The sequence below is a fragment of the Micromys minutus genome (genome assembly GCF_963924665.1).
Source record: "Micromys minutus genome assembly, chromosome: 23".
Taxonomy (NCBI): Eukaryota; Metazoa; Chordata; class Mammalia; order Rodentia; family Muridae; genus Micromys; species Micromys minutus.
Genome location: NC_137958.1, coordinates 5,712,781 through 5,784,869, shown reverse-complemented (window position 1 = coordinate 5,784,869; position 72,089 = coordinate 5,712,781).

The following is a 72,089-nucleotide window of genomic DNA, read 5'->3' as shown; positions in this document are numbered from 1 at the left end:
CAAATGAGGGTAACTTTCTTCTGTGAGTATGGTTGGTGACCTCATGAAAATGGCAAGATTTCCCAGGTGTAGCAGGTACTTCATTGCCCATTTGGTATTAAAGCTAGAGCAGTGTATTAGGATAACTTTTTATTGTTGTTTATATTGGCTAAGGAAAACCACAACTAAATTAAAGAAGCTAAGAAAAGAAAAGAACATAAGTGTATATTCTTAGAGCATGTTATATTAGCCTTTTTATTGACCATATGTGAGTCTTTGTTTCCTTTTATGGCTTCAAGTTGCCATTTGGTATCCTTTTCCTATTACAACAGTTTTGTTTTTTTTTCCATTTGTTTTGGACTCTTATTGCTAAAAAACATGCCGTTTCATTGTTATAAGCCCAACAATACTATTATATACACATTATTTTATATAACTACTTTTAAAATTTGTTATTAAAATATGACTTCTACAAACAGTATCTAATAATCAGTCCCAGAAATATCTTTCTTGGTACTGTTTATATTATGTTTGAATACAAATTTTTCTTTAATATTTCCTGTTTAATGGATCTGCCAAAGATAGACTGCTTCATTCTGTCTTATATGGGAATGTGTTTATTTTGCTTTGGTTACACAATGAGTTAAATTCAGATCCTATTATATTTTCCTTCTTTTTCAAGAGCACACTGTTTGTTAATATATCCACCAGGTTGTGTGACCACTGCTACTGCCTAATTTCAGGCCATTTGCATAAACTTGATAACAAAGTCCATACTTAGTAATCAATCATTCCTCCTCCCCCTTGGTTTTTGGCAACACTCCCAATGCTTCCTATTAATGACATTGAAGAATGTAGATTTATGTGTCTGGCTTATCTCACTTAGCATCTTCTCAGGGTTCATTCTATAACGTCACAAATTAGTACTTCATTCCTTTTTATGGCTAAATGATTTTCTGTCTATGACTGTACCATGTTCTATATATCTAATATAGACCATTGAATTCCACTTTTTTGAGCATTTAGGTTACTTCTGTTGTGCATATGTATATTATATGTAAAGTTTTTTTTTTGTGTAGATAAACTTTCAATCCCTTTGGATTAATAACTAGAAGTGAAAAGTCACTGAATCACAAACTTAGTACTTAACATTTTGTTCTTTTTCTTTTTGTTTGTTTGGTTTTTAATAGTCAAAGAGTAATTTATTTTAAATAATAAATATAATTTACTAGTTTTATTGAAGTTATCCAGTTTAAATGCACTAAAATTTGTGGTCTTTTGATGGATAGCTTGTTTGGTGAAAAGATAGATACAGGATATAGGTATCTAAGCTGCTGCTATTTCAATTATCTAAGCAGAATGATGGAATTTGCCAGTGAGGCTTTAGGTGGCTCTTTATATATTCAAAATTGCACAGAACTCAGTCGACCTGTCAAACTATAGCAGATTGTCTGGATGATGATCCAAACTCAGAAGACTCTTCCAAAGGTCTAACAAATGGCCTGAAAGCGAAGTTCTCTGCTTAACTGGGCACGTGCTTCCTAAATCATAACGCTGGACCCGAGGAAACCAAAAACCACTTTTCTAGAGTTTCTTTATGGAGGGCAGGGCCCTAAAGGAAGACAGCTTGCTGATCAGTTGTTTATATCTTGTCCTGGGAGCTCTGAGAAGGATTGGCAGGGTCTGGCTGACCACAGAAAGTCACAGGTGGCTCCCTATCAAGGTAATATGAAATGGTTTATATTACTGAGACTAAACCTCAGTCAGTACATGAAACTTCATTACACATGTCTCCTTGGAAGTAGTCACATGTTTGTGTGCGAGGTTATAGGAAGTATGTATCTTTTTATGGATAACTTTCTTTTGCTTGAGAATTTTTTTCATCTATAAAATTAAATATGGTCAATAAACTCATTTTTCTCATCCTCCAACTCTTGCAACATCACCTCAAATACCATTTTCTTCTCCCAACTTTTTTTCCTTCTCCTCTTTCTCATTTCATCTCGTATCCTTCTTCTCCTCTTCTTCCTCCTTCCTTCTTCTCCTTCTAAAGGGTCCTTAGTCTAATTAGTACCTACTGATGTGCATGAGTGTGGGGGCATCCATTGGATAGTTGAAAACTACCAATAGGTACACCCTAAAAAAAGAATGATTATCTCTCTCCAGCAGTTACCAACTGCCATTAACCTTTTAATAAGAGGCAAGATATTCTCTTGCCTTTGCAGGCAGTTTTGCTGCCTTTATATTTCCAGGTCTTATGCTGGTAACCAGAGCTTTTGTGTGTGTGTGTTTATGAGTTCAATAGCCATGTTGTGTCCAGAAGCGTTCTGCAGCACTTTCTAATGTGGTTCTTACATTCTTTCCTTCTCTGTGCTTAACTTTTGAGAAACTGTCTAAGAGGTTTTCATAGAAAGAGCATCGTTCCCAGCTGCCACTGCTGGTGTTTGGGTTCCAGTCTCTTCATATATTTGACAGCAGCTACTGTCTGTGGCTGGGTATGTAGGGCATTTCTCTCTCATTGTTCAAATGTGTGAATCATGATTTCTGATGAGAAATTTGGCTTTAATCTCATACAGGTTACCTTTACACAGTGAGTCTTTTTTTATACTAATTTCTACAATTTTTATTTTTAATATTTTGCCTGTGGTATGAAGTGAGAAACTGCTTGTGTTTATTCTAACATGAAGCATTCTGAGCATCTTGCGTGAATGGATTGTTTTCATAGTATGTAGATGTCGTTAGCCATTCAGTAGTCAGAGTCTTCAAATAAATTTTCTTTCTATTTGTTTTTAAATTTTCTATTAGGTTCATGTTGGTGGTTTAGAGGTGGTTCGACACGCCCCCCTTTAAAAAACCCACAGTACTCTAAGACCTGTTAATTTTGATTTAACTTTGTTTCTGTTTTTCTGATTAAACAATCTTAACCAATTTACCTTCAAGTTTGCTGATTATCTTGTTTGTCTCCTCAAATAACTGTTAGCCCCCCAGTGAAGTTTTGTATGTTTGGCAATTCTACTTTTCAGTTCTGGAAGGCTTCTTTTTTACAGTTTCTAGAAGTAATTTGGGTGTCTTCACTGATACTATTTATTTGGTGCAACATTCTTGTATTTTTATATCCACTTGGGCAGAATCTTTCTTGTTTTAGGAATCAGAGCTCATGGGAAGAACTAGGTTCCCCCAGTTATCACACCTGCTTTCTGTCTATAGGTGAACCATTTGACTCTTTAGACACAATATCTTTGATATGCTCTTTGACATTTTTCTAATAGTTGCCTGACGTCTGTGCTTCTGCAAACTTCTGGTCTCTCTGCTTACCGAACATGCGGATTATATACACATTAACTTTGGAAGTTTCATATGTTTAATGGGCATACATTTAAGTTAGTACATACAATAATTCTACATATAGGAAGCTTATCTGGAGAATTATTTTTATTTGGTGAATTGTTGGGCTAGTTTGAGATCTATCTCCTCTGTAATGTGCACTATTGGATATCTGTTCTAAAGACACTACCTTAGGCTTGCAGTGTTTTCTGATGACCAGGGATGACTGGCTTAATCCGGACTCTATGTGTCTTTCTGCTTTAACTTAAAAACTTAAAACATTTGGAATTTGTAGTTGATTAAAAGAGTCAAATCAACTGCCAGCTGATAGCTTTACTGTTTTTTTTATAACAATTAAGTTTAGTAACTATTCTAGTTGAATACAACTAAATTAACAGATTGTTGCCATACTTTGAGAACAGTTATTATATCCACCTGGGCAGAATCTTCTTTTGTTTTAGGAGCTGGAGCTCATGGAAAGAACTAGGTTACCCCAGTTACAACATCTGCTCTCTCTATATAGGTGATGAGGGTATTGGAGATGGAAGAGAGAGAAGCTAGACCTATTGTCATGCTCTGACTGTGGCTGCTGCCTAATTTGGAGTTTCTATAACCCAGAACAAAAGAGGAAAAGAACAATTAATACTCACTAGTTGCTACATGATTTTGCCTGAGGAGGCTGGAGGATATGAAGGTTGGCCTGCTGCCCAGTCCAGCCCACTGGGGTAACTCAGTGTTGTGTAAGAAAAGGAGAGTGTAGTTCTCACCAGCTGTTCTGTCTGGTGCTGACCAAGATAATAGGAGCTGGTGACAGAACAGGTGCTTTGCAGCTGCTTGGTGTAGGGCCTTTTCAGAAACAGCACCAGCAAAAGTTAGACTCTGTTAATGCTTCCTGGCCACAGAGACAATTGAAATTAAATCTGCATCCCAAGGAGCCTGGGGCAGATCTCAGTTGGTATTTGGCAGCTGGGTCTACTACAACTTAGTTTTTCCTTTTGTTTTATGCAAAGCAGGGTTTTTGTTGAGTGTGAACTGTCCCTGTCTTCAGAGCTACAGTGTCCTATTGTTGGATTTTTACAGGTTTTGTTTAATAATTGCTTCTTATTTTGTTGTAAGATATTTGTTTATATCCTAGATACTTTAAATTTTTTGTGGCTGATTTTGGAATGTTCATTAATGTTGCCCTGGTGGTAGGATCATATAGAGTCACTTTCAACATCATCCCAGCAAAGTTATCCCATCATATGTATGATAGGATTATTTTAAAAGCCTTGTACTTTTAAAAAGCATCTGTTTTAGTTGAAGTGAAGAAATCCCAGTTAGCTAGGTCCAGTAGCCTCTGAGAAAGCTCATGGAGTCAGGCTGAGGCATTGTTATTCCTGCTTTACAGAAGTCATCGATGCAAGCGTGGACTTTCATGACTGCCTTAGGATCCACAGCGAGCACAAACCCAAGAATCATTAACACAAGTCTGTTTTGAGATTCACACGTCTTATTTTGCCGTGAGAAGCACAAGGCCTATCTGATATGCTACTCTACTCCCGGTGTGCATCTTTAGAAAATGAAATCTATTTTTATGCTCTCATAAACTTGATGGTTTATCTTGGTATTTTGAGGAAGACTTTCAAAGAAATTACTTCTTTATATAAGTATGTAGTACTTATATACATAAATACATATGTACCCTTTTCCTACGACCTTAAATTCAAGGTAAGCCTGAACTAGCATAAACCCTATCTCAGAGATGTGTAGTCTCCGAGTGCCTGTGTGGTCTAGGAAAGGAGTTTAATTGTCACATCAATGACTGTTCAATGATACGTCTGTAACTCCAGAATGTGGAGGTGAAGGGAAGAAGAGTCAGGCTGATTTTCAAATTAATCAGACAAGCTACTCTAGCCAAATGGTAAACTCAAGGTTTTGTGAGAGACATTGACTAAAAAAAAAGGTAGAAACTGATAGAAGAAGAAATGTCATGTCTACCTCTGGTTTCCATATGTGCATATACCTGCATATAGATATGTATACATGTATATTCACATGGTACATATGTATATAACAAGGCATGCATACACACAGAGAGCAATATATATTCAGTAAAAACTCTGTTTTCATTTTTGATCTTTCCTTAGACTGGCTATATTAGTTTCCAGTAGGCTATATAATCACAAGGGAATATCTGACCTTGTATGATGAGTGGAATTGTTAACTAGGATCTAGGTGGGTGTTTTATGTTTTAAGGAGAGGTTTTTCAGTAGTTCAGGTGCATCTGTATTTACTGCAACATTAGCCTTCTGGAGTCCCTCATACCAAAGCTGATTTAAGCTGATTTAAGAGCTGAGCATGGTGACACATGTCTGTAATCCCACCAAAAAGGAAGTTGAGGCAGGAAGATAAGGAATTTAAGGCTGTTAGCTATAAAGAAAATTATAGGCTAATTTGAGTTTTAAAGTAAAAACCTATCTGGGAATAAAAATAGTCAGTCTTAAATTCAAATCTACTGTTTTATTTCCACAGACATGAGTATTTTTAACCCCACATCTTTATCCACCACTATAAAAGTTGATTTACCTCATTGGGTGTTGTCTTGTTCTTATCTGTATGCAAATATTATATTATCAAAATTTAAATAACTATCTTGTTCCAGATGTATAGTCATATTGTGCTTACACAACATGCCTTTCAATCTAGATATTTTTCAGCACTCACACCCACCCACCCACACCCCCCCCCCAAAAAATTACCACCAATACATTTATTAGAGGAGGATATGTGTCTATCTTACCACCAGGGGAATCACAGCACAGGTGACTGAACCCTCACACTTGGCATCTCTGTTATAGACAAGAGGATGAGGGGTATATTCTGAAGAGTCACATGAGTTCCTAATCAGGAGAGGCACCACTCTTGTATCAGAAAAGTAGTGTTGAGAACAAGAACACAGTGCCAGCCTCCAAGCACAGGCCCATGCATGATGGTGCCCTATTTACAAAGCAGGACTGGGTGCTTCTGGTTGATTGATAGGATGAGCTGGGCTGGAGGTAGAGAGAAGCCTTGCCAGTGCGCGCGCGCGCGCACGCACACACACACACACACACACACACACACACACACACACACTTACTTCTTATTTTGTAACTAAAGAAAACAATATACTTTTAAGAGATTAATTTATTTTTGCCAGGATCTTGTTATATAGGTGGATAGAACTCAATCTTTCTAGTCCTAAAATTTACAACTATGTGCCATAACACCAGGCTAGATCCTACATCAAAGAATTAATTTTTACACTTGGTACAATTTTGGAGAAGGATACAATGGATAGTCAGTACTATTTCATGTTTTACCTAAGAAAATAGATGTCTAGAGAGGCTACCTCAGTTGTTAAAAATGAAAAACAAAACAAAACAGGATCTTTCTGACTTCTTGATGCTATCTTATATTTTTGACAGAGGCATGACCAACATCCACCATACAGAAATTCTAACCAAGCATAGTGTTAACCTGTTCAACCTGATTGGTGTAGAATTAAAGTGAGATTTTTGGGCTTCAGGGCATTTGCTCCCTGAGCACCTAACCATGTGGTGGAAAGAACACATGGTGATCTGTTCCCTGGAAGGTTTGACTGCCTGAGACACAAACAAAGAGCTGCCAGACTGCACACAGCACGTGTCAAACACACCAAGGCAGGCCTCTGATTGGCCACAGTCTCCTGGGTCTCTGTGGGCCTAATTAATTTGAAGCACTTTGCTTCTGTGACAATAAGATGGTGGCTTAGTCAATTACCTCCACCCGAATTTCTCAGCTTGTCACAATCCATTCTTGATTTTTTTTGAGGGGGGGAAGGGGTCTTGCTCAGGAAAACCTTATTTTTAATTATTCATTGCTAGTATTAGAAATATTATTGGGTCTTTGAAAAGGATTTATTCACATATGTATAATCTGATTAAAGCACAACATTTATGGCCTTTATATAAAATGCATGTTCTAATTAGTTTTCTGTTACTGGGATGAAACACCAGCACCCAAATCAAAACAAAAGCTAGGGTAATGTGGTACCATCAGAAAACAGCTATCCTACTATAGTAAGCCCTGGTATCCTAACATACCTGAAGGGCAAGAAAATGTTCTTTAATCTTCTAAAGATGATAGAGGCCTTTAAAGAGGAAATAAATAAATCCTTTAAAGAAATACAGGAGGATACAATAAAACAAGGTAGAGACCCTTAAAGAAGAAACAAATAAATATAAAGAAATACAGGAAAATATAATAAAAAAGGTAAAGGAAATAAACTAAACTGTTCAAGACCTAAACTAGAAATACTAAAGAAAACACAAACTGAGGCAACCAAATTGATGGAAAATCTAGGAAAGAGAACAGGACCTATAGATCAAATTATCTCCAATAGAATACAAGGGATGGAATCAAGGCATAGAAGATACAATAGAAGAAATTGATATATCAGTCAAAAAATTTTAAATCATAAAAACTTGACATAAAACATCCAGGAATTCTTGGACACTATGAAATGACCAAACCTAAGATTTATAGGAAGAAGGAGAATATTCCCAGCTCAAAGAGGAAATATCTTCAACAAAGTCATAGAAGAAAAATTTCCTAATCTAAAAAATGAGATGCCTAGAAACATATAAAAAGCTTACAGAATACCAAACAGATTGGACCACAAAAGAAAATTCTTCCATTACATAATATCTAAAACATTAAATGTACAGAACAAAAAAAGAATATTAAAAGCAGCAAGGAAAAAGACCAAGGCAGACCTAGCAGAATTATACCTGACTATCAACAGAAAACTCAAAAGCTTGCTTTGGGCTAAAGATATGGTCAGTTTTGGAGAGGGATTTTGTGAAAAGACCACAAATGTCAGTCTTGATTACTACACCCAGAAAAACTTTCAGTTATAATAGATATAAAAAGCAAGATAATCTATGGCAAAACCAAATTTAAGAAATATCTTTCCACTAATCTATCTCTACAGAGGTACTGGAAGAAATACAAGAAGGGCAACTACATTCTATAAAACACAAGAAATTAAAAATTTCACATGAGAAAAATCTAAAAGAAACTTCCCTCTCTCTCTCCCTCTCCCTCCTTCTCTCTCTCTCTCTCTCTCTCTCTCTCTCTCTCTCTCTCTCTCTCTCTCTTTCTCTCTCTCTCTCTATCTCTTTCCCTCCCTCCCTCCCTCCTTCCCTCTCCTTCTCCTTCTCCCCCTTGCCCCCCACTTAGAAACAAACAGTAATTGATCACTAATACCTCTCAATATCAATGAACTCAATTTGCCAATAAAAAGGCACAGAGTAACAGACCAGATGCATAAACAAAATCCATCATTCTACTGCATACAAGAAATACACATCAGTAACAATGATAGACACTATCTCAGAATAAAGAAATAGAAAAAAGTGTTTTAAGCAAACAGACCCAAGAAATAAGCCAGAGTAGCCATTCTAATCTAATAAAATAGACATTCAACCAAAAGTCATAAAAAGATTTGAAGAAGGTCACTTTATACTCATTTAAGGGAAAATCCACAAGACAACATCACAATTCTGGACATTTATGTCCCAAATACAAGAGCACCCACATTCATGAAATAAACATTACTAAAGCTTAAATGAAAATTAAACATTAAACCCCACACAATAATAGTGGAAGACCTCAATACCCTACTCTGCTTGAGGCAGAAACTAAACAGACAAATAATGAAACTAACAGATGTGATGAATCAAATGGACCTAACAGATATCTGCAGAACATTTTACCCAAACAGAAAAGAATATACTTTCTTCTCAGCAACTCACAAAATCCCTCTCCAAAACTGACCATATTCTTAGCCCAAAGCAAGCCTCAGCAGATATAAGAAGATTGAAATAACTCCTTGCATGCTATCAGATGACAATGAATTAAAACTGGATTTCAACAACAACAGAAACAACAGAAAGCCTATATACTCATGGAAACTGAGTAACCATCTACTCAGTGCTCTCTGGGTCCAGGAAGGAATTAAAGACTTTTTACAGCTCAATCAAAATAAAGGTACAACACATCCAATCGTATGGGACACACTGAAAGCAGTGCTAATAGCACTGTCAGCCTACATAAAGAAATTGGAGTGATCTCATTCTAACAACTTACCATCACACCTGAAAGCTCTAGAACAAAAAGAATCAAATGTACCCATGAGGATTGGAAGGCATGAAATAATTAAATTCAGGGCTGAAATCAGTAAATTAGAAACAAAGAGAACAACACAAAGAATCAACAGAATCAAGAGCCAGTTTTTTTGAGATAATCAACAAAATAGACAAACCCTTGGCCATACTAAAACACACAGAGATAGTATTCAAATTGAGAAAAATCAGAAATGAAACAGGAGATAACAGAGAAAAATTGAAAAATCATTAGGTCTTAATTCAATATCCTGTAGTCCACAAAATTGGAAAATCTAAACAAAATACATAATTTTCTAGACAGATACTTCTTATCAAAGATATATCAAGATCAAGTAAACTATTCAAGTAGTTTATAATCCCTAAAGAAATACATGCAGGCCTTAAAAATCTCCCATCCAAAAAATTCCAGGGCCAGGTTGTTTTAGTGCAGAATTCTACTAAACTTTCAAAGGGGAGCTAATACCCATACTCTTTAAACTATTACATAAAGCAAAAACAGAAGCAACACTGCCAAATTCATTCTATGAGGTCAAATTCACCCTGATATGTAAACCTCACAAAGACTCAACAAAGATAATTTCAGACCAATTTCTCCTATGAACATTGATTTTAAAAATTCAATAAAATAGTTGCAAACCAAATCCAAGAACACTTCATAAACATCATTTACCATGATCAAGTAGGCTTCATCCCAGCAATGCAGAAGTTGTTCAGTATATGAAAATCCACCAATGTAATCTACCATATAGACAAATTAAAAATGGTGATCATCTCATTAGATTATGAGAACTTTTTTTTAACAAAATTCAGCACCCCTTCACGTTTAAAATATTGGAAAGATCAAAACTACAAAAAAAAAAAAAAAAAACATACCTAAGCACAATAAAGAAAATATAAAGCAAACCAATAAACAACATTAAATTAAATGGAGAGAAACTTAAAGCAATCCCACTAAGACCAGGAACAAAGCAAGGCTGCTCACTCTCTCTGTATCTTTTTAATACAGTACTTGAAATTCTAGCTAGAGTAATAAGAGAACCAAAGGAGATCAAGGGAATACAAATTGGAAAAGAAGAAATCAAATTATCACTCTTTGCAGATGATGTAATGGTGTACATAAGCAACTCCAAAATTCTACCAGAAAACTCTACCATTGATTGTTGTTTTCAGCTATTTTTTGTTGTTAGAGGTAGAATTATGTTAGCACCCTTTATAATAGCCAAAAGCTGAAAAGAACCCAGATGTCCTGCAACAGAGGAATGCATGTAGAAATTGTAGACATTTATACAATAGAGTACTACTCACCTATTAAAAACAATGACTTTATGAAATTCCTAGGCAAATGAATGAAACTAGAAAGTATCATCCTGAATGAGGTAACCCAGTCAGAAAAGAACCTACATGGTATGCACTCACTTATAAGTGAATACTAGCCCTCCAAAAGCTCTGAATACCTAAGAAAAAATTTATAGAACTTATGAAGCTCAAAGAGAAGAAAGGCCAGAATGTTAATGCCTCAGTCTTTTTTAAAAGGGAGAACAAAACACTCACCGGAGGATATAGAAGTTAAATAGATGAGCAGAAATTGAAGAAAATATCATCCAGAGACTGCCTCACCAAGGACCTACACCATATGCATTCACTAATCCCAAGCAGTATTGATGATGCCAAGAAGTGATTACTGGTAGAAACCAGATATAGATGCCTCCTCAGGCAGAGTAATGATAGATACAGCTGAAGATTCTTGCAGCCAACTATCAGACTGACCATAGGGACCCCAGTGAAAGTGCTAGAGAAAAGTACTATAGGAGCTAAAAGGGTTTACAACCTCATGGGAAGAACAACATTATCAACCAACTAATCTCTCTACAACTCCCATGGACTAAAATGCCAACCACCGAGCACATATGCAGAGACCAATGACTCCAGTTGCATATGTAGCAGAGGATGACATTGTCTGACATCAATGGGAGAAGAGGCCTTTGGTCCAGTGAAGGAGCAACTTCCCAGTATAGGGGAATGCCAAGGCACTGAGGTGGAGAGGGTGGCTGAAAGAGGGTGCACCTTCATGGACACTAGTGAAGGAGTGGGGGGAGGGGTTCAGAGGTGGGGAATGGGATAACATTTAAAATTTACATACTGAGAATATCCAATAAAATAATAATAATAAAGAATTTCTCTATCATATCTTAACATAACAATATCAGTATTTTGATCAGCACTTTACTCTTTAAAAATGCTTAAATAATTTCAATATATTTCTTATCTTGAGTGATATCACCAACATAAATTTTAGTAATATGTGTACATTTTAGAAACATCATATGAGATACTTATTGTACTTTGAATCATCTATTTTTCTCTTTTGCACAGACCTTGGCTCTCTTTTGAGGAACATTTGCTTTCCTGATTGTCATTTATTAAGTTGAGTTTTACTTTCATTTATAACCCCTATTTCCTGGAGTCTTTTTGACTACCATGGGTTACAGTTGATGATCCAATCCTTTGTGACAAGCTTCTATTCTACTGCATATTTTCCAGTTCAATGGTATCCATTATACTCATATTAATGTTCATTTCAGCTATCTGAGTTGGCCTAGTAACACCTGAATTAGGAGCTTTGCCTTGCAGTATGATATTTTGTAACCCACGCCAGGGTCCGCTAGTGGTAAGATGGTCAACAAACACAATTCAAATAAACAAGTGGAGGAATTTCTAATCTAGTACCTCCTGCTTATCCCAATTATAAAAAGTAACAATTTGAAACACCTGAAGACCAGGTATTTCAGTACTGTAGCTGTGTGAGGAGGAGATCATCAACACACTAAACAAACCAGGCCTCTAGTCGCTTCTTGGGCTATGGAGATGTGGTTCATAATGCCAGCAATTGAATTCAACCATTAGATGGCCAGGCAAGCCAACAATGATTGCTTCAGGAATTTGATCCATGAATATTTCCTTTTAATTTCCCAGGAGTAAAGCCAGCTGTTCTTCCCCTTTTAACAAAATATTAAGAGAGCAGGTGGAAATTACCATATTTATAAATGATTGTTAGAAAAATATTTACTTGGATTTGGGATAATGAAGAATAATAATCTAGAAACAAAAGTATTCAAATCAGAGGATTTTAATTTGCAGTGTGAATAAATAAAGACCAATGTAGAGAAAAATATTAATGAAACATGTTATAATTCTATTTTTAAATTTTTGTATCTTTTCAGGATTTGGTAAACTCTATTATACATAATTCCCTCAAAGGAACAAAGGACTGACTGAGTAATTTTCATTTCTTCTTGCATATCAGATTTTTTAAAAAGCTATTTAACTTTAAAAAAAAATTCTGCCCTTTAAAAAAATCTTTTCATTGTGGCTTCTTGGGAACTCTTTTGTTTTCTTTTGCTTTGTTTTCTTTTCTTTCTTCCTTGGTATCTGTAGTCATAAATTTTACATTTCAACTTGGCTAGGTCTTGACACTCAAATATCTGTTCTGACACATCTGGATGCTGCAGGTAGGAAGCTGCATTGTTCCTGCCACACAGACATATTTTGGTGATGTATTTTTGTTGTGTCTGGTGTAGCTGTTTTACCTTCTCTTTGTGTGATTTGCTTCTGTTGTTTTAAAATCTTCTCAATTCCCTTTAAAGCATTTAACAGTAACTATACACTAACTCTTAACACTTAAAACCCCTTCCAATAGAGCTTTAATAATTTCCAGGCCTCTATGTGTATTCCAAACTGAACACACATATCTAAAGGTTCAAAGCTAATATTCATACATGACAGAAAATATTTGACAATTGCTTTTTCTGGGTCTGGGTTACTTCAAATAGGATTATTATTTCCAGCTTCATCCTTTCCCCTGTGAATTTCATGTTTTTCTCTTAATAGCTGATGAATATTCTATTGTGTAAATATACTACACTATTCTTATTCATTTATTAGTTGATGGATATTGAGTCTATTTTCATTTCTTGGCTAGTATGGATAGAGCAGTCATGTATATGGATATGCAAGTGTCTCTGCAGCTGGGGATAAAATACAGGCCTTATTCATTCTACCACCGAGCTGCACCCTCAGTTATTGGATGGTTTACTTTTTGAGACATGATCTTTCTGTTAAGTCTAGGCTAACCTGAAACTCACATCTCTTTGATTCGGGATTTATAAACAAGTAAGAGCAGAAATAGAGTTTTTATTAGAATAATTTTCAATATACTTGAGAAGATGAAAATCTCTTTTGTGCACATTGCTACAGCTGCACAATTATTCACATTATTTATATTTTAATCTCAATATGAATACTTCTGGTGTTACAGAGGCGATTTCCTTTTCTTGGACATGTTTTAATGACTGCGGTTAGCATTTTATTCTTTTTCCAGAAACATTGTTGTATTTACTATGGGTTTCTAAATTACTTGTAAATATCAAGTATTTTTTATTTTAAATGTATCTGAAGTGATTAAGAGTAATAATTAGGTACATTACTTCTACTTTAGAACATCTTGACTTAATTTCTTAAGATATCTTTACTTACTTTATTTTTTATCAAAAAGTATTCTCACAATTTCAGAGCAATTTGGAAAGTATCTCCCCAAGCAGAATAGCAATGTTAAAGTTACATTGACCACATCACCTCATTTTTACTTTGAAAATATTTCAACACAAGGAAAAGGTGATGCATTTTATTGTCATGTTGATGGCAGTTTTTCCTTGTCTTGTGTCTCTTTAGGATGGAAAGTGGAAATGGGAAGGAAAAATTTTCTTTTACTATTGCTGGGACTGAAAACTTGTCCAGCCACTCTGGAAATCACTGTGGAAAATTGTACAACCACTCTGGAAATCAGTTTGGTGGTTCCTTAGAAAATTGTATCCAGCTATAACACACTTGGGCATATACCCAAAGATGCTCCAACATATAACAAGGACACATGCTCCACCATGTTCATAGCAACCTTATTTATAATAGCAAGAAGCTGGAAAGAACACAGATGTCCTTCAACAGAGGAATGGATACAGAAATTGTGGGACATTTACACAATGGAGTCCTACTCAGGTATTAAAAACAATAACTTCATGAAATTCTTGGGCAAATGAATGGAACTAGAAGCTCTCACCAAAGAACACATATGGTATGCAATCACTGAGAAGTGAATATTATCCTTAAACCTCAGAATATCCAAGCTACAATTCACAGACCATATGAAGTGCAAGAAGAAGGAATTCCGAAATGTGTATGCTTCCGTCCTTCTTAGAAAGGGGAACAAAATACTCACTGAAGGTATAGTGTGGGAAGGACTTGGGAGGAAGAGAAGAGGGAAAGAGGGAAAAGAGGGAACAGAATCAGGTATGGAGAAGACAGGATGATATGCAGAGGGTCAGGAATTTGAATAGAGGTATGTAGCAATGGGGGATGGGGAACTGGGGGTAGCCACCAGAAATTCCTAAATACCAGGAAAGCAAGAGGCTCCCAGGACACAACAATGATGAGATTAGCTGAAATGCCCAACAAAGGGGAGGAACAATTAGAGACCTTATTCAGAGGTCAAGGAGTTTGGGGATAGGGTTAACCACTCATCTCCAAATTTTTAACCTAGAATTACTCCTGTCTAAAGAGAATACGGAGACAAAGTGTGGAGCAGAGATTGAAGAAAAGACCATCCAGAGACTGCCCCACCTGGGGATCTATCCTATGTAGACACCAAACCCAGAGACTATTGCTGATGCTAAGACATGCTTGCTGACAGAAACCTGATATAGCTGTCTCATGGCAGGCTCTTCGAGAGCCTGACAAATACAAAAGCAGGTGCACACAGCCAACCTTTGGACTCAGCATGGGGACCTCAATAAAAGAGTTAGAGAAAGGACTAAAGGAGCTGAAGGGATTTGCAATCCCAAAGGAAGAACAACGATATCAACCAACCAGACCCCCAGAGCTCTCAGGGACTAAACCACCAACTAAAGAATTCACATGGAGCAACCCATGGCTCTAACTGCATATGTAGCAGAGAATGACATTGACTGGCACCAGTATGAGGAGAGGTCATAGTGAAGGCTGGATTCCCCAGTATAGGAAGATGCCAGGGTGGTGAGGTTGGAGTAAGTGTTTGGGAAGGACAGTACCCTTATAGAAGCAGGAGGGTGGGTTAGAAGGGTTTCAGAGAGGAAACCAAAAAAGGGGATAACATTTCAAATGGAAATACATAAAATATCCAATAAAAATATTGAAAAAAAAAGCTAGAGTTAAACCTACTCCATGACCCTGTACTTTATACCTTGGCATATACCTGAGACTTGACCTCCTATTGCATGGTTACTTGCTCAGCCATGATTGTTGCTGTTCAAACAAATAGCTAAGAAATAGAAATAATCTAAATGTCCTTCAGTTTACAATGGACAATTCCAGGGTTTTAGTGATGATTCATGGTTTAAATTAGAAATAATCTAAATGTCCTTCAGTTTACAAAGTGACAATTCCAGGGTTTTAGTGATGATTCATGATGAGGTCTTGAATATTTCTTTACTTGTAATATTTGACTTAAAAAGTTTTTTTATATTTACTGCTGTGCTCTTGAATTTTACTTTAAATATGTTTATTATTTAAATATATTTAAATATGTTTATTTAATATGTTTAATATGTTTAATATGTTATTTAATATGTTTAATATGTGAAAATAAAGTGTTTGTGAAAATGTATGCATTGCTTTACCTAAATCTATAATCTCAGTAATCTCAGGGAACTATAAAAACAATGTGTTTCAGGTTTTATTTTAAAATATTTTAAAACTTTAAAAGATTTAATTTTTAAAATTATTTCTTTTGCCTTTTGAGAGTATAATTATATAATTCCCCCTTTTTTATCCTCTCTCTCCAAACCCTCCTATGTACCCCTTTTAGCTCTCTTTCAAATTCATGACCTCTGTTTTAGCATTTATATATAATAAAGACAAAAACATAAATGTGTGCATAGCGAAGACTATTTCTCTTGATTTCAGCATTCTGTAGTTTAGTGGTTCTTAACCTACCTAATACTGTGACCCTTTAATACAGTTTCTCATGTCCTGGGGACCCCATAACCATAAAATTATTTTTGTTGCTACTTCATAATTTTAATTTGCTACCGCTGTGAGTCATAATATAAATGTTTGTATTTTCCGATGTTCTTAGGTGCCCCCTGTGAAACGTCAGTTTATGCCCAAAGGGGTTGTGACACATAGGTTGAAAACCACTGACAGTTGCTCATAGTTCTTTCTGTGCAGTAGAAGCCTCCAGGGCTTTCTCTGTCTACTTTAGCATGTCTATTGCTCTCGTCACTTTAGCTCATGTTTAGACAGTCATATTGATGAAACTTTATAGGTATATGACACAACCTTACACCTAAATCTCTGATCCTCTTTTATATTTTAGCCCTCTCTTCTGAAATGATTCCTGAACTTTAGGTGCAGGAGTTGTATAATAGATGATCAGTAGAGAGTTTTTGGATCAGTTGTGGTTTTCTGTACTGATCTCTGTTGCAAAGAGTTTTCCTGATGAAGGGTTAAGGACTATGCACTACAAACCACGTTAAAAATTTAATAAAATGATTAAAAGTATGGCATACAGGCCACCTAAATGCTGAGCAGAGCATGTGGCCCAACTTTAACTTCAATGCACAGGAAAAAGGAAATGGGGTATCTCTGTTGCAAGCTTGCTGGCTAGAGTGGATGAATTGGCAAATCTGGGGATCGAGTGAGAGACCATAAATCAACATAAGATGGAAAGTGAATGAGGAAGATGTCAGCCTTTGGCCACCACATGCTGTGTACCTGCTCTTGCATACCGGTGTGCATCTCTGCATGAGGATATCTATACACTACCTACAGAGCAAGATAGAGAGAGAAGTAGGAAGAAGGGAGAGGACACAAGAGTAGAAAAAAGATGAAGAGAGGGAGAAGGAGCAAAAAAGAAAAATAAAGATTTTTCATTGAGGGTAATATATTAAACATCCAAGTGGTTATCTTAAAATTTAACAGAATAATGAAAAAGACATTAAGAAAAAGTATATTTCTAACATAAAAGATAAGATACAATTAAGGGAAAGCATTTATTAAGTCTTTTATCATTTTATTAGATAGTCTCTGTATTTACATTTCAAATGTTATTTCTGCTCCCACCTCTACCATCTCCCCTCCCCTTGTGTCCATGAAAATGCTCCCACTCCCAACCATCCACTCCCACCTCAGAGCCCTAGTATTCCCCTACACAGAAAAAAAGAGCCTTCACTGGACCAAAGGTCTGTCATTCAATTGATGCCAGACAATGCCATCCTCTGCTACATATGCAACGAGAATCATGGGTCTCTCCAATGTACTCATTGGTTAGTGTTTTAGTCCCTGGGAGATCTAGAGGTTTGGTTGTGATATTGTTTTTTTTTCCCATTGGATTGCAAACCCATTCAGCTCCTTTGGTCCTTTCTCTAGCTCCTACAATAGGGTCCCTATGTTCAGTTTGATAGTTATCTGCAAGCATCTTCCTCTGTATCAGTATGGCTCTGGCAGAGCCCCTGAAGAGGCATCCATATCAACCTCTGCCCAGTAAGCACTTCTTGGGAATCAGCAATAATGTGTGTGGGTTTGGTGGCTGCATATAGGATGGGTCCAAGGCGAGTCAGTCTCTCGATGATCTTTTCTTCAGTCCCTCTCTGCTATTTGTTCATTTTTTTTGTCCAGTGAGTATTTTGTTCTCCTTTCTAAGGAGAACATATTCTGGCCTTCCTTCTTTTTGAGCTTCATAAAGTCTGTGAATTGTTTCTTGGTTATTCTAAGCTTTTGGGTTAGTATCTGCTTATCAGTGAGTGCATATTATGTGTGTTTGTGTGTGTGTGTGTGTGTGTGTGTGAGAGAGAGAGAGAGAGAGAGAGAGAGAGAGAGAGAGAGAGAGAGAGAGAGAGAGAGAGAGAGAGAGAGAAAGAGAGACTGGGTTATCTCACTCAGAATGATTTTTTCTAGTTTCATTCATTTACCTAAAAAATTCGTAAAGTCATTCTTTTTAATGACTGCATTGTGTAAATGTAACACCTTTTCATTATCCATTTCTCTGTTGAGGGACATTTGGGTTCTTTACAGCGTCTGGCTATTATGAATAAGGCTGCTATGAACATGGTGGAACATGTGTCCTTCTTATATGTTGGAGCTTCTTAATGGTTTTTCACTTCCTTTTTTTTTTTTTTTTTTTTTTTGGCCTTTATTTTTCTTGACCTTCATATAGTTTGTGATACCACAATTTTTGTATCCATTAATCTACTGAAGAACATCTGGGTTCTTTCCAGCTTCTGGCTATTATAAATAGGGCTGCTATGAACATTGTGGTACATGTGTCTTTGTTGTATATTGGAGTTTCTCTGGGGTATATGCCCAGAAGTGGAATAACTGGGTCTTCAGGTCGTACTATGTCCAATTTTCTGAGAAATCGCCAGACTGATTTCCAGAGTGTTTGTACTAGTTTACAACCCCACCAGCAGTGGAGAAGTGTTCTTCTTTCTCCACATCCTCGCCAGCATCTGTTGTCATCTGAATTTTTGATCTTAGCCATTCTGACTGGTGTGAGGTGGAATCTCCGGGTTGTTTTGATTTGCATTTCCCTAATGGCTAAGGATGTTGAGCACTTCCTTAGATGCTTCTCAGCCATTCGATATTCCTCAATTGAGAACTTTTTGTTTAGGTCTGTACCCCATTTTTTATTAGGGTTATTTGATTCTCTGGTGTATAACTTCTTGAGTTCTTTGTATACCTTGGATATTAGGCCTCTACCTGATGTGGGGTTGGTAAAGATCTTTTTCTAATTGGTTGGCTGCCGTTTTGTTTTCTTGACAGTGTCCTTAGCCTTACAGAACTTTTGCAATCTCATTAAGTCCCATTTGTCAATCTTTGACCTTAGAGTATGAGCCATTGATGTTCTGTTCAGGAAATTTTCTCCTGTGCCTATGTGTTCTAAGGTTTTCCCTACTTTCTCATCTAATAGTTTCAGTGTACCTAGTTTACTGTGGAGATCTTTGATCCACTTTCACTTGAGCTTTGTACAATGTTAATCCTTCCAATCCATGAGCATGGAAGATCTTTTCGTTTTCTGAAATCTTCCTCGATTTCCTTCTTTAGAGATTTGAAGTTCTTGTCATGCAGGTCCTTCACTTGCCACTGGGAAAAGCTGTAGAAGTTCTCTGGTGGAATTTTTATGATGTAGAAAAATGATGAATTAGATGAGCAAGTAAAGCCCAGCCAGTGATTTCAACACTATTTATTCTTCTCATCCAGTCTAACTTTGACTCTGAGGCACTTCTGATTCACGTTCGTATTTGTTGCTTTTGAGTAATACCCAGTGGCTGGGGTGTGCTGGGAAAGTCACTGTTCCTGATCACCTTGCTTTTGATGTCTCCATTTTAGTATCTGTGATGCTATGGAGAAAAAACTATACCTAGAGTTTTTGTGCTGTTAAGATTTGGGATTTGCCAGTGGTATTAGTAAATGAGTAATGCAGATTCAACACACATGTTCAGGTGAATGCCCTCTATGGAACATGCTTCTTATGTGTATAGGGTGGCAGAGCTCCTGATATTTAAATATTCATAAATGCCTTATAAATTAATTAAACTTTTAAAATAAGCAACTCATTATCTCAAGTTTAGCTGTCTGGTTGTGATTAATATATAAGTGAATTTTTAAAAATTAATGAGAAAAGACTGTGTCTTGTTATTGTGGCATTTGATTACAAATACTTGAATATAATTAATGAAGAAAATTATTTCCATAACATTGAGGAAATATGTCCAGAACATTTTATTACCTTGCTAGTCAAATTTTATTCTATAAATCATTGTGAGGCCCATCACATACAAGGAGCTTAAAATGCTACATTATTAATTGGCTCCATCATTTTACAGCACGTGTTTTTGTAACATAAGAGTACAAATGATTTTTGGTTAGCAAAGGGGGACATTTTAAAACCTGGGTGAAGAAAACACTGCCAAAAAATTCTCCATAAATACAAATCACAAAGTACATGTTCAGGAAATTTGACAAAATTAGGTTATTATGCTTCAAAATAGTTACTGTTACCCAAATAAATGAGAACGAAAAAAAGAATAAAAATTTCTACAGACAAATGTCAGAAAAATACTTCATCAGAAGTTTCCATTCCATGGCAATTCAACTGCTGCTGTTCATAATATTGCAGCATATCCCTTTCTAAATAAAGAAGAGTAAAAACAATATGTGCATAATGTTAACAATAATTATAATCTATAAGAAAAGTAAGGTAATCTTGAAAAATAAATCATGTTTATGCATTGTCTATGCAAAAATTTCAAATACAACCAGAACAAAGACTGAAGTCCTTAGTTTTGAATTTGATGCCTTTCATATTCAATATACACATCTTCTACCACTGCACTGTGTGCCTAACTCATCTTAGTTGGTTATTAAAAGTTGGGAAGGCACATGTTGGAGAGGAGATAATGGAACTCCAAGAGAGAAAATTGGGAAGGTATATATTTTCTCAGATATAGGCATGAAATTCTCAAGAATGAAAAAGTCTAAAAATGAACAAATATTAGAAGGTTTGTTAGGTCATAGGAGATGACCAGTTGGGACTCTGTCTATCCCATTATTTGTAGACTGATTAGGATCACCTTATATGTTAGGAAGTTTTCACTGAACTAGGTTTCTAAACACTTCTCATATTCCCTTTCTCATCCCCCTCTCACCTTCCTCTTACTACCTGATCCTCACCTTCCAGTCCCTTCCATCCCTAGTCTACTCATAAAACCTATTATATTCCCCCAAGGAGATCCATGTGCTTCCTCTAGTTACTTTTCTAATTCATAATGTCATTAAAAAATAAACAACTGAATAATACTTCATTGTGCAAATGTGCCTTAGTTTCTCCATCCCTATATCTGTTGATGGACATATATCTTGTTTCAAATTTCTGTCTATTATAAATAAATCAGTAATGAATATGGTTGAGGAACTGTTCTTACAGTAGGATGAAGCATCCTACTATATACATTTAGGTATACAATGACGTGTGATAGCTGGGTCCTTAGGTAGATTGATTCCCATCTTCTGAGACACTACCACATTGATTTCCATAGTGGCTATACAAGTTTGCATTCCTACAAGCAACAAAGGAGTGTTCCCCTTATTTCACATTGTTAACAGCACGAGCTGTAGTTTGTGCTATTGATCTTAGTTGTTCTGATGGGATCAGTACAACTTAGTGTAAGATGGGATCTCAAAGTAGTTTTGATTTTTATTTCCCTGACAGCTAAGGATGTTAAGAATTTCTTTGTTTCTCATACATTCAAGTTTCCTTTATTGAGACTTCTCTGTTTAAGTCTGCACCCCAGTTTTTAAATTGGGTTACGTTCTTTGCATCTAGTTTGTTGAGATCTTTATATATTTTGAATATTAGTTCTTTTTCAAATGTGGAGTTGGTAAAATATCTTTTCCATTGTGAAGACTTGCATTTTTTAACGCCAAATGATGCTGTCCTTTGCCCTACAGAAACTCTTTGGTTTCACGAGATTCCTTTTTATTACTTGCTAATATTAGTGCCTAGGCTCATGGTATTCTGTTTAGGATGTCTTCTCATGTGTCAATGAGCTCAAGGCTATTCCCTACTTTTTCTACTACCAGGTTCAGCATATCTAGCTTTATGTTGAGGTCACTGATATGTTTATAGTTGAGTTTTATTCAGGGAGATATATGTTTATTTGCAGTTTTTTACATACAGCCATACAGTACAATTTGTTGTAGATGATGACTTTTTCAAATTTGTACTTCTTATCAAAAATGAGATGTTCATAGGTGTATGGATTTATGTCTGGGTCTTTAATTTTATTCTATTTATCAATGTGTCTGTTTTTAAGCCAATAGCATGCTGATTTTGTTACCATCACTTTTTAGTACAACTTGAAATCTGAAAAGAGGGGAATACAACACTTCCAGCGGTTCTTTTATTGTTCCAGACTGTTTTAGTGATCCTGGGTTTTCAAGTAAGCTTGACAAGCAGCAAGGAATAACAGAAAATGATGGAAGAAGCAAGAACCAACTAGAACTCAATGACACCTCTCTGTCTGCTCTCTACTGCCTCTAATTTTACGTCCTTCATTCAGCTCTTTGATGTGGCCATTCTAACCAAGAAAGACATGGAAAGGAAGTCTGAGGTAATCAATAATATTTTATACAGAATGTATACTGCCTACATACAAACCAATATCACTTGCTCATTTGTATCAGCACGTTGTATCCTCCAGCCTGGTTCTTTTCCTCTATACTCTGTCTCAGCAAATGGTTTCCTCAGTTCTTACTTACTAAAACCTTTCCTTGGAAGTCTTTTAGAGTATAATAAGCAATTAAGTGACACATAGTAATTGTACATATTTATGGGATATGGGACATTTTATTACAGGTATGTAATGTGTACAGATGGCAGTTGGTACTTAGCAGGTCTGTCACTTCAGGCATATACTACTTCTTTGAATCTGGGCTTGCCTCTGCTAGCTGTTCTGAAATAATTAGTTATTTTCTGTCATAGTCACTTTGCTAAGCTTCAAAAATTATGCATTATTCTAAGAGGCCAAATGTTTTAAATTCAGACTACATTTTAGAGAAGCTGACATAAGTTTGAACTTAGACAATAAAATAAAGGCAGTACCTAACATTAATTTCCAAGTTATTCCCCAACATACCAGAGCTTAGCTCCTTTCTCGAGGTTACACCCCAACAAGACCAGCATCTTCTTGTTATTCCCCCAAAAAAGCTGCACCCCCGAGTTACAAGCCTGCCTCTCCTAATGACCACCAACGAAGATGGAAGCAGAAATTAAGTTTATGATATACCTCCCAGCAGCAGTCAATTACGTTAAAGGCTATAGTCACTTTCCAATTTAGATGTTTGCACACTCACCCCCACTTATAGTCTTCTATAAAGCCTGATATAATGATGAATATTCCAGGCTTCCTCTGCACTAGACCGTCCTGTATGATGGTAGTGTGGTAAGAGGCATGATTTGCTCAAATACATAGATCCTACTGTGATTATGTCAGACTAGCTTTTGTCTCTTTGGGGCATTGCTAACATCTCCCTGGCACTGCAATTCTATGTATACATTCAACTGCACAGCTCTGTTGTTCACTCTGGAAGTATCAACAACTACAGTTTCTGATGTCTCTTCTAAACTTGGAACTGCTTTTTTTCTAGCTCAAGCCATTGACATCCTCTTGGAAAAGAGAAATTGAAGGAGAAACATCACTCATTATGCCTCCCACACACATTCTACATGACAGCAGTACACTATCACTAAGTGTACATATAATGACCTAAGTTTTAATATTTATTTGAATGTATTTCTTTGGTCTGAAATGTCTACAGGATAAAACTGAGTAGATTTTGTGTGATATACAAGGCTCTCTAACACGATCTCTTTTGCTTTGTTTGCTGTGTGTTGTGTTGTCTTATCATTTCTCTTTGTTTCTTGGCTTTCTGCTATAGTCAGTGCTTTGAAGATAGCCATGTGGGTTTGTGTCCTTATGGAAATACCTCCTCCTTCTTTTTGTTCCACTGTAACCACAGTAAGATTCTTTTGGTAAGGAAAGAATCAGGATTCAGATTTCTGGTGGAGTCAGATGTGAACAATAGACAAACCTATATATGAGTTCATATAAATTAGTTTTTTCTTTTCTTTTTATGCTTTAAGGCTTGTTAAACATTTAACTGAGGGCTATTCACATTCCAGTGATGAGTTATAAAAAATTATAGAAAGAGAAGGTATCTGTTTTATAATCTGTTCACCTAGCTTCACAGGTGTTGCTAAGAAACTGGGAGAAAGATAAAGGAAATGTTTGTCTGTATTTCAGAATATTTAGGAGAAAGGAACAAAAACATTTAAAAAGTCAGTCTAGCTACATGTTTCATATCGCTGTGGCCAGGGCATATTTCAAGTACTGTGCGATCTTCAGCAGGCAAGGAAATACTTGGTCATAGGACTGTTAGAGATTGTCCTGTGCCCCATTCTCAGCCAATTCCCTGTATCTGGTTGCTGGAAGTAGGTAGGAGAGTTGGTTGTAGTAGGTGCATGTCAGGACACAGAATAAGGAAGGGAACCTTTTGGTGAGAAAAAATTTCCCCTCTTCCTTCCTGCTTTTAAGCAACAGGCCTCCCCACATGTCTCTACCTCATGACTTTAGTGAGCTTTACTCTTCACTTTTTAGAGGCAGAGTTCTTTTTGCCTGCTTTAGTTTCTGTGAATCCTCTTCTATACTTTGTTGGAATATCCCCGTTCTGGCCTTCTGTATCAATCAATTTGTTTTTATTATTTCAGAAAACTTGTCAGTTGGCAGATTTGAGGAGGAGATTTTAAGGACAATGAATGTATTTCATATATATGTATATCTGCTAACACTATCAGGAGGAGGAAAAAATCTCTTATTTAAAAAATAAAACTAACTTCACTTTAGTATTTTGCTATAATAAGGAAAACTGACTAATACAAAGGTGAACCTAAACTTCTTGCTGTGTTTTGCAAAGACTCACTCAGAAACAGGGCTCATTTATGCTTGTTGTTTCAATTTGCAGATACGCTCCATGTACAGTAACACACTGTTCTTATTAGCTAAGCAAACAAATGTACAGAATCTAGGTGAAACTAATTGTTAGTTGGAACGACTATCTGACTCCAACTGAAGAGATATGGTTTCAAAGTCTATAATTGAAGTATGCAAACAGTCATAGTATAGTTAGTTCTAAATGAATAAAGTTTGTGCTGTTACTGTAAAAAAAGAGAGAGAGAGAGAGATGTTTGACAAACCTCTAATGGGTTCATAAAGTTGAAAAGATAGTTTTGATATTATCAAAGTTATTAACATGGTTAAAGATTTATATGATAATACAGAATGAACAAAAGGGGGAGGAACCAAAAAAAAAAAAAAAAAAAAAAAAAAAAAAAAAAAAAAAAAAAAACCTCACTAGCTGGCCCAGTTACCCTTGCTTAAGATTCTTGGAAATAATTATAAGTTATAAAGTTAGTAATGTGGAGTGTTTGAAATTGGTTATTGATAAACATTCTCAACTCAGGACAAAACACTGTTGTTTATTTAGTGTTGGTTACTTATGAGAGATTTGGGGCTCTGTGAATCTAAAGACATCACCAGAGCTACTCTTTAATTAGTAAGATGCTGGAGCACTATAGTAAATTACTCCTGCTGTGAATTAAATGACCTCTCTGGGAGGAAAGCACAATTTGTCTCCTCATGAATTTAATTTGTACCTAATTTGTGATGAGCATTGATATAGCACATTCTTTCACTTAATGCTGAAATTGTAATTTGTTTTGCTTGGATGTTAACTAGATATTAACTAGATTTACAATTACATGGTTCATTTCACTCCTCTTGTCTGCTAGTATTAGCTGGTGTTATCACAGAGTTCATTGGTATGGAGTTAAGTGGTATTAACTGGATACATTTTTGTGTGTTTATATGAGTGTATGTATATATTTGACTAATAATTGCATAGTCAAAAAGCTTTGGTTTGTTCTCCAATTAATTCATAACTTAATTACCCACTTATTATGTTTTATATCTTCCATGTGGCTAAATACCTTTCCTTAGGTTTATTTGACTGCATCCTCCAGAGGTTAAGGTGACTTTCCCCGTTTTTCCTATTCTATGTGTGCTACATGGGAGGTCACCTTTTTCTCAGTTTCAGCATTCTGAAAAAAATCTCCTGGGCCAGACTCCCTGCTTCAGCTCACTGGCCATCGGCCTTTTTATTGATGCTTCCATACAGTTCACAAGAGACTCTCTCTACATTATATGTGTACCTATATCTACGCTCCCATGTGGAGGCCAGAAGGGAGGCATCCTGCCCTATCATTCTTCTCCTTATTCCTTGGAGACTCCTTAGTGAATCAGGAGCTAAGATGGCAGCCAGCAAACTCCCAACAATCCTTCTGTATTTCTTTCTCACAGTGCTGGGTTACAAGTTCACATCAGGCCTGCCCAACAGTTTATGTGGACGTTGGGATCACACTCAGGTCCTCAGGTGTGCTTAACCAGTTGTCTCACCTACTGAGCCATGTCTCCAGTCCCAGGCACCACTGCTAACATAAAATCTCTATATTATGGATTAATAGATTGTGTCCCATGTTCAACCACTCCTAGTATGACATTATTTGGAAGGTGGGCCTATACCGAGGTAATTAAGTTATAAAAGGGTTATAAGAGTGGAATTCTAACTCAAAGGGACTTATACATCCTTGTCAGATGAGGAGGAAATACCAGACCTCTTTCTACATGTGCATACAAAGGAGAGGTCAAGCTATGTGACATGAAATATCAGCTAGGGTTTGAAGAGAGACTGCAGAGGAAGCAATCATGTTGGCCTGGTATTAAAATTGTCTTAATTATCATGAATTAGCTGTACATATGGAGTAATATGTTATACTTTACTTTATACATAAAACATGAATCAACTAAATCTTGTCTCTCTGTACGCAATAGTCCCTTCACAACCTTTAGTAATCCTAAATCCTGCTCAGGTTGGCTTTTTAAAAAAGTCCATATATATAAAAGGGTTCATAGCCATACCAGTCATTGTGTTTCTTTCTCTTTATAACAAATATTCCACATAGAGTGAAATGGCCCGTTTGTGGTTCTGTTTTGCATTTCTACGATATCTAATAAATACTAAATGCTATTTCATGTATTTGTTGGCCATTTGCATGTTTTCTCCAGAGAAGTATCAATTCAGACCCATTTCCTGTTAGATTGAATTTGTTTACTTTCAATTAGTACTTATTTTTAAAGCTTCTCATGTGCTTTTGGATATTAAGTGTTTACCAGATATTTTAAGGTGTCTCCTTACTCTACTAGTTTCTTTCTTTTTAGGGCACACACTTCTCCTTTCCAACCCCGATACTTAGAGACAGGTTTGTTTTTAGTTAGTTATTTAGTTATGGTTTTGAATGATCTGGAACACATTATGTAGATGAGGCTGGTTTTGATCTCACGTAGGTTTGCCTGCTTATATGTTCAGTCCAGTGCTGGGATTAAATGTATGAGGTGCCACACCAGGTCAAACTTTTATCTCTTAAATACTATCATTCATGTAAGGAAAGACTTTTGAATTAGGTTGTCTCCGACTTAAACCCTACCTCTGTCATTCACCATGATTATTTTGTAGCAAAGAAAGGGAGAATTTTTTACTATAATACATAATTTTATTCTTTTGATACTAAAGTTAGGTTTCAAATATCTTTTATTTATCCAGCACATTCTAAGAATATCTGCCCATGGAACTTTTACTAGAGGTGCATTTGATGCTCAGGCTTTATTAGAAAGGGGGTTTATTTCTTCTAGTTCATCTGCACTAAAGAGAGGAAGGAAGTTAATGACACAGTTATTCATCATGACCAGTAAATGTCAGTTAAAATGATCTTTCCTAATAATTTATAACCACTTACATATTTAAGTATGTGAGCTATCATCATGAAGACAATTAAAAATAATGAACAATAAATTGATGTGGAAACCTCATTTTCATACTTTTTTAAACAAAAGTGATGTTTAAAACTGAAGGAATTTCCAGGACCATCTAACCATCTCTCCATGAAAATGAATGGAGATCTGAAACTGACAGGGGTGAAGAAGTGTACGGTATCTCCAGGATAAGACAGAGACCTGGGATGAGGGAAGTGCCCAAGAATCTATGGGGTGACTTTAGCTGTGATTCACTACATTGAGGATATGGGACCTGAAGAGGCTGCCTCCTGTAGCCAGGCAGGGACACCAGTGGATCCATAGAGACACCAATCTACCCACAAAACTTTCAATCTAAAACTTATCCTGTCTACAAGAATGCAGGTGTGGGGAATTGAGCAGAGGCTGAGGGAATGGCCAAGCAATAACAAGCTTAATGTGAGACCCATGGGCAAGAACCAATCCCTAACACCGTTAATGATGCTCTGTTATGCTTGCAAAGACACATTGTCCCTGAGTGGCTCCACGTAGCAGCTGACTCAGACAGATACAAACACCCACAGCCAAATAGTGGGTTGGACTTGAGGACTCTTATGAAAAAATAGGAAGACTGCAGGCCCCAAAGGGGATAGGAACTCCAAAGGATGACTCACCGAGTCAATTAACCTGGACCCTTGAGGTTCTCAGAGTATGAACCACCAACCAAAGAACATACATGGGCTGGACCAAGACCTCCTCTCAAATATGTAGCAGATATGCAGCCTGGCCTTCATGTGGGTCCCGAACAATTGGAACAAGAGCTATTTCAAAAGCCTGTACATAAGGTATGTTCTACTAGCTGTGCTACCTTGTCTGGCTCAGTGGGAGAGGAAGCACCTAGCCTCATAGAGACTTGATGTGCCGGATATCCAGGGGGCAATTATCTGTTCAGAGGAGACAGAAAGGGGGATGGGGGAGGATTGTGGGAGGCAATGACTGGAAGGAGGACAGTAAGCAGGATCTAAAGTGAATAAATTAAAAAAAGGTAAATAAAAACTGTAGGGATAAAGTTGTTTTAAAAGACAAAATTTCGAGTTTTGAAAAGATTGCTTATTTTATTGTATGTTTATGAGTATTTTGCCTGAATATATGTATGTGTACCAAATGCATGCCTAGGTCCTCCGCAAGAGAGCAACAACTACCTAAGCTAATTCACCTACTCCAGAAGGTATTTCATTAGGAATTTATGAGGTGAACGCTGAAATTCTGCATTCCGTGGCATTTGAAGTTAACCGCTCACCTTTACAGCTCTCAGCAGTGAGGGATAATGTGAGGTTAGAGGGCTTTTAATTTGATGTAATTTTACTCGTCAATCTTTGGTTTTGCTTCCTGTGCTTTTGCGTTCACATTAAAAAATTCCTTACCTATGTCAGTATCCCAGAGCTTTTCCTAGATTTGGATGTGTTGGTTCCCCAGCTTCAGGTCTTCCATTTAGCACCTTGCCTTCATCCATGCTAAATGATTCAGGATAGGAAATAGGAATCAAGGTTCATCTTCGCATGAAGCTTTCACAGTTGCAGATTTCCACTCAGCCCCTCAGATGGCCCTTAGCGTCTTGATACTCCGTTTGGTACTAAGAGTGAAGAAAGAAGGGTTTTCTCAGTACCCCCGCTCTTATGGTTTCAGCTCCTGCACGTGCAACTTTTGTCTTTTGCTCACTCTTTCCATCTCTCTTCTTTAAAATGTCAGTTACTGGAAGTACTGTGATTATTTTCTGAGGCTTTGTGTGTGTGTGTGTGTGTGTGTGTGTGTGTGTGTGCATAGTGATTTTGACTCTCTTTACCCAAACTTCCTGTCATGGGGAGGAGGACACTTCTCAGCTGGGATTAATTCCTTTTTAAGGAGCTCATTTTCTACAAAGTTTGCTCCTTTACTTTGCAGTGGTTTTGCACTCTCATTAACAGCTTAGGATAGCCCTCTATCCGTGGGACAACCACTATCCACGGTCTCCTGATTCTAGCAGACTATACATGATGCTACTTACCATCTGTGGTCTCCCAGTTTTCTCGACCTCCTAAAAGTTCCATCATTGTCTTTCCCATATCCCCAGTGCCACATTCTTTTCTTCTTCTACAGTTCGCCTCTTCCAGAACACGATATGCAATACATCATGATGTGTACTCTTTTCTATGTGGACATTTCCACTTGTAATGTTTTTGAGATTTCTCCATGGTGTCGTGTGTGTCTTTATTTTGTTTTGGTTTTGAATAGTGATCCACTGTGTAGTTATACAACTTGTTATTCCTTGGATAACAGACATTTAAGTTGCTTCTAGTTGTGATGATTATCAATAAATCAACAAATAGTTGCAAAGTTTTTAGTGTAGCTGTATTTATTTTTGATTAACTATTGGGACAGGAGTGATGACTAATTTTCAATGTCAACTTGGCTAGCTAACATACCCAGATATTCTGGGTGTTAAGGAGGGAAGGAATTGGGGAGGGAAGGGAGGGAAGGTGGGAGGAAGGGATGGAGGCAGGGAGGGCGGGAGGGAAGGAGAGAGAGAGAGAGAGAGAGAGAGAGAGAGAGAGAGAGAGAGAGAGAGAGAGAGAGAGAGAGAGATTCTTTGAATGAGAGCAACATTGTGATCAGTAAATTGCATAAATGAGATTTCCTAATGTGAGACTATCTGATCTAATCAGTTCAATATTTGAGGACAAAAGACCATTAGGAATGAGGGTCCCATTGCCGGGTAGCCTTTGACCAGGGGCATTGCTTAGTTTGTTGTTTGTTTTTTTGTTTGCTTCTTAAGATATGAACTGATATATTGACTCTGCCTAGGTGTCCAGTTTGCCAGTTTTCAGACAAATTATGCTATTGGCTCTCATGACTCCCAGACCTTCAGAAAAGACTAGAACTAAATCCTAAGCTTTCTCTAACCTTGAGCCAGGTGGTTTTGGGTCTGCTGCAATCATATGAACTAATCTTCCCTTTCTTGTAAATATAAGTAAATGTAATATTTTACAAAATTCACAACCTATTTTCTAAGATAATGCTACATATAATTTCTTGTTTTTGAGACTTGGCTTTGCCAAACTTTTCCTTTACTAGGAAATGTAACTGTCATATTCAGGTTATAATTTGCATTTACCTACAACTAATGAAACTGAATATCTTGTATTTGCTTACTGTTCATATATTCACATCTCTGGTCAGTTAAATTCTCAAATCTTTTGCTCATTGTGTGGGGCTAATAATGTTTATTTTTATTATTAAATCTTGAATATTTATTATGTAATTTTGAATTTCAATTTTTTTCTGCAATTGCATTTTTCAAATATTTTTCAATAAGGATCTGCCTTGAATTTTAATCTACTTAAGATTGTATTTTGAAGATTGGAGATTTGCTTTAAACTTTTAATAAGTTTAAATATCAAGTGGTGCTTTGTGGTATATACTTAAGTTTTACTTGTCTAGAATATTGTTGTATTATTTAAAATTGCAGATATTCCAACAATTTGTTGTATGGTTTTGGCTTTTCATTAAATCTGAAATCCATTATGAATTACTCTTTAGCATGATGTACTATATATTAATATTCAAGTTTCAACTTTTAGGTATGAATATTAAATTGTTTCACACATTTTGCTGAGAAGACCAGTTCTCTGTTGACTGTATTTCAGACACTATGTTTTGAAGACTCCAGATGCAGATCATTCTAGAAGGTTAACTGTTACTGACTGAACCACTGATAAGACCAAGCTGACCTGCAGGATTTATTTCTCCTACACATAGTTCAAATTAGTTCTGATCTTCTAAATTTAGTTTAGTTTACTGAATGCAAAAGAGACAATTTTAGAGACCTCAATTTATTGATTAAAAGACAAGATAGAATGTAAATATAAGCATATTTTAGCATGTAATTTAAATAGAATATTCATTTAATTATTATTATTTGTTTGTTTTTGTGTTTCATGGAATTGAATCCAGGGCACTGGACATGTGAGACAAACACTCCACAACTGAGTAAAATTCTCAGCTCTTTATTTTTAGAAAAATAAATTGAAAATTTGATTTATTTATTTACATAAAATGCTGACCCCTTCCTCTTGGTCCCACCACAGAGATGCTCTGCATCCCTCTCCTCTTCTCCTCTGAGAGAATCGACACAGTCCTTGGTATCCCCCAAACCTGGTACACCAAGTCTCTTCGAGTATAGGAGTATCTTTTCTCACCGAGGCCAGACAAGAAAGCTCTGTTTGGGAACAGGTACCACTGTCAGGCTGCAGCTTTTGGGAAAGCTTCCACTACAGTTTTTGGGGGGCCCACATGGAGACTGAACTGCATATCTGCCACATATGTGTCAGGGACCCCTCATTCAAGCTCTTGTGTGTTCTTTGGTGGGTGGCTCAATCTCTAAGAGCTCTCAGAGGTTCAAGGTAGCTAGATCTGTTGGTCCTACTATTGGGTTCCCATTCCCTTCAGAGGGGTGGAATATTATTTGAGATGTAAACAAATGGAATGATTAATTAAAAATGTATAAAATAATAAATGCAAATATACCCCTGAAAGAAAATAAGATGCCAGCCTTTTATTTCAGGGAGCAATATAGTGTTCTTTCAATTCTTTTTTTTTTTTTTTTTTATTGTCTTTCTGTCTGTCTCTGTCTTTTGGGATTTTTAAGATAATAGTTTTTCTATGTAGCCCTGGTTGTCCCTAAGTTCACTCCACAGACCAGGCTCTAATTCAGACATCTACCTACCTCTCCCTCCTGAGTGTTTTAATTAAAGGCATTTATCACCCACCACATGACTCAATATTCTTCTATTTTATAAAAACCGAAGCTATATGGTAAGTATTCAGGATAATAATTTACAAATAAGACACAAAACTGTTGAGAAAAAGTAATGAAAAGCAGAAATCAATAAAAAAGAAAGTATAATTTAGAGCCCTATAGAACAGGTTAGATATATTTGATTAACCATAGAATAAAAATACCAGAAAAATAAAGGATAAGGGCAAATCAGCATTGGGAAAATAAGATTTGGAGATAAACTGGAAATGTTACCCTTAGTTACAGATGTTAGGTTATTTTTAAAGATCAAAGTTGATGTTTAAATTTTATAATAAAATGTTGCAGCGACATATTAAATTCTGAAAATTCAAGTAAAACATGAGATCAGTATATCTCTATTCATCAACTCTAACTATTTATAGGACTTAGACATCAGAAACAGAGAAAAAGGAATGTTTTCAAAGGCTGTAAAGTGAAATTTCTGGTATAATTAATGATACAAAAATCTTTGTGGTACATTGATTTTTAAAAATATATTTTATTTTTTTCTGAGAATAAATACATGCATATAATTTTTATAATATTCAGTTCCACCCACTCAGCCAGTTCTTCTTAGGCCTTTCCCCATGGCTACCTTTCCTTTTCAAGAGTCTAGTTAGTTCTGGTAGTGTGCATATGTAGGGTCTGCTGAAACATGTGTAAGCTATCAGGGACTACATCCCCAAAGAAAGCTGACACATTGATTGTATTTAATGTTTAAAAATGTACAAAATATGAAGGTGTCATTTCCCCAGTTGGTGTGTGCTTTTAATGACTTTTCAACTAAATCCTCAATAGTAGTTTGCAATGCTTTGTCCAAGTAATTCTAAGATTTACACAGAGTAAAAGTTGATGAAAAAATTACAAAAATTCATACTAAAATAGTAACACAAGGCAATTTGTACCTTTCTTTTGAAATATTTGTTTCCCATATCAGTACAGAAATAGAAAAATGAATGTGTTAATTAGAAAAGTCATTAGACTACATATTCACAAATGAATACATAAAATATGCTAAGCTACATATAGAAGCTCAACATTAAAGCTGTCAAAAAATTCAGAGAATGTTCACACTCGGTGTATAAAGAGGAAGTACTTTTAAAGCCACAGTAAGCATTTTTTAAAAACCTAGATAATTGAAGCTGACTTGTGTTTATCCACAACACAAATATTTCAAGTTTAAAAATAGTTCCAACAGGGGAAAAGTCAGCCTAAAAATTCACAAAGCTTTAAGTTGAGATAAGAGCCACAAGCAGGTGGTGGTGTGGAGATGGGAATGAAGCATCCACACTAGAGGAGGCTGCTCAAGTGGCCATTGACATATGCAGTCACATGATCAGCTTAATAACTTCATAGTACAAAGGAACAAGAAGCTTTTTTCTACATGAGAAAAGAAAGCTGGATCCCTGAGGCTCAAAGGTCTGTCATTGCCAATGTTCAGATGGAAATGTTCACATAATCCCTGCTAATGTGAAATCATTCTTATACCTTTGAAAGCGTATGTTGATATATGGCATAAAGGGTATAAGGGTATTGAACATAGAATGCATGTCAGTTAGACTGTAGTTCCATAATGTATATTAATAAGGTTCATACCACTACATGATTTAACTACATGTATAGATGTATTTATATAATATTACAGATATGATTCATAGTTTTACTGAGTACTATTTTAAACTTATCTTTAAATTCTTTAAGAAATATCCATTGAGGTTGGAAAGCATTGGAACTTTTAGAGTAGAAATGAAAAAAATGGCAATAATTCTTGATTCAGAACTGGCAAAATGGCTCAATGGTAAAGGCATTTGCTGCCAAACCTAATGATCTGAATTGATTCCTGGAGCCCACATGATATGAAGAAAAAACCTATTCTATCAAGTGGTCCTTTAATTTCCACTTCTAATTTTCATTTCTATCACCTTCTCCAGCATGCATCCCCCCAATAAGTAGATATAACAACAGAATAATAATTATTATTTTTAAGGTGCCTTAATTTGTTATTGATCTTTTGTATGGTGAATGTGGTTGCTTCTCAAGAAATGAAAACATTACAATTTGAACTTTCTAAGATCCTGAGAGGGATTCAAGCTGCCCTACATTGATGACCACAGGCCAGTTTTGAAGCTGTGAGTGATGAGGAATTTGGAGGGATATCACCATCTAAATTGAATACATTTAAAGATTTTTGAAACTTGGTCAACACGTCTGGTTTCGGGGTGGCACAAGCACAGTTTATTTCTTCTATCACATTCTCATTAAAATCTAATTCCTTTGCACACAGCCTACCCCACACCCTTTAGTGAACTGAAAGCCTGAAAGAAATGTGATCATTCCTGGTGTGTTTTCTACTCTGACTTATAATAACCTGGAGGCAGTTGGCTGAGTGCCAGTTTCTTTAGAGGAGAAGTAAGGTAAACAGAGATCTCACTTATTTTTACTTGTAGTGTAAGAGGAGTAGCCTGTTTGCTTTGAGACTGGGCAGGGTAGAGCGGTGTAAGAAGATTCAGCCTTAGGGCCCAAGACTCAAACTCAGGTCCTAGTTTGTTTTCTGTGGTTGTAATAAACACCACAAACAAAAGTAACCCAATGTGATAAGAGTTTTGTTGGCTTATAGGTCCAGGGAAGCTAGCTGAAGGAACTCAGGCAGGAGTAGAGGCAGAAACTGCAGCAAAGACCATGGAGGATTGCTTCTTACTAGCTTGCTCTCTGTAACTTGTTTTGTTTTTTTATGCCTCTCAGAACCACCCAGGCAGAGGTAGCACAGTGCACAGTGGACTGCTAATTGTCAAGAAAATGTCCCTGCAGACTTCCTCTGAGTCAATCTAATAGAGACATTTCCCCACTGATGTTTTTCTCTTTCCAGATGACTCTAACTTATGTCAAACTGACAATAAAACTAACCATCACATGAGAATTTAAAAAAGTAGTGAAGAGTTTAGACGAGGGAATGTGACAATAAAAGTTCAAAGTAATTTCTGTTTATTCAATTCTACTTTTGTTGCATATATGTTTATTTTAGTATGAGTATTAAAAAGATTCCTTTGAATGAAGGTCTGTAGTCCCAACTCTCTGGGGGCTTTATAAAGGAAGTTTTATAACAAAATTTCACCAAAAGATGCCATAATCATAAGAGGAAGAAGCTGGATGGAAGGTGATAGAGAAAAGGCACTTGACTCTTCACCTGGAACAGGAAGCTTTGGTTATGTTGGTGATTATTTCTTCCTTCCTTCCTTCCTTCCTTCCTTCCTTCCTTCCTTCCTTCCTTCCTTCCTTTCTTTCTTTCTTTTTGTATTAGGTTAAAGAAAAGGAGAGAGAGAAATAAACTTTTGTTTTGCGTTGAGACTATTACATATTTAATTTATTTTGCAGGCATATGAGTATGAGCATGGGCATACTATATCGTGCATATGGGCATCAGAGAATAATTTCCAGGAGTTTGCTCTCTTCTCCTATCTTGTTAATTAATTGTTTGTTATATTTTTCTATGCTTTATATTTTGTATTCTCTAGTCCATGTCCTTTTTAATAATTCTGTCTCTATCTGCCATCTTGCTATAGGAGTTCTGGAATTACAGACAGGTCTCATAACATTAGGCACTAGAATGTGTGTGTGTGTGTGTGTGTGTGTGTGTGTGTGTGTGTATGTGTGTGTGTGTGCACGCACTTGTGCACTCACGCGCATGCACATGTTAGCACATGTGCATGCACATTTGTGTGCATATGCCCCCATGAGCATCGTTGTATGCAGGTGGAAGTTAGTAGATAACTCATGGGAATTGTGCTTTTTCTTCCACCATGTGTGTTCTGGTCACTGAACTCCAGCCCTCGGGGCAGGAAGTAAAAATGTTAACACCATATTCTAATGAAGCATCTTGCTGGCTCCACTTGTAGTTTGACACTTGTAGTGTGAGTTCCAAGAATGGCACTCAGGGTTGTCAACGCTGTTCAGCAAATACTTTTACTTGATGAGCCATCTTTGTTCAAGACATTTTAATCTGGTTAATATACTAGTTTCCCATTTGTTGCTGTAACAAGTTACCATAAACTTAGAGCTTTCAAAAATACCCTGTTTTATAATTCTGTTGGCCAAAAGTTTGAGGAGCCTCACTGAACTAAAGTCAGGGTGTCTGCAGGGCTGTGTTCCTTGAAGAGTTGGTGTAAGGCAGTGGAGAAGTTTTAGGAAGTTCTTAGTTTTAGGAAGCACTTATAACCTCTTCCTTTGTCTCCAACATTGTCAGGTATGTTGCTTTTCCCTTTCTAGTGTGGTCAATTCTTTTTCCTCTTAAGAACTGTGGTCATCCAGATGATCTCCGATAATCCTCCAGTTCTGCAATCGCTTCATTCGATAACTGAATTTTTCTGTACTGATGATACCTAGACCCACTTTTCCATGAAAAGTTGCATAGATTTCAGGATTAAGATGTAGGCATTTATTGAATGGGGATTCACTGTTTCATCTGCTGCTGGTGGAAAAGCAAATGTTACTAAATCAATTAGAAGTGCTTCTGGTGGCTCTAGGTATCTATAAAAGCTGAAAAGGAAAATTGGAGCAAACACTCAGATTTCAACTTTCTACTTGGTTGCTTTCTTTTTAGAATATTGTTTATCTTCTAATAAAAGAAAAGTGGACATCCATTTCTTTAGCTGCACAGGCTATAGATTGCTATTTTGACTGACAATTTTAGAGAGACATAAATAGCATAAAAATGATAGGTTCATATTTTTCTAATACAATGGCTGATAGGCTTGAGTGTAAACCATTTTGTATTTAGAAGAAATAAACTTTTATTACTTAGGGTTCATATTTTTTTTTTAAGCAGAAGAATTTGGCCACACAACAACTAGAAAAAGTAATTAAGATAATATATTTTCATGCAGAAAGAAGATTAAGATTATTGTTTAAAATATTGGATGAAAATATTAACTTCAATCTTTCAGTAGAGAGTCGAATAAAACTTGAGGAAGCTATCAACATCTGTGTAATTATTCTCCACAAGACTTCCGGACTTTGTACAGCTTGGGAGCCTTGTGCTTTACTGGGTCGCTTAGCTATGGCTCTTGTCTTTTTGGATAGTAGGGACTTCAATAATTAAATAGATAATTGTTCTAATGTGGGTTCAATATTTATGTCTACTGTGGTTTTCACTTAATTGCAATAGAGATAGTGGCTAATATGCTATTTTGCTTAGTAGATAATTGGGGAGATTTTTTTCTTTTTGTTTAGCAAAATATTCTAAAACAATGTTTCTCTGGTACTTACTCTCTTTGTGTAGACTTCTCAGCAACGGGACAGACAAATCAACACATTTACAGTTGTGTTTCACATGCAGTTCATCATCTTTTGTCTCTGATTCTTTATGATTCTTTATTTTATGTATTTACTACTGTTTTTCCAATTTCTGGAAGCAGCTGAAACAGATATCATTGCAGACTGGAAGAAGTCTTTGATCCCGTCCTGTAATTCCTGAGTACTCAATTCTGTACCAGATGGCTGAGGAGATGAAAACAAACAGAGACACCATGACATGACCTCTTCTGCTACCCCTCCAGATCCGAAAAGGCCCCTGCACATGCTGATAGCTTTCAAATGCAACTGTCTAGGTTACATACAAAATGAACATAATAAGTTTTTATTTCCCTTGGTGATACACCAACAGCTACATTCAGCTTCTAATAGCCTGCAATTCAGTAATAATAGCTTGGTTCAGTTTAGTTTATTGAAGACATAAAAATACTTGGCAGCCAGAGGCTGAAATGTGTGGTTCAAGAGAACAAGATTCCAGTGGGGACCACAGGACCTGTACATGGAGCATGGGTATTCTCAATGCTTAGCAACTATGATTTATTCATTTAGTGGGAAGAAGTGGCCCATCAACATGATTTATGCAATTACCGAGTCGGGAATTCTCTACATGCAGAAGAAGGTTCTTCAAAATTTGGTGCACATATTTTACCGCTTTAATAACTTTCCTTTTGGCAGAAAAATATTTCAACTTCTTGCTTTTCTCAAGAGAGAACTCTTCATTTTTATTCTTTAGGATATAGAAATAAATAAAAGAAATAAAAAAATACCAAGTTTCTTCACTGACTGACTCAGTAGCGTAGGCATTACAGATGTACGCTGTGAAAATGAAGGATTTCCTGAATTATGCTCACACATCTTAAAACAAGCAGTTCTTTGGGGGGAATAACTTCCAATGAAATATATTTTTCTAGAAGCAAAATTGAGAAATATTATGGTTGGTCAATAATATTAGACATGAGGGTGTTAGAAAGTTTAGACAATGTTGATTGGGAAATACATCATATTATCATTTACCTTCTGTGTTAGTGTTCCATACACCATGGAAGCAGGCTGTTACAGGTGAAATGAAATCACTAAATAGCTAATGGTATGACACAGTTCACTCTAGAGAACTGTGTAAGCCACTATTATATGAGAAGTATGCTAATGGCTACCAGTGCAATTCTGAGAAATTTTTCTGTATGAGTCATGATGAAAACAAAACAAGAACAACAAAGAAAAACCTTTGTTAGATAGAGACCATGGTGGCATTGATAGCATTATCTCCCAAATCAAATATACCTCACATACTTTGAGGGTCTTCCTGATTCTCGGAGCTTTGTTTTCCCTTCCTATTAAATAAATGGGTTTGTGAACATCTGCCTTTTTACTGTATCAAAGGATTGTTGTAAAAAAAAAAACAGAATGAATTGCATGAAGAAGTGATAGGTCCACTCAGGAGAACCTTATTAGTCTTTGTTATTACCTGGGAATCAACCTAGTGAAAACCAAGAAAGTTAAGTGCTTTAAGTGTTTCTTCATTGGTCATGCAACTTCCCAGAGCCTTTCTACCAGCCTTTGCTGCTAATGATGCCAGGCATAACTCGTGATGTGTTGTGGAATAAGGGCTATGGAAAGACATAGAGCTGGAGTGAGAGGCCTCTGAGATGAGAGGCATCTAATGTTGATGTTGGGTAATACTCTAAGCATTTGAAAACTTTGGTCATCTCAGCTGTAAAATACACAAAAAAAGCCTATTGATGCTGTCATAGGCTTGCTTTCACCCAGAGCCCAGTGCATCCAGAAACTTGGGACCAACTTAAATAAATAAATAAATAGTAATAATAATAATAATAATAATAATAATAATAATAATAACAAATATTTGCATGTATCAAACAATTTATCCTGTTTGATCTTTACAATATGTTTGTCATGTAGTAATAAAAAAGATATTCCCAAGCTAAGAATTCTATATTTATTATTATTATGTATTATTGTGTTTGGACACTGTAACCTTAACTCTGACAAATGTAGCTATAAAAATATGATTATTTCTTGACAAAGGATTGATGCTATTCTGGCAAAGAAAGTCTTTTTTGTTTAATTTTTAGGAGAAATTTAATTGCAGTAAATAAAACCTGTCATATCTTTTCAAATGTTTCAGAATTATGACTATTTCTTATACTGATGTTTTATTTTGAAATAGCTGTAGTCTTCTTTATAAATAGAGATTTTAGAGTTTGCAAACTGACAACTAACTCATTGCTTTTAAGACAGCTGAAAGAAAACATTTCAACACAGGTGTTTGCTTAGTAAATCTCACATATGAAAACTCAGGTTTAAAAAGCAAATTAGTGACTTAGTTATTGTCATATTGTGAAGAGACACCATGAGCACCTCTTTTGAAAGAAAGCATTCAATTGGGTGCTTGCTTTCAATTTTAGAGGCTTAATCCATTGTCATCATAGTAGGGAAGATGGAGGAATTCAGGAAGGCATTGTGTAGTTGAAAACTCCATCTACAGGCAGAAAGAAAGACTGGCTTGGTATGTAATTTTGAAAGCTGAAGGCTTCTCCCACTGACACACTTCCTTCAACAAGGCCTACTTCCTAATCCTTACAATTCTTCAAAGTTTCACACCATAGCAACCAAGCATTCAGACACAGGAACGAACCTATGGGGGTCATTGCTATTCAAACTTCCACAGTTGGGGTAGTGATCCTAGAATGAATGAATGCCTTTACCTAATTAATTCATTGCCTCTTCCTAGCTTTAAGGAAGGTTTAACTATAGCTGTATTATCTGATGAAATAAGAAATAAAAACATTGATATAATAGAATATAAAATTAAGATAATTCTATATAAGAAAACAGGAAAAAGAATTGGTTTTTCTTATTTTAGTGAGATTAAAAGGTTTGACTTGGTCCAAACTGAAATATGCACAGACACATGGAAACATTGAAAGTGAAATTACTTACATTTCTTTGCCCCGGTTGTTATTGTGTATATACATCAGTCTTACTTTGCCACTGTACCTATCTTTAAGTGTTCAGTGTAGTAGGATTAATTACATGTACATTATTCTGTAAATTCTATTTTCCCAGACTCTAAAACATTTTCATCATTCCAAGTGTCAACTCTACTGCCATCAGCATTAAATTTAAATAATAATAACTTATTTTTCTATACCTTTGGTCTTCATATACATTGGTAATTTTAAATACTACTACATTATGCTTTTAGTATTATTTTAAATGAGAGATTATTCCAAATAACATAATAATAATGTTGAACAGGCTAGTTGAACATATTACTTCAATAAATTAGAAATAGATATTTAGTTTTCTATCACTATGATAAAATGCCAGGAATAATTAACTTAAACTGAGGGCAGATTTAATTTGGTTTGTAGCTCAAGGTTTCAGGCCATGATCACTTTAAAACGCCTAGTCTCAGGAATGTGTATTGTATCAACATTCTTAGATGTTATTTTCATTTTTATAGCTATCTCTAATAAATGAAGCTGATGTTTAGACTATTTTAAAAATAATAAGCTTTATTATATTGATACTTGTTCCCTCTTCCCATTCATAAACTGATATAGTTCATATGTAATTACTAGTTAATTAATAAAGTATCAAATGTTAAAACCTTGTGGAGACAACATTGTGTATATTACAATGCCAAAGTTTTAGACAGCTCTAAATGAAGACTTGGGTAGTTTCGTGAACAAGAAAAATCTTATTAAAATTTCAAAGCGGTCCTATAGCATATTAGTTCATTATAAAGTAACAACAAATATATATATAATAGTGGAAAAGCCTGGCAGACACCACCACAAATAAGTGACCAATATTACATCATCACCTATTGGCAAACCAAAATCAAGTGTTAGCAGGTAGGTTACCACAAGAAAAATGTGATATTCCTGCAAGAAATGTTATACCAATGTTGAGCCACAGGACAAGGGCAAATCTAAATTGACTAACAGTTGGTAAAATGATAGATGTGTCATCTCCAAGAATATAATTGTAAAAAAGTCAAGAAGTGGTTGTAAAACTAATGGTCTCCAGAGAGACACAGATGACTGTACCAGAATTGACTGGGCTCTGTCCTTCTATGGAGGGAGACATTATTTGGATAAGGAGGGGAATGTGAGTGGTTTCTGAGGGTATCAGTGTTAACATCTAGAATATTGGAGAGAAGAAGGTATCTCTTGTTTGTCAGAAGGACAAGTTGTTAGAGCTGATTTGGGATCCTGTTGGCAAATTATTCTCATAAGCTAGAGAAAGCAAGTCATTCGTGTCTTATGCAACAACTTGTATATATTTGACAATGCTTCATAGACAAAGTTAAAGTTCCATGATTACTTTTCCTTTTATCAAGGTGATAGAAAATGAGATAGTTTGGAACAGTGATTTAAAAAATCTTTGTGGTTATTTCTTTGTATCATTTGCTCTCACAGAAAATGAAAAGCTTGTACTACCTTTATCAGTCTGCATGTATGGTTTGGTACCAGTCAATACCACTTGATAACAGTGTTAGTTAATATTGATTAGAAAATCAGTGCTATGTATTAAAGGAGACATTGTTTCAAGATTATTCTGTGAAAATTGAACATATGAAGCCATTGAATTCCAGGGGATGTTTATATATCTCTATGTCCCTCTAGAGAAACAAACAGGGACGAGAAAACTGCAAATACTCCCTTGCTTGTGACTCTGATAATGTAGAAGAGGAAAGATGCTGGAAATTGTCAATGGAACAGAGAATTCAGCTGGCAGTACGTGGGGGAGACTTGATTAATGGTTGCCCTGGAAACAGGAACACCTCCTCATAATGAGGACTTTTGGACAAGAGGAACGTAAGGAATTGAAGTAACAGACTTCACAGTACAGTAATACATTCTGTAGGTAGGAGCTGTCAAATGACTGACAGTGGCTTCTTTTGTGTGGCCCTCAAAAATTAGGAATGATTTTTATGTCTTTGATTACAAAACAAAATGAAAAACAGGAGAAAGAAGGTGAAGAAAAGAGACTGGGTGTTGCTTACAAAAGCCAAAACACTTCGAGGTTTTCCCCAGGGGTCTCAGACATTTGCTCCATGTCACTGTACATGGTACATGAAAGGAACTGGCTGACGTGAGGTGTGGGAGGCATCTGCGAAGTTACATAAGGAGAGAAGTGAAAAAGTCTGGGCCAACTTTTGCCAAAGGAAATTCAACTGTTCTTTGTTTCCAAAGGTCACCTACAATACACCTGTAGCTTGCCTCGACCAATCTGGAGGTAATTGATCTGTTTACGCATTCAAGTAACCAGGGAAGAGCATAATGGTTGATTCTGTTAGATTTTGTTTGTTTCCCTGTTTATTTTTAAGTCTTCATTCATTTTCCTTTGGGAAACCCTGGTGATATGTAAACTATAATTTTCAGATGCCTTTGTAACTAAGATTCTGAATATTAATTAGGTGCTACCATTTGTATACATTAAATGAGATTTGACAAAATAGAAACTCTCAATCCCTACCAGAGGGTAACAAGGTAGAAAGTACCAGTAAGGTCCAAGATTTTGACATATATGTCAAATGTATGAATACATACATTTGAAGAAAATACATACATAAGAAAACAGGGAACACAATGAAATATCCCCTATAGGCTTGTGTTTGAACATTTGATCCTCGGCTGTTGGTACTCCATGAGAGGACTGTGGGAACTTTAGAACATAGGGCCTTCATGGAGGCAGGGGGTCACTGCAGGTGGTCCTGTAGGCTTTATCGCACAGTCTTACTTCCTAATCACTGTCTGCTTATTGGCAGTAGGTGTAATGTGGCCAGCTGGCCTTTCATTCATGCATCTAAGTCTCCCTGATCCCCCATGACAGAATTCATGCCTTCCAACTGTAAGTCAGAATAAAACCTCCCTTCCTTAAATTGCTTGTTGCCAAGTATTCTGTCTCAACAACCAGCAGAGTAAATGATACACATAATATACTTGCCCTGGTGCTTGGCTAACAGATCTTGACATTTTGTCAATAAGAAGAAACTGATTTCACCACTCACAATCAGCTGAAGTTAAACAAAACAAAACTCTGCCCACCAGTAATCAAACCTTTGTCAATATGCAAAGAACTTTTAATTACTCCTAGGATTATGGAACCTATGGCATCATCTGCTGAAGTGTTGAAAGAAGAAAATGGCATTGTTTTTCTCTTATTTATTAACTATGAAAGCTGTAGAAATTCTAAAGTTTTACAACTCTCATCTCACAAAATGACACTCTAGTTGGGATATTGTTTTCTTGTTACCCCAAGAGTATCTCTTCCCAGCGTGGTTCAGAGACTACAGCACCTGACAATGGTGGCAGGCAAGAACATGGTGCTGTCCTCTAAGAATGTGCTTTATGATGGTCAAGTGTTCAACAAGAAAAATTCCAGAGGTTGAGATGTTCCATTTCTAGTTGGATGGCAGAGATTCATGCCAATTAATGCTCCTGTGAAGACAACTGAAAACCTAATATAATTAAAATTTTAAAGTAATTTGTAAGTAAGCTTACAATCACCTAAGGGTAGTGTTCAGTTCTGAGAGTGGGCTGAGGATGATGCTTATCTATATTGTGAGACAGAGAAGGGGTGGGAATGAACAATAAATACACTGGAGAAGCCAAAGAAACAAGAATGATGAATTCCATGTTTGAAGGACTTCAGGTATTCTGCTATTTTTTGTTTAAAGAGAATTTGAGGAATGTTAGAACTGTATTGAAAGCTAGAATTGGGAAAGATACATAGAGAACTCAGATGTGTTAGGAAAAGGAGGCTTTCCTCAGTCACATGCCAGGAGTGGCTTGCTGTATTTTTAAGTGCTTAGGTACACAGGGTTTGGGGTTGGAGTCTGTAGCTTTGGTCAGGACAGAGATTAACATTTAGAAAACTTATAACAAACAACAAAGTCATGAATTATTTTTAAGGTATTTAATTGAAAACTTGGAAAGTCCCATGAAAAAAAAGAGAAGTATAGTGATCTTTACTAAAACTATAATCCTTCCACAAGTCCTTTCAGTTTCTGATGAGTTTGAAATGAGGAAATGTTTTTCAGTTCTTGTGCTGGAGCTTTGGTACTGTGAAGAAATTTTACATGGACTCATGGTTTCGAGCGTTCCAACCATTATATTGGGGACGTGTAGAGGAATTTTGATCAGCAAAATGGATGCTCTGATCACATCTAGGTCTACGTGATTCAGCTGGAACATAGGCATTGTTAGTACATACCTTTAACCCCCTGGCTGGAATCCTGTACTACACAGCTTTAATCTAAAGCAATGACATTCAGCTGAGGGACAGACAAAAAGCTATTTAAGAGCAGCACATGCAGATGTGTTCAGTCAGTCAGTTGGAAGTCAGCTCAGAGAGTGCAGTGCAGTGGAGTTGAGTTTGTTCCTCTGTCATCAGTCATCTTAAAGAGGTGTTTCAGCTAGAATCTGAGTTAAACCAGCCAGCCATAGTTCAGCAATATCTAGAACCAATGAGTTTATTCAGCAGTAAGCCATTGAGATAAGAGTTTGATTTAAAAAATAAAAGCTACATTTACAGGGAGGGCAATGAAGCCAGGATTCAGAAAGGATGCCTGTGCTAGCAGGCTAACTTCCCTACTCCTCAGAGGCATCCATATCAGTAAAAATTTCTTGCCTGCAGCAACAGTGCATGGGTTTGGGAGCTGCATATGGGATGGATCCCCAGGGGATGCAGTCTCTGAATGATCTATTGTTCAATTTCTGCTCTTTTATTTGCCCCTGTATTTCCTTCCATGAGTGTTTGTTCTCCCTTCTAAGAAGGACTGAGGCATCCACATTCTGGGATTTCTTCTTTTTGAGCTTCATAAAGTCTGCGAAATGTTTCTTGGGTATTCCAAGATTTTGGGCTAGTATCCGCTTATCAGTGAGTGCATACTATGTGTATTCCTTTGTGACTGGGTTGCCTCAGGCAGGATGATAGCTTCTTGTTCCAACCATTTGATTAAGAATTTCATAAAGTTCTTGTTTTTAATAGCTGAGTAGTACTCCATTGTGTAAATGTAACATATTTTCTGTATCCATTCCTCTGTTGATGGACATCTTGGTTCTTTCAAGTTTCTAGCTATTATAAATAAGACTGCTATAAATATGGTAGACCATGTATCCTTGTTACGTGTTGGAGCTCCTTTTGGGTATATGCTCAAGAGTGGTATAGCTGGGTCCTGAAGTAGTAGGATGTCTAATTTTCTGAGGGACCTCCAGACTGATTTCCAGAGTGGTTGTACCAGCTTGCCATTCCATTAGCAATGGAACAGTGTTCCTGTTTCTCCACATTCTTGCCAGCATCTGACTAGTATGAGGTGAAATCTCAGGGTTGTTTTGATTTGCATTTCTCTGATAAATAAGGATGTTGAACATTTCTTTAGGTGCATCTCAGTCCTTCAGTATTTTTCAGTTGAGAATTTTCTGATTAGCTCTGTACGCTATTTTCAAATAGGATTATTTGATTCTCTGGAGTCTGACTTCTTGAGTTCTTCATAAATATTGGATATTAGCCCTCTGTTGGATGTAGCATTGATAAAGATCTTTTTCCAATCTGTTAGTTACTGTTTAGTTCTCTTGACAGTGTCCTTTGGCTTATAGAAGTTTTGCAATTTCATGAGGTTCCATTTATTAATTCTTGATCTTAGAGCATAAGTCATTGGTGTTCTGTTTAGGAAATTTTCTCCTGTGCCTATGTGTTCTAAACTCTCCCCCACTTTCTGTTATTAGTTTCAGTGTACCTGGTTTTATGTGGAAGTCTTGATTCACTTGGACTTGAGCTTTGTATAAAGAGATAAGAAAGGGTTTGCATTCTGCTGCATGTTGGCTGCCAATTGAGTCAGCACCATTTGTTGAAGAAGCTGTTCCTTTTCCACTGAATGTTTTTTTTAGCTCAATTAGCTCAATGATTTAACAAAGATCAAATTACCATAGGTGTGTGTGTTCATTTCTGGGTCTCAATTCCACTGATCTACACGCCTGTCTGTATACCAATAGCATGAAGGTTTTTTTTTGTTTTTTTTTTTTTTTTTTTTTTTTAATCATGATTGATCTATAATATAGCTTGAGGTAAGGAATTATAAATTTCCAAGAAGTTCTTTTATGTGGAGAATAGTTTGTGCTATCCAGGGTTTTTTTTTTTTTTTTTGTTATTCAAAATGAATTTGAAAAATGTTCTTTATAACTTTACAAAGAATTGGGTTGAAATTTTGATGAGGATTGCATTGAATCTGTAGGTTGCTTTTGGCAACATGGCTATTTTTACAATATTAATCCTTCCAATTCATGAGCATGGGAAAGGTGTCGATTCCATAATTTTTTTTCAGCCTGTTTATCATTTGAGTAGAGAAAGGCTACTGATTAGTTTGAGTTACTTTTATATTCAGTCACTTTACTGAAGTTGTTTATCTGCTGTAAAAGTGTAAATGTTCTCAGTTGGAATCTTTGGGGTTACTCAAGTATACTATCATATCATCTGCAAATAGTGACATTTTGACTTTTCCTTTTTTTATTTGTATCGCTTTGACTTCCCTTTGTTGCCTAATTGGTCTAACAAGAACTTTCTTTCCTATATTGAATAAGTAGGGAGAGAATGGACAGGATTGTCTAGTACCTAATTTTAGTGGGATTGCTTCAAGTTTCTTACCATTTAGTTTGTTGTTGGATACTAGTTTGCTGTATATTGCTTTTACTATATTTAGGTATGGGCCTTGGATTTCTGGTCTTTCCAAGCTTTTACCATGAAGGGGTGTTGAATTTTGTCAAATGCTTTCTGGGATGAAGCCAACTTGATCTTGGTGAATAATAATTTTGATATGTTCTTGGATTCAATTTGCAAGAATTTTACTGAGGATTTTTGCATCACTGTTCATGAGGAAAATTAGTCTGAAGTTCTTTTTTTTGTAGGGTCTTTGTGTGGTTTAGGCATGAGTATAATAGTGGCTTAGAAAATAGTATTGCTTTTTTTTCTATTTTGTGGAATTGTTTGGAGAGTATTGGTATTAGGCCTTCTATAAAGGTCTGACAGAATTCTATACTAAGCTCAGATCATCCTGATTTTTTTTTTTTTTTGCTTTTCGTTTTTTTTGGGTTTTATTGTTTTTTTGTTTTTTTGGGTTTTTTTGTTTTTATTTTGTTTTGTTTTGTTTGTTTTTTTTTGTAGGGGGGATGGGATACTTTTGATGACTGCCTCTATTTCTTCACAGGTTATGAGACTGTTTAGATTGTTTAGATGGTTTCTCAGACCCTGATTTAACTTTGATACCTGGTATCTGTCTAGAAAAATGTCCATTGTTTTCTGTTTCTTTTTGGAGGCAGTCAGAGATATGAATTTTTCTCTTAGCACTGCTTTTATTGTATTACATAAGTTTGTGTATGTTGTGCTTTCATTTTCATTAAATTCTAAAAAGTCTTCAATTTCTTTCTTTCTTTAGTCCTTGTCCATGTTATCATTGAGTATATCATAGTTCAGCTTCCATGTGTTTGTGGGCTCTTGTTTTTTTTTTTTTTTTTTTTTGTTATTGAAATTGAGGAGGATCTCAGAAAATGGAAAGATCTCCCTTGCTCATGGATTGGAAAGATCAACATTTTAAAAATGGCCATCCTACCAAAAACAATCTACAGATTCAACGTAATCCCCATCAAAATTCCAACACAGTTCTTCATGGAATTGGAAAGATCAATGTGCAATTTCATATCGAACAACAAAAGACCCTGAATAGCGAAATCCATCCTCAACAACAAGAAAACATCTGTGGGAATCACTATCCCTGACCTCAAGCTATATTACAAGGCAATTGTGCTGAAAACTGCATGGTACTGGTACAGAAATAGGCATGTGGATCAATGGAATAGAAGATCCAGAAATGAGCCCTCATGTATATGGTCACCCGATTTTTGAAAAAGGATCCGTAAACATTCAATGGGAAAAAGACAGCTTATTCAACAAATGGTGCTGGTCCAACTGGCACTCAGCATGCAAAAGAATGAAAATAGACCCTTTCTTATCTCCTTGTACAAAGCTCAAGTGTAAGTGGATCAAAGATCTCCACATTAAACCAGATACACTGAAACTATTAGATGAAAAAGTAGGGGAAACTTTAGAACATGTAGGCACAGGAAAAAATTTTCTGAACAAAACACCAATGGCTCAAGCTCTAAGGTCAAAGATTAACAAATGGGACTTAATGAGATTGCAAAGTTTCTGTAAGGCGAAGGACATTGTCAAGAAAACAAAACGGCAGCCAACAGAATGGGAAAAGATTTTTACCAACTACACATCAGATAGAGGCCTAATATCTAAGGTATACAAAGAACTCAAAAAGCTAGACACCAGAGAATCAAATAACCCTATTAAAAAATGGGGTACAGAACTAAACAAAACGTTCTCAGTTAAGGAATATCAAATGGCTGAGAAACATTTGAGGAAGTGCTCAACATCCTTAGCCATCAGGGAAATGTAAATCAAAACAACCCTGAGATTCCACCTCACACCAGTCAGATTGGCCAAGATCCAAATCTCAGATGAGAACAAATGCTGGCAAGGTTGTGGAGAAAGAGGAACACTTCTCCACTGTTGGTGGGGTTGGAAACTAATACAACCACTCTGGAAATCAGTCTGGCAAAACCTGAGAAAAGTGGACATAATACTACCTGAAGACCCAGCTATTCCACTTCTGGGCATATACCCCAGAGACACCTTAGTACACAACAAAGATATATGCACCACAATGTTCATAGCAGCTCTATTTATAATAGCCAAAAGCTGGAAAGAACCCAGATGCCCTTCAGAAGATTAATCGATACAAAAATTGTGGTACATTTACACAATGGAATACTTGACTAAATTTTTAAGAAAATGGCTGCATCTAGAGAATATCATTCTGAGTGAGATAACCCAGTCACAAAAGAACAGACATAATATGCAGTCACTGATAGTGGGATGCTAACCCCAGAGGCTTGCACTGCCCCAGAAACAACTCACAGACTGTAGGAAGTCCAAGAAATAAAGAAAAGAAAAGAAAACAAAACAAAACAAAAAATCTTTACACAACAAGAAAACTTTGACTATTTTCATGTTACAGTTTGTTTTGCATGTACTTTGTGCTCATTGTAACTATTGGATTTTCGATGCATACTGTCAAACCTTTAAAAAGATCAAGTACTGACTATTCATATAGATTTATGTAAAAATTATTTTAAAATCTGAAAAAAAAGTACTGACAAAAATGTATTGTATAATTTTACGCAAAAAATGCTTGAAAGCTGTACATTTATCTTTGTTTTGTAAAATAAAGGTGTTAATAATAAAAAAAGAAATTCAACCTTCGTCTATGATGATCTGATAGGATGAATGGGAGTATTTCAATCTTCTTGTATTTGTTGAGGTCTGTTTTGTCAATTTTGGAGAAGGTACGATGATGTGCTGAGAAGAAGGTATATTCTTGTTTTTTTAGGATGAAATGTCATACAGATGACTGTTAAGCCCATTTGGTTTATAACTTCTGTTAATTTCACTGGGTCTCTTTTCAGTTTTTGTTTCTGTAATCTGACCATTGATGAGAGTGGCATGTTGTTGACTCTCAGTATTATTCTGTATATTGTAAGATAAGCCTTGAGCTTTAGTAATATTTCTTTTATACACATGTTCCCCTTTGTATATGGAGCATAGATGTTCAGGGTTGAGAATTTATCTTGATAGATTTTTTCTTTGTTGATTAAAAAGTAACCTTCCTTATGTTATTTGATAACTTTTGTTTGAAAATCTATTTTGTTCAATATTAGAATGGATACTCTAGCTTGTTTCTTGAGACTATTTGCTTGGAAAGGTTGCTGAGATGAGTTTTCTGTATGTACCAAAAAGTTGGGTCTTGCTTATGTATCCAGTCTGATAGACTACATGTTTTTACTAGGGAATTTAGTTTATTGATGTTAAGAGTTATTAAGAAATAGTAATTGTTGTTTCCTGTTATTTTGTTGTCAGAGGTAGAATTGTGTTTGTGTGCTTTCCTTTTTTGGGGTTTATTATAAGAATATTACTTTCTTAATTTTCCTAGGATGTAGTTTTCATTCTTGTATTAGAGATTCTCGTCTTTTATCTTTTGTAGGGCTCAATTTGTGGACAGATAATGTGTAAATTTGCTTTTGTCCTGAAATATCTTGGTTTTTCCACCTATGATAGTTGAAAGTTTTATTGGATATAGTAAACTGGCCTAGCATTTGTGTTCTTTTAGGGTCTGTATGATGTCTGTCCCGAATCTTCTAGCTTTCATAGTCACTGTTGAGAAGTCTGGTGTAATTCTGATTGGTCTGCCTTTACATGTTACTTTACCTTTTCCCTTTACTGCTTTTAATATTCTTTATTTTGAATATTTGGTGTTTTGAATATTATATGTTGGGTGGAATATCTTTTCTGGTCCAATCTTTTTGGAATTCTGTAGATTTCTTATGTGTGTATGGTCATTTATTTCTTTAGGCTAGGAAAGTTTTCTTCTATAATTTTGTTAAACATATTTTCTGGGACTTATAGTTGAGAGTCTTTGCTCTCTTCTACACTTATTATCCTCATGTTTCTTCATCTCATGTGTCCTGGATTTCCTGGAAGTTTTGAGTTAGGACTTTTTTTTTTCATTTTCTTTGATTATTGTGTCAATGTTTTCTGTGTCATCTTCTGCCCCTGATATTCTCTCTTTCATTTCTTGTATTCTGTTGGTAATGTTTGTGTCTATCAATCTTGATTTCTTTTCTAGGTTTTCTTTTCTTTTCTCTTCTTTTTTTAATCTCCAGGGTTGTATTTCTTTGTGAGCTCTTTATTGTTTGTATTTCCATTTTTAGATTTTGGAATTTTGGATATTTTTTTCAATTTCTTCAACTGTTTGGCTATGTTTCCTTTAGTTCTTTAAGTGGTATTTGTGTTTTCTCTTTAAGGATTTTTACTTGTTTTCCCGTGTTCTCCTTTATTTGTTTAAGGAAGTTATTTGTGCACTTCTCAAAACCCTCCATTATCATTATGAGGCATGATTTTAAGTACAAATACTGTTTTTCTGATGTGTTGAGATATTCATTAGTTGCTATAGTGGGAGAATTGTGTTGTGATGTTGCCAGGTTGCTTTGGTTTCTATTGTTTATGTTGTTGCACTTGCCTCTTTCATCTGGCTATCCATGATGCTAATTGATCTTGTTGCCTCTGACTGGAGCTTGTCTATTCTATGGGATCATGGGACTGTAGGGTTATGGGCCTGTGGGTTTAGGAGAGAGAGTGCTCCTGTTGTGCTCACCTCTTTGGGCAGGCTGTAAGTCCCAATGTCAGTGCGCCAGCTCTAGCTTTTGGTAAAGATGGAGGATGGAAGGGTGTGGTATCAGGTAGTATTATGATGCCTTTGTCCTGAGAGTTTCCAGAGGTCTCTTCCCAGGTATTCAATGGAATGAAAGTGGGGTTTTCACCTGTGGACTCAGGAAAGTGTTCAGCTCTCTGAGGGCAGGCCCTGTGTCCTCCACATACTTTTACAAACTTAAAGATTAAGTTTCTAACATGTTAACTTGAAAGATACATTACTACATATGAGTTAGTGGAAAACAAAGAAGTTTTCTGCTAAGTAATAAGTCCATGGAGAACCTTTGTAATACAGTGTCGGTATGGTAATAAAACTTACTTATAAATATATAAACCAACAAATATAATCATCTTTGAAAATAAAAATAGTTAAAATGAGTAGAGCCAATGATACAACAAACAAGAACTTTAAAACAACTAATATATATGTTTTAAATACAAATGAACTTTATTTTTGCTTCATACATGCAATGTAAGCAATGCAAATCCATCATTCTCATTGAAACACATGAACACTGAGCAAAACAAAAGCATCCCTATTCTTAGAACTATAAGAGTACTGATATCCAAGGGGAAAATATTATCCTAATAGTTAAAGAGACAGGCAGATACAAAGAACCATTATATACTAGTAAGACAGCAATCATACTGCAACCCGTAGAAATTTCTAAATGCAATTGGAAAAATTGCTAAAGGGTTGCTATTAACTGGTCTGAGAGTTAAAAACTCTAGGGAATTAATATTGGTAGGGATATGACATTTCCACAATGTCCTGGAGATACATCCCTCTGTAATTCTGGCAGCTGAATGCATAAAGCAGCTATTTTGAAGCAAGCTTAGAGTATTCTGTTCCTTTTCTTAAAACCTTCCCTAAAAGGAAACAGAACAGTAACAAACTATTTTTTTCATAGGAGAATTAACTTCATAAGCATTAATAGTAAGATAACTGGAAATCTTTAAAATATATGAACACCACTTCATAAACTTCTAAATAAAACAGGAATCTTTTTTTTGAGTTTAAAAAATTCTTAAAAGAAATTTGAAATGAATGAAAATGAAACTGTAAACAATGAAAATGGTAGTAGGATACAACCAAAGAATCATTTAGAGGGAAATTTATAATATTAAATGCACTTGTTAGAAAGGAAATTTTAAAGTCAGTAATCTAAGCTTTTACCTTAAGAAACTAAAAAAAGGAAAGAAAGAAAGTAGATGACCATAAAGAAAGCTAAAAAAATACTTTTTTAGTTCTATTTTTTCACCAAAAAATTTTTATTGGAAATTCTCTGCATTTACATTTCAGATGTTATGTCTTTCTCACAATCCCATTCCCCTTTCATATTCCATTGCCTCCATGAAGGTGCTCCTTCTTCCAACCACCCTCCCCCACCTCAGCATATTGATGTTCCCCTACACTGGGAAAACAAGCCTTTTCTGGACCAAGACCTCTCCTCCCATTGATGTGAGAAAATGCTATCCTCTGCTGCATATGCACCTGGGGCCAAGGGTCTCTCCATGCAAACTCACTGCTTGGTGTTTTGGTACCTGTGAGCTGTGGTAGGTTTGGATAGTTGATCATTTTGTTCTTCCCATGGGGATGCAGATCCTTTCAGCTTTTTCAGTCATTTCTCTAGATCTTTCATTAGGGTCCTCGTGTTCAGACAGATGATTATCTGCAGTCATCCTCCTCTGTACCAGTCTGACTCTGGAAGACCCTTTGAGGAGGCATCCATATCAGGTTCTTGCCAGTAAGCATTACTTGGCAACAGCAATAATGTTTGGGTTTAATGAGAATTTATGGGGTGTATCTCCAGGTGAGGCAGTCTCTGGATGATCTTTTCTCCAATCTCGGCTCCTGTATTTGTCCCTTTATTTCCTCCCAAAAATGTTTTGTTCTTTTTTCTAAGAAAGACTGAGACATCCAGTTTCTGGCCTTCCTTCTCTTTGATTTTCATAAATTCTGTTGATGGTTCCTTTGGTATTTCAAGCTTTTTGGGCTAGTATCCACTTTTAAATGAGTACATACTATGAGTGTTCTTCTGTGACTGGGTTACCTCACTCAGGATGATAGCTTCAAGTTTCACCCATTTGCCTAAGCATTTCATGAAGTCATTGTTTTTGATAGCTGAGTAGTACTCCATTGTGTAAATGTTCCACAATTTCTCTATCCATTTATCTGTTGAAGGACATCTGTGTGTTTTTTCAGCTTCTGGCTATTGAAAATAAGGTTGCTATGAGTATGGTTGTATATATGTCCTTCTTAGATGTTGGAGCTTCTTTTCGGTATATGACGAAGAATGGTATAGCTGGGTCCTTAGGTAGGTAATACTATGTGCAATTTTCTGAGGAACCACCAGACTGATTTCCAAAGTGGCTGTACCAGTTTACAGTCCCACCAGCATTGGAGAAGTATTTCTCTTTCTCCACATTCTGGCCAGCTCTGCTGTCATCTGAGTCTTTGATCTTAGCCATTCTGACTGGTGTGAGGTAGAATATTAGGGTGGTTTTGATTTGTATTTTCCTGATGACTAGGGATGCTGAGCATTTCTTTAGCTGCTTCTAAGCCATTTAGTATTCCTCAGTTGAGAATTCTTTGTTTAACTCTGTGCCCCATTTTTTATAAGATTATTTGATTCTCTATAGTCAAATTTCTTGAGTTCTTTGTATGTATTGGATATTAGCCCTCTATCAGATGGAGGATTGGTAAAGATCTTTTCCCAATATGTTGGTTGCTGTTTTGTTCTTTTGATAGTGTCCTTTGCCTTCACAAGGTCACATTTGTCAATTCTTGATCTTAGAGAATAAGCCTATAGTGTTCTGTTAAGGAAAAATTTCCCTGTGTCTATGTTTTCTAAGCTCTTCCCCACTTTCATTCTATTGGTTTCATTGTACCTGGTTTTATGTGAAGGTCTTTGATCCAGTTGGACTTAAGCTTTGTACAAGGAGATAAGAAAGGATCAATTCTCATTTTTCTCCATGCTGACTGCAAGTTGAACCAGCACCGTTTGTTGAGGAGACTGTCCTTTTTCCATTGAATTTTTTCAGTTCCTTTGTCAAAGATCAAATGACTGTAGGTGTGTGGGTTTATTTTTGGGTCTTCAATTCTATTGCATTTATCTACCTGCCTGTCTCTGTACCAATACCATGAAGTTTTTATCATGATTGATCTGTAATATAGCTTGAGGTCAGGGATGGTGATTCCATTGGAAGTTATTTTATTTTTGAGAATGGTTTTTAGCTTTCCTATGTTTTTAATATTCCAAATGAATTTGCAAATTGCTCTTTCTAACTCTATGGGAATTTTGATGAGAATTACATTGGTTCTGTGGATTGCCTTAGGCAAGATGTCCATGTTTACTATGTTGATCCTTTCAATCCATGAGCATGGAAGATCTTTCTATCTTCTCAGGCCTTCTTCAATTTTATTTTTCAGAGACTTGAAGTTCTTGTCATATAGATCCTTCACTTGCTTGGTTAGGGTCACAGCAAGTTATTCTATATTCTTTGTGAGTATTGTGAAGAGTGTCCTTCTCTAATTTCTCTCTCAGCATATTTGTTCTTTGAGTAGAAGAAGGCTACTGATATGTTTAAGTTAATTTTATATTTAGCCACTTTGCTGAAGTTATTTATCAGGTGTAAAAGTTCTCTGGTTGAAATTTTGGGGTCCCTTAAGTATACTATCTTATCATCCGCAAATAGTAATATTTTGACTTCTACCCTTCCAATTTGTATCTTTTAATTCCTTTTGCTGTCTAATTGCTCTGGCCTGAACTTCCAGTACTATATTGAATAGGTAGGAGCAGAATGTGCAGCCTTGTTTAGTCCCTGATTTTAGTAGAATTGCTTCACGTTTCTCACCATTTAGTTTGATGTTGGCTACTGATTTTCTGTATATTGCTTTTACTATGTTTAACTATGAGCCTTCATTTCCTGACCTTTCCAAGACTTTTAACATGAAGGGGTGTTAAATTTTGTCAAATGCTTTCTAAGCATGTAGTAAGATGAACATGTGGTTATTTTTCGTTGAGTTTGTTTATATAGTGAATGACATTGTTCAATTTCTGTATATTGAACCATCCTTGCATTCCTGGGATGAAGCTTAATTGATCATGGTGAATGATCATTTTGATGTGTTCTTGGATTTGGTATGCAAGAATTTTATTACGTATTTTTGCATCAATATCAATGAGGGAAATTGTTGTAAAATTCTCTTTCTTTGTAAGGTCTTTGTGTTGTTTGGGAATGAACATAATCGTGGCTTCAGAGAATGAGTTGGGTAGTATTCCAACTCTTTCTATATTGTGGAATATTTTGGAGAGTATTGGTATTAGGTCTTCTGAATTCTGAATTAAACCCATTAGGTCCTGGAATTTTTTTGGTTGGGAGGCTTTCGATTACTGCTTGTATTTCTTTAGGGATTATCGGGCTATTTAGACAGTCTATCTGATCCTGATTTAACTTTGATATCTGGTATCTGTCTAGAAAATTGTCCGTATCCTCTAGATTTTCTACTTTTGTTAAGTTTAGGCTTTTGTCATAGGATCTGATGATTTCTTAAATTTCTTCAATTTCTGTTTTTGGGTCTCTCCTTTCTTATTCTGTTAATTTAGGTACTCTCTCTGTGCTTTCTAGTTAGTCTGACTAAGGGTTTAATCAATGTTTTCATTATCTCAAAAAAAAACAGCTTTTGCTTTTGTTGATTCTTTGTATAGTTCTTTTTGTTTCTATTTTGTTAATTACAGCTCTGAGGTGATTATTTCCTGCCATCTACTTCTTTTTGGTTATGTGCTTCTTTTTGTTCTAGAGCTTTAAGCTGTGCTCTCAAGGTGTTAGTGAATGCTCTCTCCAGTTTCTTTTTGAAAGCACTCAGAGCTATGAGTTTTCCTCTTAGCACTGCTTTCATTGCATCCTATAAGATTGGGTATCTTGTGTGTTCATTTTTGTTAAATTCTAAAATGTCTTAGATTTCTTTCTTTATTTCTTCATTGAACAAGCTATCATTGAGTAGAACATGTTTAAGCTTCCATGCATATGTGGGCTTTTTGTTGTTTTTATTGTTATTGAAGACCAGTCTTTGTCCATGGTGATCTGATAGGATACATGTAGATTGTCCTGAAGCTGTTTACATTTTAATGTTAACTCCCTTCCCCAAGAAGGGCTGGCTAGTCACATGACTCCAATTGAGCCTTCTCATTTTAATTAGTAAAATAAAGGAAAGCCAATGACTGGGCAGGGAAAGGGAAGTTGAGAGATCAGAAGAGGTCAGAGGAGCAACATGGAGCTTCCCAAGGACCAGCTGGCCCCAGGTGGGATTTATTGTTTGGGCTGTAGAGTTGTGTTTGTGTGGGATTTTTGGGTACAGAAATACCCCAGGACAGAGACAGAGAACAGGCAATAGTAAACCACCAAAGGAAGGGAGTTGCGTTGATGAGTTGACCTGAGGTGGCAGCTCAGACTGGGTGCCAGAGGAGCGTGCAGCTCTGAACTAAAACTGGGCTTGAGGAATGAGAGTTCAGGGCCAGTAAGGAGATAAACCAATTTATATTTTTTAATATTTTCTGCAACAGATACATGATATTATTTCAATGTTCCTGTATCTGTTGAGGCCTGTTTTGTGACTGAATATATGGTCAGTTTTGGAGAAGGTACAATTGGGTGCTGAGGAGAATATTCTTTTGTATTAAGATGAAATGTTATGTAGATGTCTGTTAAATCCATTTGGTTCATAACTTCTGTTAGTTTCACTGTGTCTCTGTTCAGTATCTGATTCCATGATTTGTTCATGGATGAGAGTGGGGTGTTGAATTCTTTCACTATTATTGTGTGTGGTGCAATATATAGTTTAAGCTTTAGTAGAGTTTCTTTTATGAATGTGGGTCCCCTTGTATTTGGAACACAGATGTTTAGGATTGAGAATTCATCTGATAGCTTTTTCCTTTGATGAGCAAACAGTGCTTTTCATTGTCTTTTTTTGATGGCTTTTGGTTGAAAATTTTATTTTATTCAATATTAGAATGGCTAGTCCATCTTGTTTCTTAGACCATTTGCTTGGAAATTTTTCTCAACCTTTTATGCTGAGGTAGTGCTTGTCTTTGTTGCTGAAATGAGTTTCCTGTGAGCAACACAAATCTGTATTCTTTTTACATAACCAGTCTGATATTTTATATTTTTTTATTGATGTTAAAAGAAATTAAGGAGTAATGATTGTTGTTTCCTGCTATTTTTGTTGTTAGAGGTAGAATTCTGTTTGTGTGTTTTTCTTCTTTGGTGTTTGTTTCAAGAAGTTTAGTTTCTTGATCTTCCTAGGATGAAGTTTCCCTCTTTGTGAGGGAGTTTTCTATCTGTTATTCTTTGTAGTGCTGGATTTGTGGACAGATATTATATAAATTTGCTTTTGTCCTGGAATATCTTGCTTTCTCCATGTATGGTAATTGTAAGTATTGAGAATACCCTGGGCTGGCATTTGTGTTCTCTTAGCATCTCTATGACATCAATTCAGAATCTTCTAGCCTTTATAGTCTCCGGTGAAAAGTCTGGTGTAATTCTGATTAAACTGCCTTTATATGTGTCCTGTCCTTTTTCCCTAACTGCTTTTAGTATTCTTTCTTAGTATTCTTTATTTCTTTCCTTCCTTCCTTCCTTCTTTCTTTCTTTTTCTTTCTTTCTTTCTTTCTTTCTTTCTTTCTTTCTTTCTTTCTTTCTTTCTTTCTTTTTTCCTTTCTTTCTTCCTTCCTTTCTTCCTTCCTTCCATTCTTCCTTCCTTCTTTCCTTTTTTTTTTTTTTTTTTTTTTTTTGAACATTTGGTGTTTTGACTATTATGTGTTGGGAAATTTCTTTTCTGGTCCAATCTATTTGGGGCATTGTAGGCTTCTATGTGTGTGGTTATTTCTTTCTTTAGGTTAAGAAAGTTTTCTTTTATAATTTTGTTGAAGATATTTAGTAGGTCTTTTAGGTGGGAGTCTTTACTCTCTTCTATACCTATTATTGTGAGGTTTGGTTTTCTTATTGTTTCCTGGGTGTTTTGGGTAAGAATCTTTTTGTTTCTTTCATTTTCTTTGACTGTTGTGTCTATAATTTCTATGGTATCTTCTGCTCCTGAGATTCTCTCTTCCATCTCTTTATTCTGTTGGTGATGGTAGCATCTATGACTCCTCATATCTTTCCTAGGATTTCCAACTTCAGGGTTGTCTTCTTTTGTGAATTCTTCAATGTTTCTATTTCTGTTTTAAGTTTCTTCTCCTGGTTGTTTGTGCATTTCTTTAGCTCTTTAAATTATTTTTTGTTTTCTCTTTAAGGGCTTCAACTTGTTTGCATTCGTTCTTTCCTGTACTTTTTTAAGTGTGTTATTTATGTGCTTCTTAAGGATCTTTATTATCATCACAAAGTATGATTTTATGTCTGAATCTTGTTTTTCTGGTGAGTTGGGATATCCACTATTTGCTGTGTTGGGAGAATTTGGTTCTGACGTTGCCAGGTTGTCTTGGTTTCTGTTTCTTAGTTTCTTTTGCTTGCCTCTTGCCATCTTGTTATTCACTGATGCTAGGTAATTTTGTTATCTCTTACTGAAGCTTGTTTCTCCGGTGGGTCTCCAGAGGAAGATTTTTGTACCTGGGTAGTCTGTGAGTTCCAAAGGCAGTGCCCAGTCCTGATGCAACTGGGCCAGCTCTGACCTTGTGCCTGAAGTGTCTTTTTTCAGGCAGTACTGCCTCCGGTACCTTGAGAGTTCATGAGGACTCTCCCTGGATAGAAAGTGGGGAAGAAATGTGGGCTAGTATCTGTTCAGAATATTTTATAAATAGGAATTATTAATAATAATTAAACCACCAGCAAGGAAATTCTTACAATTTTTACACTGTTCTAAAAACCTAAAATTCTTTTAAAGTTTATTTACAATTATACTATAAAGTAAACTCAGTTTGAAAATAATGATAACTGTTACATAAGAATTAAAGATTTAATACAGGAAATCTTTTCAAATCTACTTGACCTTATTTTATGTATGTATGTATGTATGTATGTATGTATGTATGAATGTATGTATGCATTTATCATTTATCTATATATCTATCCACCTATTTATCTATCTATAAAACATATTTATGTATTGTTATCTAGTCCAAGGAACTAATAATATATTGTTTTACAATCCTTGATGCTTGGACTCACAGATATTATTAAAGATAGTCATAGTCATTAATTACTTATATAATTAGAAGTAACTAGATTTTTTCTTTATTTGTTTTACATAATTTAAAATCATTTATTATTATCTAAGTCTTTGACTAAAAATTCTGGTCAATTTCTTTCTTTGACTGAAATTGTCATTTGTAATTGTGATGGTAGTGAATATTCAGAGATACTACTAACATTTTGACATTTGATATTTCATGACCTCAAATAGTTCTACCAAGAACAATTAAAATTAAATCAAAAGCAGATATATCTATCATAAATGAGAAACCACACTACAATTTACAAATTAAAGCATATCATAATGTTTTAAATTATTTGTGGGTTGGTTTATACCTTCAGTTAAAATATTACAACACATATAAAACAATAGGTCATACTCATATGATACTTAGCAAAAAGTGAATGTGATTAATACAGCCAAGATATGAATTCAGCATTAATGTGTTAGTGACTATAGGTATAATGTGAATTCCTGAAAGTCATGATGAATCAATAGAACCCATTAAACATCCATTTTTAAAAAATATTGCAGACTTGTATGTTTAAATTGACATCTTGAAAAGTGTTTTAAAGATCAATTCAAAATGTCAGTATGATGAACAATCTTTAATGAGGATACAAGACCAAAAGCAGCTTATAAATGTCATCTGATATAGTTGTTTGATAAATAATTTTCTTTTTTTTCTAGTGTGATCAGAGAAACAAAGATCTTTGTTCTCAGGAAATCAGCAAATTTAGTTCTTGTATCAGATTTGCAAAACTGGAGTTACTAAAGGGCTTCCCAAACATGCCTAGGGCTATTATATACCCACTTCCAGGAGGAACCCTTGTCTGTTTCCTAAATACTATAAGATATTACTAATGTTGTTGCGTAGCATACATTCTTAGCATCCACCTTAAGATTGGAATGATTTTTTCTCTTAAAAATAACACACTAAACCAATTAACTTTTCTAAATCAAATTAACCTAATAACATTCAAAAAACTGACAAATATAATCTGCTTGCTTTAAGACAGAAGTGGATAAGTCAACAGAATCATATCTCTAGTCAGGTCAAATCAGGTTAGAAAGTCTGACTAAATAGTGGGTGCTGGAATAAGCCATGTGATCAGTATGCGTAGTCACACTGATCTCAAATGTAAGCAACACAGCCCTTCCAGAAGGGAAATGTAAAAGTTTATTGGTGAAGAATTTTTTTTCCATGATACGGTGAAGAAATGGCTTTTCTTTGATATAGATGGCTCCCTCAAGTCTCAGCCTATTTTGTTATATTTCTTGTAGTCACAGGAAATAGCTCTTTTTGTTTTTATGTGCATTTTGTGCATGTTGCTCTTAATACTTTTTGCAGTTCTGTTGCTTGTTAAAAATCTGTACCAAAGTTAAAGAGACAAAACTCTGTTTTTAAATGGAGATGGCAAAATATTTTTGTTGTTTTTTTATAGAAATACTTTTTAGTTATGGATAAGGACAGAACGATATAAAAATGAGTACATTTTTTTTTCATTTGAACCACAAATGCAATAAACAATTAAAAGTTAAAATACACTTTCACTTGTTAATGTGAATTATCATTGTGCAATATGACCTGTTTATAATCTCTGCTGAACATTTGGACACCAGGTACTTAGGTAAGAGTTAAATTGAGGCCTCAGTGTTTTAAACAAATACTATAGTTGTAGGGGCAGCAGTATCCATTAGATGTTCACATAGAGAAGCTAACTTCTCAGTAGTTACATACTTAAGATAGTCAGGATATTTTTGCATTAGATCCGAGATGACCCTGAAACTTGATTTCAGTGCTGCATGAGCTATGAAACAAGGCTATAAATGGCTTGAAGCTTTTGCTAAGATTCTTGTCACAAACACTTCAAACAGAACTAGCTGTCACCAAGATGTGAGTGGATGCTCAAGCAAGCAAAGCAGTGAGGTCACGTGGGCGTAACAGAGGCGTATGAACAAACTGTTGTTCTCCTCAACCCAGCTGTGGGGAGGTTGAGAAGTTAAGATATTATTCTAAATCTTTAGGCCAGTTAAATCTTCAAGAGCTGAGTAAGAAAAACTTAAGTGAAAATACCCTGTACTTCCCACATTATTATGGGTTATTATGTTTAACAGCAATATGTAGCAAAGCACAGACATAGGATAACATATATTACATGTGGTGTGTGTGTGTGTGTGTGTGTGTGTGTGTGTGTGTGATTGCAAGCATGAAATCATATGCACACATACATGCAATGCATATGGAGGTCAAGTAATGACATTTTGTGTTACTTCCTAAGCATCACCTATTACTTTATTTTTGAGTCAGGATCACTTACTGATCTGAAACTCACCAAGTATACTAGATTGGTTGGCCAGAAAAGCCACAAAATTAGTCTCACTTGTGATGGCAACACAAACATATGCCATAATATGTGGTTTTCTTAATTGTTTGTTTGTTTTCTTTTAATACAGGCTATGGGGATTAAACATAGGTCTTAAGTAATAAATTATTTTTCTAGATTATAGTTCTCAGACTTCCAAATATATTTTACACTCAAAAATTGCTGAATTGATATTTTTGCTATTTTTATTTTATATACATCAATTATCATAAAATCCAAATAAAAAAGGTACATATGCATTTCATTCATAAAATTGTTCTTGGATAATGGGACTGGATATTTTTGAGAGATGATAATGGTTCTCAACATTTTTTTAAGCAAATATTTTGGTTTTAATAACTGCTGTCAAGGCCTTAACATTTCAAGGCTTGTGTATACTGAACATCCAAAGTAATAAAATCAGGCTTTCAAAGACTAAAAAAGACATTTAAGAAACTCAGTGAGGAGGTTGGAGAGATGGCTCAGCCTTTAAATCCTAGGCTCACAACCAAAACTATAAGAAACTCAATGAGGAAATGGTGTAACAAGGACAAGATTCTAGCACAGTGCTGCTTTAGGATTGGTATAGATAAAGGCAACTGATGACTAATGAAATTCTTTACATTGATTTCACGGCTGTTAATTCAGTTTATGGGGAGAATGAAAGATTCTTGTGTAATACTGAGCCTCACAGATGTGTGGCATAATATTGTAAGAAGGGTTTTCTCTTTGAAGTTAACAGATTCTACATATCCCGTGTTAACTTCTTCAACACTTCATCAGGGCTTGTATCTTAGGATTTCTTCTTTGGTGTGGGTGGGGGAGGTGAGGAAAGAGTTTATTCAGCTTACACTTCTACATTGTTGTTTATCACCAAAGGAAGTCAGGACTGGAACTCAAGCAGGTCAGGAAGCAGGAGCTGATGTGGAGGCCATGGAGGGATGTTTCTGACTGGCTTGCTTCCCCTGGCTTGCTCAGTCAGGGCTTATAGAACCCAGAACAGTTTCTTATAGAACCCAGGTCTACTAGCGCAGGAATGGCACCACCTAAAATGGGCTGGCCCCTCCCCACTTGATCACTAGTTGATAAAATTCCTTATAGCTAGATGTCATGAAGGCATTTTTTTAACTTTGGCTTCTTTTTCTGTGATAACTCCAACTTGTGTCAAGTTGACACAAAATCAGCCAGTACAATTGACCCCTTGTCAACTTGAGTCACAAACACAACACTATTAAGCCTCAACCCTTACTTTCTTATTCATTGCCAAGATTTAAATAACCTTAAGAGTCACATAGTTTTTACAAAATCTTACATATTAAAATTTCAATCCCTTTAAAATATCCAATCTTTTCTTTTTAAATTCAAAGTCATTTTTCAATTCAAAGTCTCTTATCTGTGTGCACTAAAATAATTTATTCCTTTAAGAGGGAAAAATATCAGGGCACAGTCACAATTAAAAGCAAAATCAAACTCTTACCATCCAATGTCTGGGAACCACTCACAAACTACTGGGCTCCTCCAAGGCCTTGGGTCACTTCTTCAGCTCTGCCCTGTGTAGCACACACCTTGTCTTTTAGGCTCCAGCTGCCTGTTCTCCAGTGTGGCTGCTATTCTTTGTGCTCATCTCATGGTACTGGCATTTCCAAAACACTGCTGTCTTCCACTGCAAGTAGGCTTCATCAATAGCCTCTTATAGGCTCTCTTCCTGGTGCCAAGCCTCAACTCCTTTGCATGACCCCTTCAGTCCTGGGGCATTAATTGCAACTGAGGCTGCACCATCACCAATGGTCTTTCATAGCCTCTCACAGTGTAAAGCCTCAGCTGCTCTCCATGACCCCATCATGTCTTCAAAACCAGTACCACCCGGGTGACTCTTACACATTACCAAGTCCAGCCATAGCACAAGGTAAAACCTTGGTTATCTCTGGAACACAGCCTCTTTGTGCTCCCAGAAAAACGCTTCCCAGAAGATTTAACCTCAGTGATTTTGGTCTCCTTAATCACCACTAATTCCTTACCTCTAACAGACCAGCATCAATAGTCTCAGTAATGTAAAGGTTTTGCTTCAGTAGTTTTGGTATCTTCTTAATCACAGCTGATTCTTCAGCCCCAGCTAAACAAAACCACAGAATCTTCACAATCAAAACAGTAACAGACCTGATAAATCATTATTCTTTCCTCTGAAATTTCACAACCCAAGACTCTATCTTCTACACTGCTCTCAACATATCTTTCAAGGTCCTACAGAACATACCACAGAGCTCTTAATATTATAATGGCTCTTCTTGCTCAAAGTTCCAAAATCCTTTCACAGTCCTCCCCAACACATGGTCAGGTTGTCACGGGAATACCCCACTTCTGATACCAACTTCTGTAGTAGTCAGGGTTTCCTAGAGTCATAGTACTTAGCGGTAATCTCTATATAGTAAGAGAATTGGTTGCTGACTTATAGTCAGTAGTCCAACTCCCCAACAATGGTCGGGAGCAGCTGTGAGTAGAAGTTCAAAGATCTAGCAGATGCTCAGTCCCACAAGTAAGGCAGGTGATGAGAGCAAGCCTTCCTTTTTCCAGTGTCCTTATGTAGGTCTTCAACAGAAGGGGTGTTCTAGATTAACAGTATGTACCACCACACCTGGATCTTGGACTTGCTTTGTCCCAGATGACCTTGAGCTCAGAGATCTCCTTGACTTAGTGTCCTAAGATTCATAGTCTCTATGCCTCAAAATTAGATCAAAGGTAAGCCTTCCAATTCTGAATTGTGGTTTAGTCCAGACATAGTCAAGTAGAAAACCAGGAATTGCCACTATACTCAGTTTCCTTATTTCTAAAACAGTATCTATAGCCATTTCACAGGATTAAGTAAGATGAGACATGAATACAAGGAACCTGGAGAATGAGTTTATTCCATGGGAAACATTGTTATTTTGTTCAACACCAACAAATGATAAGCCTTTAGTAATTACTAGCAGTAATTTTTAATTCTTGCTTTTCGGTTACTCAACTACAGAGTTCCATGGACTTGACGTTGTTTTTAACTGATTGAGTATACATAGATTACTTTCTAAGCTCAGATTGAGATGAAGCCAAAAGTACAGTTCTGCTCACAGGTATGAAGACTAATTAGTGGCTAATTAGTCAAATTATAGCTGACATAGCATGTTCACTGAGAAGAGAAAGGCATCCATCTTGGCAGGACCAAAGCAAGGGTTAGGCACTGCCTTTTTAAAGGCTTTGAAAGGAAAATCAGAAAAAAGGAGTTCTATTGTTTATGAATGAGATAGCAAGAAGGCATGTTCTGTTGTGGATGGTTCTGGTGTTTAATGGGCAGTGGAACTCTTGACCAGGTTGGAGAGGATTATGAACTTCTTCAGTAGAAGCCATGGAAATAGCAAGACTTCAGACCAAAAAAAAAAAAAAAAAAAAAATTCAAGCTAAGAATTTTCTTCTCTATTAGGCCAATCAAATGTGCTGTTTTGTAAAGGCTGACAAATCATTCCATAAAAATCTTCAGAGATAATGAAAATCAGACTAGTTCAGGACAAATGAAATAAATAATTTGAGGCATAAAGCTTCCTGATGAACTCTGAGTTTCACTGAAATTGTTTTGTGAGTAATTTTTTAGATACTTTCTGTATTTATATTTCAAATGTCTTCCCCCTCCCACCACAAATCCTCCCTCCCCATCCACTTGTTTCCATGGAGGTGCACCCTCTCCCAATGACCTTCTCTACCTCAGTGCCTTGGCATTCCTCTACATTGGGAAAACGTGCCCTGACTGGGCCAAAGGCCTCTTCTCCAATTAATGCCAGACAATGCATCATCTGCTACATATGCTACTGGAGCCATGGGTCTCTTCATGTGTGCTCAATGGTTGGTGTTTTAGTCCATGGGAGTTGTGGAGAGTTTTGTTGGTTGATAATGTTGTTCTTCCTATGGGGTTGCAAACCTTTTCAGCTCCTTCAGTTCTTTTTTTAGCACCTTAATTGAGTTCCCCTGATGGTTAGCTGCAAGCATTCTCAGCTGTATCTGTATGACTCTGGTAGAGCCCCTGAGGAGGCATTCCTATCTGGTTCCTGCCAGTAAGCACTTTTTGGCATCAGCAATAGTGCTTGAGTTTGGTGGCTCCATATGAGATGGATCCCCTGGTAAAGCAGCCCCTGAATGATCTTTTCTTCAATCCCTGCTCTTCTGTTTGACCTTGTATTTTCTTCTATGAGTGTTTTGTTCTCCCTTCTAAGAAAGACTGCGGCATCCACATTTTGGCCTTCCTTCTTTGTGAGCTTCATAAGCTCTATGAAACGTTTCTTGGGTATTCTGTGCTTTCTGGGGCTAGTATCCGGTTTTCAGTGAGTGCATACCATGTGTGTTCTTTTGTGACTTGGTTGCCTCCATCAGGATGATAGTTTCTAGCTCCATTCATTTGCCTAGGTATTTCATAAAGTCTTTGTAATAGCTGAGTCATACTCCACTGTGAAAATGCACCACACTTTCTGTATCCATTCCTCTGTTGAAGGACATCTGGGTTCTTTCCAGCTTCTGGATATTATAAATAAGGCTGCTATGAACATGGTAAAGCATGTGTCCTTGTCATATGTTAGAGCACCTTTTGGGTATATTTCCAGTAGTGGCATAGCTGGTTCCTCAGACAGTACTATGTCCAATTTTCTGAGAAACTGCCAGACTGACTTTCAGAGTGGTTATATAAGCTTGAAATCCTACCAACATTGGAAGTGTGTTTCTTTTTCTTCACATTCTTGCTAGCTTCTGCTGTCATCTGAGTTTTTGATCATAGCCATTATCACAGGTGTATGGTGGAATCTCAGGATTGTTTTGATTTGCATTTAACCGAGTACTAGAGATGCTGAACATTTCTTTTGGTGCTTCTTGGACATTCGGTATTCCTCCGTTGAAAATTCCCTGTTTAGCTTTGCACTCCATTTTTAATAGGATTATTTGATTCTCTAAAGTCTAATTTCTTGAGTTCTTTGTATATATTGGATATTAGCCCTTTATCAGATGTAGGAATGGTAAAGATCCTTTCCCAATCTGCTGACCTCTGCTCTGTCCTCTACAGTGTACCCAACCTCACTGAAATTTTGCAATTTCATGTGGTCCTATCTGTCAACCTTCAATCTCCGCTACCTCTTTTCTGCCCAGGAAATTCTTCCCTGGGCCCATGTGCTCCAAGCACCCCCAACCATCCCTTCTAATACTTTCAGTGTACTTGGTTTTATGTGAACGTCCTTGATCCACTTGCACCTGAGCTTTGCACAAGGAGACAAGAATGGATAGACTTGCATTCCTCTTCACTTTGACTGCCCATTGAACTAACACCATTCATTGAAGAGGCTACCCTTTCTCCACCGAATGTTTTTAGCTCCTTTGTCAAAAATCATGTGACCACATTAACATCAGAGACCCAGCATTCATCTGCTTACAGACTTTCAGCAACTAGTCCAGGTTCTATCTTCATCGGAATCATCTCACTCATCTTTATTTTAACATGTTCACAAAGATTTTTTTTTTAACACAACAAGGAGATGTCACAGCAGAAGCAGGAGAAATTGCCAGAAGTTGTGATTTGCTATTGTGTAGCACTGTGACCGTAAGGACACAGCTCCAGTTTTGCTCAGTATATAGGGACTTTGAGTAGACTTGTAAAAGGTGCTTCATTAAGTCATTTCTCAATACAGCTCATCAACTTTATCCTTACTGTAGAACAACATAAAGCACAAAAAAGATATTTTACATCCTTATTCCTTGTGGAGACCAGCTCTTTAAAGTGACAATGGAATTAGATCTAACTCAGGGTAACAGGTTTGATAACAAGCCCCCTTACCAAAAAGCTGTCTTGCCATTTCATACCTTATATAAAATACTTTAATTTATTCTCTGAGATGGTCACATGTATATGCAATGTATTTTTATCATATCTGTACCTCACTTGTGCCCTCTAACGTTCTCTCAGTTCTACTCCGAAAAGTACCCTTCCTACTTAAAAAAAAAATCAAGTGACCATAAGTGTGTGGGTTCATCTCTGGGTCCCCAACTTTGTTCCATTGATCCACCTGCCCTTCTTTGCACCAACACCATGTGACCTTTATCACAATTGATGTGGAATATAGCTTGAAGTCAGAGATGGTAACTACCCCAGAAGTTCCTTCATAGTTGAGAATAATTTCTGCTACCCTAGATTTTCTGTTATTTCAAATGAACCTCCAAATTGCTATTTCCAATTCTACAAAGAACTAAGCTGGAATCTCTATGGAGATTGCATTGAATCTGTCGATTGCCCCTGGCAATCCTTCCAGTGCTGCCCCTTCTAATCCATGAGGATGGGAGATCCCTCCATCCCCAGATATCCTCTCTAATCCCCTTCTTCAGAAATTTGAAGCTCCCGTCATACAAATCTTTCACTTGCTTAGTTAGGGCTACACCAAGGTATTGTTTATGAATACTGTGAAGGGTGTCTGCTTCTACATTTCTCTTTTATGTCTATCCTTTGAGCAGAAGAAGGCCACCAACCAGTTTAAGTCAATTTTATAACCAGCCACTTTGCTAAAGTTGTTTATTAGCTGTAGGAGTTCTCTGGTGGAATTTCTGGTGTCACCCAAGAATACTATCATATCCTCTGTAAATAGTGATGTTCTGACCTTTTCCTTTCTGACCTTCATCCCCCTGACCTTTTTTTTGCCATTCAGTTACTCTGGCCAGGACATCCAGCACTATACTGAATAGGTATGGGGAGAGTGGACATCACTGTCCAGTCCCTGACTCTAGTGGGATTGCCCCAAGCCTCACATCAGTTAGTCTGATGTTGACTACTAGTCCACTGTACATTGCTTTTACTATGTTTAGGCCTGAACTCCCAATCCCTTCAAAAATTTTAACATGAAGGGGTGCTGAATCCTGAAAAATTCTTTCTCAGCATCCAGTGAGAAGATCATGTGGTTTCTATCTTTGAGTTTGTCTATAGAGTGAACTATATGATGGATTTGCACATATTGAACCATCTCTACAGCCCTGAGACGAAGCCCACCATATCATGAAGAATGATTGTCCCTATGTGTTTCTGGATTCAGCCTGTACAAATTCCATTGAGCATCTTTGCATCGATGTTCATGAGGGAAATTGGTCCAGAGCTTTCCCTCTCTGTAGAGTCATTGAGTGGGTTCAGGCACAAGCACAACTGTGGCTACAAAGAACCAGTTGGGTAGTGTTCCTTCTGTTTCTATTTTGTGAAATAGTGTGGAGAGTATTGGTATTAGGCCTTCTATAAAAGTCTGATAGAATTCTGTACTGCACTCACCTGGTCCTGGGTGTTTTTTGGTTGGGAGGTGTTTTATTGTTGTGCACAGACACCATGACCAAGGCACGTTTTATAAATAACAACATTTATTTGAGGCTGGCTTACAGGTTCAGAGGTAATTGAGGCTGACTTACAGGTTCAGAGGTGCAGTCTATTATCATCAACACAAGAGCATGGCAGCATTCAGGTAGGCATGGTGCATGAGGAGCTGAGAGTTCTAGATCTTCATCATTCTTAGGCAACTAGGAGGAATGTCTCCAAGCCTACCCCCAGAGTGACACACTTCCTCCAGCAAGGCCACACCTTTTAATAGTGCCACTCCTTGGGCCAAGCATATGCAAACCATCACAAGTGGCTTTTGACTGCTTTTATTTCTTTAGATGTTATGGGAGTGTTTAGATAGTATATATGATTCCAATTTAACTTTGGTACCTGGTATATGTCTAGAAATTTGTCCATTTCCTCTAGAATTTCCAGTTTTGTTGAGTATAAGCTGTTGTAGGAGGATCTAATAATTTCTTGGATTACCTCGGTTTCTGTCCTTATCCTTCCCCTTTCATTTTTAATTTTGTTAATTTGGATACTCTCTCTGTACCTTCTAGTTAGTCTGGCTAAGTGTTTACCAGTCTTACTAATTTTGTCAAAGAACCAGCTCCTGGTTTTGTTGATGTTTTGTATATTTCTTTTTGTTTCTACTTGGTTGATTTCTACTATGAGTTTAATTATTTCCTGCCATTTACTCCTCTTGAGTGTATTTGTTTCTTTTTGTTGTAGAGTTTTCAGGTATGCTGTCAAGCTGCTAGTGTATGCTCTCTCCAGTTTCTTTTTGGAGGTACTCAGAATTATAAGTTTTCCTCTTAGCACTGCTTTTATTGCATCCATAAGTTTGGATGTGTTGTGCTTTTATTTTCATTAAATTCTAAAAAATTCTTAATTTCTTTCTTTATTTCTTCCTTAACCATGTTATCATCTAGTAGAGCATTGTTCAGCTTCCATGTTAATATGTTTTTTTTGTTGTTGTTATCAAAGTCTAGCCTTAATTCATGGTGATCTGATAATATGTATGGGAATATTTTGATCTTCTTATATCTATTAAGGCCTGTTTTGTGACTGACTATATAGTCAATTTTGGAGATGGTATTGTGAGGTGCTGACAAGAAGGTATATTCCTTTGTTTTAGGATGGAAATGTTCTATAGATGTCTGTTGAATCCAGTTGGTCCATAACCTTTGCTAGTATTGCTGTGTTTATGTCCAGTTTCTGTTTCCATGATCTGTCCATTGATGAGAGTGGGGTGTTGAAGTCTCCCACTACTATTGTGTGTGGTACGATATGTGCTTTGAGCTTTAGTAAGGTTTGTTTTATGAATGTGGGTGCCCTTGTATTTGGAGCATAGATGTTCAGGATTGAGACTTGGTCTTGATAGACATTTTCTGTGATGAGTAAAAAGTGTCCTGCCTTATCTTTTTTGATAACTTTTGGTTGAAAATCTATTTTATTCAGTAGTAGACTGGCAACTCCATCATGTTTCTTGGGACCATTTTCTTGGAAGTTTTTTTTCCTAAGTCTTTTATTCTGAGGTAGTGTCTGTCTTTGTTTCTTAGATAATTTTTCTGTATGCAGCAAAATACTGGATCCTATATACATACCAAGTCTGATAGTTTATGTCTTTTTATTGGGGAATTAAGTCTATTGATGTTAAGATATATGAAGGAATAGTGATTGTTGTTTAC